Source organism: Hordeum vulgare, chromosome 7H (genome assembly GCF_904849725.1).
Source record: "Hordeum vulgare subsp. vulgare chromosome 7H, MorexV3_pseudomolecules_assembly, whole genome shotgun sequence".
NCBI classification, from domain to species: Eukaryota; Viridiplantae; Streptophyta; class Magnoliopsida; order Poales; family Poaceae; genus Hordeum; species Hordeum vulgare.
This window is the reverse complement of record NC_058524.1, coordinates 167,411,776-167,483,864: the sequence shown is the minus strand read 5'-3', so window position 1 is coordinate 167,483,864 and position 72,089 is coordinate 167,411,776. Positions and strand designations below refer to the sequence as shown.

The 72,089-nt window shown below is 46.7% G+C and overlaps 1 protein-coding gene across 1 annotated transcript; it reads left to right on the top strand.

Moving 5' to 3' along the window:
• Nucleotides 1–34,841: 34,841 nt before the first annotated feature.
• On the top strand, nucleotides 34,842–39,636 carry LOC123413345 (wall-associated receptor kinase 3-like). The gene is made up of 3 exons (XM_045106289.1): nucleotides 34,842–36,307; nucleotides 36,939–38,031; nucleotides 38,198–39,636. Exons 2-3 carry the CDS (start codon nucleotides 37,050–37,052, stop codon nucleotides 39,403–39,405), a joined length of 2,190 nt encoding a protein of 729 aa, XP_044962224.1. The 5' UTR covers nucleotides 34,842–36,307; nucleotides 36,939–37,049; the 3' UTR covers nucleotides 39,406–39,636.
• Nucleotides 39,637–72,089: the final 32,453 nt, after the last annotated feature.

Below are 72,089 nucleotides of genomic sequence, written 5' to 3'. Positions count from 1 at the left end.
GACTTTGATTCACTTGACACGTGCGAACCATGCCTCATGGGCAAGATGACTAAAACTCCGTTCTCCGGAACAATGGAGCGTGCAAGTGACTTGTTGGAAATCATACATACCGATGTGTGTGGTCCGATGAGTGTGGAGTCAGGCGGCGGATATCATTATTTTCTCACCTTCACTGACGATTTGAGTAGATATGGTTATGTATACTTGATGAAGCACAAGTCTGAAACATTTGAAAAGTTCAAGCAATTTCAGAGTCAAGTTGAAAATCATCGTAACAAGAAGATCAAGTTCCTACGGTTTGATCGTGGGGGTGAATATCTGAGTTTCGAGTTTGGTGCTCACTTAAGACAATGTAGAATTGTTTCACAGTTGACACCGCATGGAACACCACAGCGTAATGGTGTGTCCGAACGTCGTAATCCTACTTTATTAGAGATGGTATGGTCTATGATGTCTCTTACCGATTTGCCGTTATCGTTTTGGGGTTATGCATTAGAAACAGCTGCATTCACTTTAAATAGGGCACCATCAAAATCCGTTGAGACGACACCACACGAACTGTGGTATGACAAAAGACCAAAGTTGTCGTTTCTTAAAGTTTGGGGATGTGATGCTTATGTCAAAAAGCTTCATCCTGAAAAGCTGGAACCCAAAGCGGAAAGGTGCGTCTTCATAGGTTACCCAAAAGAGACAGTTGGGTATACCTTCTATCTCAAATCCGAGGGAAAGTGTTTGTTGCTAAGAACGGAGGTTTTCTCGAGAAGGAGTTTCTCTCAAGAGAATTGAGTGGGAGGAAGATAGAACTTGATGAGGTTGCCGAACCTCTCATCCCTCTGGATGGTGGCGCAGGGCAAGGGGAAACCCCTGTCGTTGCGACGCCGGTTGAGGAGGAAGTTAATGATGATGATCATGAAACTCCGGATCAAATTCCTATCGGACCTCGCAGGTCGACGAGATCGCGTACTGCTCCAGAGTGGTACGGTAATCCCATCTTATCAATTATGTTGTTAGACAACAATGAGCCTGTGAATTATGAAGAAGCAATTCTGAGCCCGGATTCCAACAAATGGCTAGAGGCCATGAAATCCGAGATAGGATCTATGTATGAAAACAAAGTGTGGACTTTGGAAGTACTACCTGAAGGCCGCAAGGCTATTCAGAACAAATGGATCTTTAAGAAGAAGACGGACGCTGACGGTAATGTGACCGTTTATAAAGCTCGACTTGTGGCAAAGGGTTTTTCACAAGTTCAAGGAGTTGACTACGATGAGACGTTCTCACCCGTAGCGATGCTTAAGTCCATCAGAATCATGTTAGCAATAGCTGCATTTTTCGATTATGAAATCTGGCACATGGATGTCAAAACGGCGTTCCTTAACGTTTTCCTTAAGGAAGAGTTGTATATGATGCAACCCGAAGGTTTTGTCGATCCTAAAAATGCTAACAAAGTGTGCAAGCTCCAGCGATCCATTTATGGACTGGTGCAAGCATCTCGGAGTTGGAATAAACGCTTTGATGAGGTGATCAAAGCATTTGGGTTTATACAAGTGGTTGGAGAATCTTGTATTTACAAGAAAGTGAGTGGGAGCTCTGTGGCGTTTCTAATATTATATGTGGATGACATATTGCTGATTGGAAACAACGTGGAGCTTTTGGAGAGCATAAAAGGTTACTTGAATAAAAGTTTCTCTATGAAGGACCTAGGAGAAGCTCCTTACATTCTAGGCATTAAGATCTATAGGGATAGATCGAAACGCGTGATAGGACTTTCACAAAGCACATACCTTGATAAAGTTTTGAAGAAGTTCAAAATGGATCAGTCCAAGAAAGGGTTCTTGCCAGTATTACAATGTATAAAATTGAGTAAGACTGAGTGCCCAGCAACTGAGGAAGATCGAAAGACAATGAGTTCCGTCCCCTATGCTTCAACCATAGGTTCTATCATGTATGCAATGTTGTGCACTAGACCGAACGTTAGCCTAGCCATAAGTATGGCAGGCAGGTTCCAGAGTAATCCAGGAGTGGATCACTGGACGGCGGTCAAGAATATCCTGAAGTACCTGAGAAGGACTAAGGAGATGTTTCTCGTATATGGAGGTGACAAAGAGCTCGCCGTAAAGGGTTACGTCGATGCAAGCTTTGACACAGATCCGGATGACTCTAAGTTGCAGACCGGGTACATATTTATTCTTAATGGGGGTGCGGTAAGTTGGTGCAGTTCCAAGCAAAGTGTCATAGCTGATTCTACATGTGAAACGGAGTACATGGCTGCCTCGGAGGCAGCTAAGGAGGGTGTCTGGATGAAGCAGTTCATGATGGATCTTGGAGTGGTGCCGAGCGCACTGAATCCAATAACCCTATTTTGTGACAACACGGGTGCCATTGCCTTAGCAAAGGAACCACAGTTTCACAAGAAGACGAGACACATCAAACGACGCTTCAACCTCATCCGCGACTACGTCGAGGAGGAGGACGTGAATATATGCAAAGTGCACACGGATCTAAATGTGGCAGACCCGCTAACTAAACCTCTTCCACGGGCAAAGCATGATCAACACCAGAACTGTATGGGTGTTAGATTTATTACAATGTAATTCGCATGGTGATGTGAGGGTTAGATTATTGACTCTAGTGCAAGTGGGAGACTATTAGAATTATGCCCTAGAGGCAATGATAAATAAGTTATTGTTATAATTCCTATATCAAGATAATGTTTATTATCCATGCTATAATTGTATTGAATGAAGACTTAGATACATGTGTGGATACATAGACAAAACACTTTCCCTAGCAAGCCTCTAGTTGGCTAGCCAGTTGATCAAGGATAGTCAGGGTCTTCTGACTATGTACAAGGTGTTGTTGCTTGATAACTGGATCACATCATTGGGTGAATAAGGGGATGGACTAGACCCAAACTAATGGACGTAGCATGTTGATCGTGTCATTTTGTTGCTACTGTTTTCTGCATGTCAAGTATTTATTCCTATGACCATGAGATCACATAACTCACTGGCACCGGAGGAATGCTTTGTGTGTATCAAACGTCACAACCTAACTGGGTGACTATAAAGATGCTCTACAGGTATCTCCGAAGGTGTCCGTTGAGTTAGTATGGATCAAGACTTGGATTTGTCACTCCGTGTGACGGAGAGGTATCTTGGGGCCCACTCGGTAATACAACATCAGACACAAGCCTTGCAAGTAATGTGACTTAGTGTAAGTCACGGGATCTTGTATTACGGAATGAATAAAGAGACTTGCCGATAAACGAGATTAAAATAGGTATGCGGATACTGACGATCGAATCTCGGGCAAGTAACATACCGAAGGACAAAGGGAATGACATACGGGATTATATGAATCCCTGGCACTGAGGTTCAAACGATAAGATCTTCGTAGAATATGTAGGATCCAATATGGGCATCCAGGTCCCGCTATTGGATATTGACCGAGGAGTCCCTCGGGTCATGTCTACATAGTTCTCGAACCCGCACGGTCTGCAAACTTAAGATTCGGCGTTGTTTTATGCGTATTTGAGTTATATGGTTGTTTACCGAATGTTGTTAGGAGTCCCGAATGAGATCACGGTCATCACGAGGGTTTCCAGAATGGTCTGGAGACGAAGATTGATATATAGGATGACCTCATTTGATTACCAGAAAGTTTTCGGCATTACCAGGAATGTACCGGGAGTGACGAATGGGTTCCGGATGTTCACCGGGGGGGCAGCCCACCCCGGGGAAGCCCATAGGCCTTAGGGGTGCCGCACCAGCCCTTAGTGGGCTGGTGGGCAAGCCCAAGAAGGCCCCTGCACAGGAGAGAAAGAAAATCAAAGAGAAAATAAAAAAGGGGAAGTGGGAAAATAGAGAAGGACTCCACCTTCCAATCCTAGTTGGACTAGGATTGGAGGAGGAATCCTCCTCCCCCCACTTCAGCCGACCCCTTGGGGCTCCTTGATCCTCAAGGCAAGGTCCCTCCCCTCCCTCCTATATATACTGAGGTATTAGGGCCGATTTGAGAAAACTTTGCCACGGTAGCCCAAACACATACCTCCACGGTTTTTCCTCTAGATCGCGTTTGTGCGGAGCTCGGGCGAAGCCCTGCTGAGATAAGATCACCACCAACCTCCAGAGCGCCATCACGTTGCCGGAGAACTCATCTACCTCTCCGTCTCTCTTCCTGGATCAAGAAGGCCGAGATCATTGTCGAGCTGTACGTGTGCTGAACGCGGAGGTGCCGTCCGTTCGGCACTAGATCGGAGCGGATCGTGAGACGGATCGCGGGACGGTTCGTGGGACGGTTCCCGGGGCGGATCGTGGGACGTGAGGACGTTCCACTACATCAACCGCGTTTCTTAATGCTTCCTCCTGTGCGATTGATACGTCTCAAACTTATCTATAATTTTTGATGGTTTCATGCTGTTATCTTGTCAACTTTGGATGTTTTATATACCTTTTATATCTTTTTTGGGACTAACTTATTACTACAGTGCCAAGTGCCAGTTCCTGTTTTTCTGTGTTTTTGACTCTTTTCAGATCTGATTTTGGAACGGAGTCCAGACGGAATAAAATCCCCGAAATAAATTTTTCCAGAACAAAAGAAGATCGCGCGACTTGAGGGCCAAGGCAAGAGGCCCACAGGGAGCCCACAAGCCCTGACGCCACAGCCAGGGGGCCCGCGGCGACCAGGATTGTGGCCTCCTTGGCACTCCCGTGCCCTAGCTCTTTGGCCTATATATTCCCTAAAATCCCAGAAAAAATCAGGGCGTCCACGAAACCACTTTTCCGTCGCCGCAAGCTTCCGTTTCCGCGAGATCTCATCTGAAGACCCTTCCCGGTGCCCTGCCGGAGGGGACTTTGCAGCTGGAGGGCTTCTACATCAACATCATCACCCCTCCAATGACTCGTGAGTAGTCCACTTCAGACCTACGGGTCCGTAGTTAGTAGCTAGATGGCTTCTTCTCTCTCTCGGATCTTCAATACAAAGTTCTCCATGATCTTCATGGATATCTATCCGATGTAATCCTCGTTGGCGGTGTGTTTGTCGAGATCCGATGAATTGTGGATTTGTGATCAGATTATCTATGAATTATATTTGAGTCTTTGCTGATTTCTTATATGCATGATTTGATATCCTTGTAAGTCTCTCCGAGTCTTGGGTTTTGTTTGGCCAACTAGATCTATGATTCTTGCAATGGGAGAAGTGTTTGGTTTTGGGTTCATACCGTGCGGTGACCTTTCCCAGTGACAGAAAGGGCAGCAAGGCACGCATCGTGTTGTTGCCATCAAGGGTAACAAGATGGACTTTCATCATAGATTTGAGATTGTCCATCTACATCATGTCATCTTGCTTAAGGCGTTACTCTGTTCTTATGAACTTAATACACTAGATGCATGCTGGATAGTGGTCGACGTGTGGAGTAATAGTAGTAGATGCAGAAAGTATCGGTCTACTTGTTTTGGACGTGATGCATATAGATATGATCATTGCCATAGATAACGTCATGACTTTGCGCAGTTCTATCAATTGCTCGTCAGTAATTCGTTCACCCACCGTCTACTTGCTTTCATGAGAGAAGCCACTAGTGAACACTACGGCCCCCGGGTCTATTCACAACAATCGTCTCCACTTTTACTTTTACTTTGCTTTGTTTACTTTTTGCTTTCATTTCTCACTTTGCAAACAATCTATAAGGGATTGACAACCCCTTCATAGCGTTGGGTGCAAGCTCTTTGTGTTTGTGCAGGTACTTGTGACTTGACGCGATCCTCCTACTGGATCGATACCTTGGTTCTCAAACTGAGAGAAATACTTACTGCCGCAGTGCTACATCACCCTTTCCTCTTCAAGGGAACACCAAGGCAAGGCTCCAAGGCCGCGGGGGAATCCTTTGCATATTTGCCAAGGAAGTCCTTGTAGGCGTAGCAAGCAGCAGAAGGATTCCTGGCGTCATTGCCGGGGAAGGTCTTTTCTTGCCGTAGCAGAAGGATTTCTGGCGTCGTTGCCGGGGAGGAGAGATCAAGTCAAGATCTATCCAAGTAAGTGTCACAAACTCATCTCTTGCATTTACCTTTTTTGCCAGTTGCCTCTCGTTTTCCTCTCCCCCACTTCACATTTGCCGTTTCATTTGCCTTTCTGCTTTGCCGTTTTCTTTTGCCTTTTGCCGTTTTCCTTTGCCAGTTTTCTTGCTTGCTTGTGTTCTTGTTTGTTTTTTTAAGTCATCATGGCTGAAAACACCAAACTTTGCGACTTCTCGAGTACTAATAATAATGATTTTATTAGTACTACGATTGCTCCCGCCACTAGTGTGGAATCATATGAAATCAATGTTGCCTTGCTGAATCTTGTTATGAAAGAGCAATTTTCTGGCCTTCCTAGTGAAGATGCTGCATCCCATCTCAATACCTTCTTTGAGCTTTGCGATATGCAAAATAAAAGATATGTGGATAATGATGTTGTTAAGTTGAAGCTTTTTCCTTTCTCGTTGCGAGATCGCGCAAAAACTTGGTTTTCTTCTTTGCCCAAAAATAGTATCGATTCTTGGAATAAGTGCAAAGATACTTACATATCCAAGTATTTTCCGCCGGCTAAGATTATCTCTCTCTGTAACGATATCATGAATTTCAAGCAACATGATCATGAACACGTTGCACAATCTTGGGAGAGGATGAAGTTAATGATTAGAAATTGTCCCGCTCATGGCTTGAGTTTGTGGATGATTATACAAATGTTTTATGTTGGTTTGAATTTTGCTTCTCGCAATATCTTAGACTCTGCCTCAGGTGGAACGTTCATGGAAATCATGTTAGGAGAAGCTAGAAAACTCTTAGACAATATCATGACCAACTACTCTCAGTGGCACACTGAAAGGTCACCTGCTAGCAAAAAGGTACACGCTATAGAAGAAATTAACTCGCTTAGTGCTAAGATGGACGAGTTGATGAATTTAGTTGCTAGTAGAAATGCTACTTTAGATCCTAATGACATGCCACTATCTTCCTTGATTGAGAGTAGCAACGCTAGTTTGGACGTTAATTTTGTTGGTAGGAACAATTTTGGCAACAACAATGCTTTTAGAGGAAACTATGTTCCTAGGCCTTTTTCTAGTAACTCCTCTAACAATTATGGCAATTCCTACAACGACACTTATGGAAATCATAACAAATTACCCTCTGATTTAGAGAGTAATATCAAAGAGTTCACCAACTCTCAAAAGATTTTCAATGCATCCATAGAGGAAAAACTATTCAAAATAGACGATTTGGCTAAGAGCGTTGATAGGATGTCTTGTGATATTGATGCTTTGAAAGTTAGATGTGCTCCTCCCAAGGTCAACTTGGATGAAACTTTAAAAGCTATGCGTGTCTCCATGAATTTAGAGCAAAGAAAGAACCACCCAAATTCGCGCTAGGCATGAATGGTTTAAAAGGGTGCGTTCTAGTGATGCAAATCATGAAGATCTTAAAGTGCTTGGTGTGACTCCTCTTGAATCTTTGTTTTCGCGTGTCAAACCTATTGATGAAGGGGCTGGATATGAATCCACTTTGGTTGAAAAACTCCCCAATGATTCGGAGTCCACCTATCTTGATGATAAAGGTGTGGAGAGTGGAGTAGAAGAAATCAAAATATTGGGTAGTAATGAAACTCCCACTTTGGATTTCAAGGAATTCAATTATGATAGTTTCTCCTTGTTTGAATGCATTTCCTTGATGCAATCCATTGCAAACTCTCCACATGCTTAGAGCCAAAGCAAAGCCTTTACCGCCCATATCGTAGATGCTATGATGAAATCTCTTGAAGAGAAACTCAAATTAGAAGTCTCTATACCTAGAAAACTTCATGATGAGTGGGAACCTACTATCAAAATCAAAATCAAAAACTATGAATGCAATGCTTTGTGTGATTTGGGTGCTAGTGTTTTCGCGATTCCAAAGTCTTTATGTGATATTCTTGGTTTTCATGAGATTGAAGAGTGTTCTCTTAATTTGCATCTTGCGAATTCTACTGTCAAGAAACTCATGGGAAGGATCAATGATGTTCTTATTGTTGCAAATAAGAACTATGTACCCGTGGATTTCATTGTACTTGACATAGATTGCAATCCTTCATGTCCCATTATTCTTGGTAGACCTTTCCTAAGGACTATTGGTGCTATCATCGATATGAAGGAAGGGAATATTAGATTTCAATTTCCTCTAAAGAAGGGCATGGAGCATTTTCCTAGAAATAAAATAAGATTGCCTTATGAATCTATGATGAGGGCTACTTATGGTTTGAGCACCAAAGATGACTATACCTGATTCCATCACCTTATGCCTAGCTAAGGGCGTTAAACAATAACGCTTGTTGGGAGGCAACCCAACGAATCTATCCTTTTTCTTTCTGTTTTGTGTTTTTCACACTTTCATAATTGTGTTATGATTGTGTTTTTTGTGTTACTTTTGCATTTGTGCCAAGTAAAACCGTTATGATTAGTCTTGGGGATGATCGTTTGGTCATGCTGGAAAAGAAAGAAACTTTCTGCTCATGAAAAGAATTTTCATTTTTTTCTGTGAGAGCTTTTGAGTTGATTCTTTTTGCTGCTGATTGCTACGCAAATTCTTCAGACTGTCGTAATTGTTCAGAATTTTTGAAGTACCATAAGTATACGAAGTATACAGATTGCTACAGATTGGTCTGTTGTTAACAGATTCTGTTTTTGTTGAGTTGGTTGCTTATTTTGATGAAACTATGGATAGTATCGGTGGGTATTATCCATGGAAGATTGAAAATACAGTAACCCAACATCAACATAAGTAGAATTTAAGTTTGCTACAGTACCTAAGGAAGTGGTGGTTTGCTTTCTTATACTAATGTTATCACGAGTTTCTGTTTAAGTTTCGTGTTGTGAAGTTTTCAAGTTTTGGGTGAAGTTCTTATGGACAAGGAGATAAAGAGTGGCAAGAGCTCAAGCTTGGGGATGTCCAAGGCACCCCAAGTTGATTCAAGGATGCCGAAAAAGCCTAAGCTTGGGGATGCCCCGGGAAGGCATCCCCTCTTTCGTCTTCAATCCATCGGTAATGTTACTTGGGGATATATTTTTATTCACCACATGTTATGTGTTTTGCTTGGAGCGTCTTGTATCGTAGGAGTCTTTTATTTTTGTTGTGTCACAATCTTCCTTGCTGCACACCTAGAGAGAGAGAGACATGCACTCACTATGATTTTGTCGAGCTTCACTTATATCCTTTGGTTAGACAATTCAGCTCACATGTGCTTCACTTATATCTTTTGAGCTAGTTGATTTTGCTCTATGTGTTTCACTTATATCTTTTAGAGCACAGCGGCGCGTGGTGTGGTAGTTGATCTATGCTATGAAAGTAGTCTCAAAAGGGGTAGTTATCCAAAGGGATATGAAAACTTCCACCTTCATGTGCATTGAGTGGTTAGAGAAGTTTGATTCATCTCAATTAGTTTTGAGTTGTGGTTGTGGTAATATTGAAGTTATACTAGTAAGGTGTTGTGGATCTAGAAATACTTGTGTTGAAGTTAGTGATTCCCGTAGCATGCACGTATGGTGAACCGCTATGTGATGAAGTCTGAGCATGATTACTCTATTGATTGTCATCCTTTGTGTGGCGCTCGGGATCGCGCGATGGTTTATACCTACCAACCCTTCCCCTAGGAGTATGCGTTGAATGCTTTGTTTTGATTACTACTAAATTTTTTGCAACAAGTATATGAGCTCTTCATGACTAATGTTGAGTCCATGCTTTAGATGCACTTTCACCTTCCACCATCACTATCTTCTTTAGTGACGTGCAACTTTCGCCGGTGCATAAAACCCACCATTAGCCTCCCTCAAAACAGCCACCATACCTACCTACTATGGCTTCTTCAAAGCCATTCCGAGATATATTTGTTGGAATTATGCCCTAGAGGCAATAATAAATATAGTTATTATTATAATTCCTGTATCAAGATAATCGTTTATTATCCATGCTATAATTGTATTGAATGAAGACTCATTTACATGTGTGGATACATAGACAAAACACCGTCCCTAGCAAGCCTCTAGTTGGATAGCCACTTGATCAAAGATAGTCAGTGTCTTCTGATTATGAACAAAGTGTTGTTGCTTGATAACTGGATCACGTCATTAGGAGAATCACGTGATGGACTAGACCCAAACTAATAGACGTAGCATGTTGATCGTGTCATTTTGTTGCTACTGTTTTTTCTGCGTGTCAAGTATTTATTCCTATGACCGTGAGATCATATAACTCACTGACACCGGAGGAATGCTTTGTGTGTATCAAACGTTGCAACGTAACTGGGTGACTATAAAGATGCTCTACAGGTATCTCCGAAGGTGTTAGTTGAGTTAGTATGGATCAAGACTGGGATTTGTCACTCCGTGTGACGGAAAGGTATCTCGGGGCCCACTCGGTAATACAACATCACACACAAGCCTTGCAAGCAATGTGACTTAGTGAAAGTTGCGGGATCTTGTATTACGGAACGAGTAAAGAGACTTGCCGGTGAACGAGATTGAAATAGGTATGTGGATACTGACGATCGAATCTCGGGCAAGTAACATACCGAAGGACAAAGGGAATGACATACGGGGTTATATGAATCCTTGGCACTGAGGTTCAAACGATAAGATCTTCGTAGAATATGTAGGATCCAATATGGGCATCCAGGTCCCGCTATTGGATATTGACCGAGGAGTCTCTCGGGTCATGTCTACATAGTTCTCGAACCCGCAGGGTCTACACACTTAAGGTTAGACGTTGTTTTATGCGTATTTGAGTTATATGGTTGGTTACCGAATGTTGTTAGGAGTCCCGGATGAGATCACGGATGTCACGAGGGTTTTCGAATGGTCCGGAAACGAAGATTTATATATAGGATGACCTCATTTGATTACCGGAAGGTTTTCGGAGTTACCGGGAATGTACCGGGAATGACGAATGGGTTCCGGGAGTTCACCGGGGGGGCAACCCACCCCGGGGAAGCCCATAGGCCTTGAGGGTGGCACACCAGCCCTTAGTGGGCTGGTGGGACAGCCCAAAAGGGCCCTATGCGCCTAGGAAAGAAAATCAAAGAGAAAAAAAAGAGGAGGTGGGAAGGGAAGGAAGGACTCCCACCCACCAAACCAAGTCCAACTCGGTTTGGGGGGGGGGAGCCTTCCCCCTTGGACTCGGCCGACCCCCTTGGGGCTCCTTGAGCCCCAAGGCAAGGTCCCCTCCCCCCCACCTATATACACGGAGGTTTTAGGGCTGATTTGAGACGACTTTTCCACGGCAGCCCGACCACATACCTCCACGGTTTTTCCTCTAGATCGCGTTTCTGCGGAGCTTGGGCGGAGCCCTGCTGAGACAAGGTCATCACCAACCTCCGGAGCGCCGTCACGCTGCCGGAGAACTCTTCTACCTCTCCGTCTCTCTTGCTAGATCAAGAAGGCCAAGATCATCGTCGAGCTGTACGTGTGCTGAACGCGGAGGTGCCATCCGTTCGGTACTAGATCGTGGGACTGATCGCGGGATTGTTCGCGGGGCGGATCGAGGGACGTGAGGACGTTCCACTACATCAACCGCGTTCACTAACGCTTATGCTGTACGATCTACAAGGGTACGTAGATCACTCATCCCCTCTCGTAGATGGACATCACCATGATAGGTCTTCGTGCGCGTAGGAAAATTTTTGTTTCCCATGCGACGTTCTCCAACAGTGGCATCATGAGCTAGGTTCATGCGTAGATGTCTTCTCGAGTAGAACACAAAAGTTTTTGTGGGTGGTGATGTGCGTTTTGCTGCCCTCCTTAGTCTTTTCTTGATTCCGCGGTATTGTTGGATAGAAGCGGCTTGGACCGACATTACTCGTACGCTTACGAGAGACTGGTTTCATCGCTACGAGTAACCCCGTTGCTCAAAGATGACTGGCAAGTGTCGGTTTCTCCAACTTTAGTTGAATCGGATTTGACCGAGGAGGTCCTTGGATGAGGTTAAATAGCAACTCATATATCTCCGTTGTGGTGTTTGCGTAATTAAGATGCGATCCTACTAGATACCCATGGTCACCACGTAAAACATGCAACAATAAAATTAGAGGACGTCTAACTTGTTTTTGCAGGGTATGCTTGTGATGTGATATGGCCAACGATGTGATGTGATATATTGGATGTATGAGATGATCATGTTGTAATAGAAAATATCGACTTGCACGTCGATGGTACGGCAACCGGCAGGAGCCATAGGGTTGTCTTTATACTAACGTTTGTGCTTGCAGATGTGTTTACTATTTTGCTAGGATGTAGCTTTAGTAGTAATAGCATGAGTAGCACGACAACCCCGATGGCAACACGTTGATGGAGATCATGGCGTGGCGCCGGTGACAAGAAGATCGTGCCGGTGCTTTGGTGATGGAGATCAAGAAGCACGTGATGATGGCCATATCATGTCACTTATGAATTGCATGTGATGTTAATCCTTTTATGCAACTTATTTTGCTTAGAACGACGGTAGCATTATGAGGTGATCTCTCACTAAAATTTCAAGACGAAATTGTGTTCTCCCCGACTGTGCACCGTTGCTACAGTTCGTCGTTTCGAGACACCACGTGATGATCGGGTGTGATAGACTCAACGTTCACATACAACGGGTGCAAAACAGTTGCGCACGCGGAACACTCGGGTTAAGCTTGACGAGCCTAGCATGTGCATACATGGCCTCGGAACACATGAGACCGAAAGGTCGATCATGAATCATATAGATGATATGATTAGCATAGGGATGCTTACCACTGAAACTATTAACAACTCACGTGATGATCGGACTTGAGCTAGTGTAAGTGGATCATGAACCACTCAAATGACTAGAGAGATGTACTTTTTGAGTGGGAGTTTAGCATATAATTTGATTAAATTAAACTCTAATTATCTTGAACATAGTCTAAAGTCCACTTTGAATATATTTGTGTTGTAGATCATGGCTCACGCTACAGTCATCCTGAATTTTAATACGTTCCTAGAGAAAGCTAAGTTGAAAGATGATGGAAGCAACTTTGTAGACTGGGCTCGTAATCTTAAGTTAATCTTACAAGCTGGGAAGAAGGATTATGTCCTTAATGCTGCGCTAGGAGATGAACCACCCGCTACGGCTGATCAGGATGTTAAGAACGCTTGGTTAGCACGTAAGGAGGACTACTCAATAGTTCAATGTGCAGTCTTGTATGGCTTAGAACCGGGACTTCAACGTCGCTTTGAGCGTCATGGAGCATTTGAGATATTCCAGGAGTTGAAGTTTATCTTTCAGAAGAACGCCCGGATCGAGAGGTATGAGACCTCCGATAAATTCTATGCTTGCAAGATGGAGGAAAACTCGTCTGTCAGTGAACATGTGCTCAAAATGTCTGGGTACTCAAACCGTCTAGCTGAGCTGGGGATTGAACTCCCGCAAGAGGCTATCACTGACAGAATCCTTCAATCACTGCCGCCAAGCTATAAAGGCTTTGTGTTGAACTACAACATGACAAGATGAACAAGTCTCCCGGCGAGTTGTTTGCGATGCTGAAAGTCGCAGAGTCTGAACTCCGTAAAGAGCATCAAGTGTTGATGGTGAATAAGACCACTAGTTTCAAGAGAAACGGTAAAGGCAAGAAGGGTAATTCGAAGAAGAGCGGCAAGCCTGTTGCCAATCCGACGAAGAAACCCAAAGCTGGACCTAAGCCTGAAACGGAGTGTTACTATTGCAAGGGTATGGGTCACTCGAAGCGCAATTGCCCCAAGTATCTGGCAGATAAGAAGGCGGCCAAAGAAAAATCAGGTATATTTGATATACATGTTATTGATGTGTACTTAACCGGCTCTCGTAGTAGTGCCTGGGTATTCGATACCGGTTATGTTGCTCATATTTGCAACTCGAAACAGGAACTGCGGAATAGACGAAGGCTGGCGAAAGATGAAGTGACGATGCGCGTAGGAAATGGTTCCAAGGTTGATGCAATCGCCGTCGGCACAGTTTCACTTCAGTTACCATCAGGATTAGTGATGAACTTAAAACATTGTTATTTAGTGCCTGCGTTGAGCATGAACATTATATCTGGATCTTGTTTATTGCGAGACGGTTACTCTTTTAAGTCAGAGAATAATGGTTGTTCTATTTCTATGAGTAACATCTTTTATGGTCATGCACCTAATGTGAGAGGATTGTTCATATTGAATCTTGATTGCGATACACATATACATAACATTGAGACCAAAAGAGTTAGAGTTAACAATGATAGCGCCATATTTTTGTGGCACTGCCGCTTAGGTCATATTGGTGTAAAGCGCATGAAGAAACTCCATGCTGATGGACTTTTGGAGTCACTTGACTTTGATTCACTTGACACGTGCGAACCATGCCTCATGGTCAAGATGACTAAGACTCCATTCTCCGGAACTATGGAGCGTGCAAGTGACTTGTTGGAAATCATACATACCGATGTGTGTGGTCCGATGAGCGTAGAGGCGCGCGGCGGATATCGTTATTTTCTCACCCATAGGCCTTGAGGGTGGACAGCCCAAAAGTGCCCTATGCGCCTAGGAAAGAAAATCAAAGAGAAAAAAAAAGAGGAGGTGGGAAGGGAAGGAAGGACTCCCACCCACCAAACCAAGTCCAACTCGGTTTGGGGGGGAGCCTTCCCCCTTGGACTCGGCCGACCCCCTTGGGGCTTGAGCCCCAAGGCAAGGTCCCCTCCCTCCCACCTATATATACGGAGGTTTTAGGGCTGATTTGAGATGACTTTTCCACGGCAGCCCGACCACATACCTCCACGGTTTTTCCTCTAGATCGCGTTTCTGCGGAGCTCGAGCGGAGCCCTGCTGAGACAAGGTCATCACCAACCTCCGGAGCGCCGTCACGCTGCCGTATAACTCTTCTACCTCTCTGTCTCTCTTGCTAGATCAAGAAGGCCAAGATCATCGTCGAGCTGTACGTGTGCTGAACGCGGAGGTGCCGTCCGTTCGGTACTAGATCGTGGGACTGATCGCGGGATTGTTCGCGGGGCGGATCGAAGGACGTGAGAACGTTCCACTACATCAACCGCGTTCACTAACGCTTCTGCTGTACGATCTACAAGGGTACGTAGATCACTCATCCCCTCTCGTAGATGGACATCACCATGATAGGTCTTCGTGCGCATAGGAAAATTTTTGTTTCCCATGCGACGTTCCCCAACAATATTGCCATGCAACTACCACCATGACATGTGCCACCACCTCTACATTTCCATTGCATGATCATAAGATAGCTAGCATGATGTTTCCATTGATGTCTATGGCATGCTAGATCATTGTCACGGTACACTACCGAAGGCATTCCTTATAGAGTCATCATTGCTCTAAGTTTTGAGTTGTAAGTGTGATGATCATCATTGATGGAGCATTGTCCCATGTGAGGAAATAAAAGAGGCCAGCGAAGCCCATTTACAAAAAGAGGCCAAAGAGCCCACCAAAAAAAGAGAGAAAAAGAGAGAAGGGACAATGCTACTATCTTTCCACACTTGTGCTTATTAAGCACCATGATCTTCATGATTGAGAGTCTCTCGTTTTGTCACCACCATATAGCTAGTGGGAAATTTTAATTATATAACTTGGCTTGTATATTCCAATGATAGGCTTCCTAAAAATTGCCTTAGGTCTTCGTGAGCAAGCAAGTTGGATGCACACCCACTAGTTTTTTTTAAATCTTTCACATACTCTTAGCTCTAGTGCATCATTTGTATGGCAATCCCTATTCATTCACGTTGATATCTATTGATGAGCATCTCCACAAATCATTGATATGCCTAGTCAATGTGACCATCTTCTTCTTGTTTGCCTTGCAACCTCCACCACACTCCATTCCACTTATAGTGCTAAAACCATGGCTCACGCTCATGCATTACGTGAGGGTTGAAAAAGTTTGAGAAAGTAAAGGTGTGAAAACAATTACTTGGCCAATACCGAGGTTGTGCATGATTTGAATTTGTTGTGCAAGGATGATAGAGCATAGCCAGACTATATGATTTTGTAGGGATAACTTTCTTTTGGCCTTGTTATTTTGAAAGTTCATGATTACCTTGCTAGTTTGCTTGAAGTATTATTGTCTCCACGTCAATAGCAAACTATTGTTTTGAATCTAATGGATATGAACATTCACGTCACATAAGAGGAGTTACAAAGGACATCTATGCTAGGTAGCATGAAAGCATCAAAAATTCATTCTTTATCACTTCCCTACTTGAGGACGAGCAGGAGTTAAGCTTGGGGATGCTTGATACGTCTCAAACGTATCTATAATTTTTGATGGTTTCATGCTGTTATCTTGTCAACTTTGGATGTTTTATATACCTTTTATATCTTTTTTGGGACTAACTTATTAACTCAGTGCCAAGTGCCAGTTCCTGTTTTTTCTGTGTTTTAGACTCTTTTCAGATCTGATTTTGGAACGGAGTCCAAACGGAATAAAATCCCCGAAATAAATTTTTCCAGAACAGAAGAAGATCGGGGGACTTGAGGGCCAAGGCAGGAGGCCCAGAGGGAGCCCACAAGCCCTGATGCCGCGGCAAGGGGGGCCCGCAGCGACCAGGCTTGTGGCCTCCGTGACGCTCCCATGCCCTAGCTCTTTGACCTATATATTCCCTAAAATCCCAGAAAAAATCAGGGCGTCCACGAAACCACTTTTCCGCCGCCGCAAGCTTCCGTTTCTGCGAGATCTCATCTGGAGACCCTTCCTGGTGTCGTGACAGAGGGGACTTTGGAGCTAGAGGGCTTCTACATCAACATCATCGCCCCTCCAATGACTCATGAGTAGTCCACTTCAGACCTACGGGTTTCGTAGTTAGTAGCTACATGTCTTCTTCTCTCTCTTGGATCTTCAATACAAAGTTCTCCATGATCTTCATGGAGATCTATACGATGTAATCCTCTTTGGCGGTGTGTTTGTCGAGATCCGATGAATTGTGGATTTGTGATCAGATTATCTATGAATTATATTTGAGTCTTTGCTGATTTCTTATATGCATGATTTGATATCCTTGTAAGTCTCTCCGAGTCTTGGGTTTTGTTTGGCTAACTAGATCTATGATTCTTGCAATGGGAGAAGTGCTTGGTTTTGGGTTCATACCGTGCGGTGACCTTTCCCAGTGACATAAAGGGCAGCAAGGCACGCATCGTGTTGTTGCCATCAAGGGTAACAAGATGGGTTTTCTTCATAGATTTGAGATTGTCCATCTACATCATGTCATCTTGCTTAAGGCGTTACTCTGTTCTTATGAACTCAATACACTAGAGGCATGCTGGACAACGGTCGACGTGTGGAGTAATAGTAGTAGATGCAGAAAGTATCGGTCTACTTGTTTTGGACGTGATGCCTATACATATGATCATTGCCATAGATAACGTCATGACTTTGCGTGGTTCTATCAATTGCTCGTCAGTAATTCGTTCAGCCACCGTCTACTTGCTTTCATGAGAGAAGCCACTAGTGAACACTACGGCCCCCGGGTCTATTCACAACTATCGTCTCCACTTTTACTTTTACTTTGCTTTGTTTACTTTTTGCTTCCAGTTCTCACTTTGCAGACAATCTATAAGGGATTAACAACCCCTTCATAGCGTTGGGTGCAAGCTCTTTGTGTTTGTGCAGGTACTTGTGACTTGACGCGATCCTCCTACTGAATCGATACCTTGGTTCTCAAACTGAGGAAAATACTTACTGCCGCAGTGCTACATCACCCTTTCCTCTTCAAGGGAACACCAACGCAAGGCTCCAAGGCCGCGGGGGAATCCTTTGCATATTTGCCAAGGAAGTCCCTGTAGGCGTAGCCAGCAGCAGAAGGATTCCTGGCGCCGTTGCCGGGGAAGGTCCCGTAGAAGCGATCTACAAGGGTACGTAGATCGGAAATCCCCTCTCGTAGATGGACATCACCATGACAGGTCTTCATGTGCATAGGAATTTTTTGTTTCCCATCCGACGTTCCCCAACATTGCCCCGGTATCGTATCACCATCACATCTTTTGCCTTTACCTTTGTTTTAGTTTTCGTTTTCAGTTTTCTCTTTTTCTAGTAGTTTAAAAGTTTTAGTGTTTTAGTATTGAGTTTTGCTTTGTGTCACCCCCGATGTATTCAAGCTCGTGAGACATATAATAAAGAGTGTCTTAGTTGAAGGGCTTTGCCTCTTGCCATGATCAAAAGAGTGATAATAGAACAAAAGCATGAAAGATCATGTAATGATCTTATGGGAAGTGATGGCTTCACATATAAAAAGAATGAGGATTGAAACTTGTTGAGGGTAGGCAAACGTAGACCTTGGTCATTGTTGCAATTAATAGGAAGTGATAAAGAAGGAGAGGTTCACATATAAATATATCATCTCTGACACCATCTATGATTGTGAACACTCACTAAACTATTGCATGCCTAGAAGTAGATGTTGGACAAGGAAGACAACATAATGAATCGTGTTTGCTTGGTTCCAAACAATGTTATATGATTAGAGATCCCTTAGCATGTGACGATTGCTTCCACCTCACATTAGCCAAACCTCCCGCACTAAGTAGAGATACTACTTGTGCATCCATAAACCTTCAACCCAGTTTTGCCATGTGAGTCCACCATACCTACCTATGAATTGAATAAGATCCCTCAAGTAAGTTGTCATCGGTGCAAGCAATAAAAAATGCTCTCTAATATGTATGATCTATTAGTGTGTGGAAAATAAGCTTTGTACGAACCTATGATGAGGAACATATAAAAGCGACAGACTGCATAATAAAGTTCTTTATCACAGGGGGCAATATAAAGTGACGTTCCTCCGCACTAAGAGGACACGCATCCAAACCTCAAAAGCGCATGACAACCTCTGCTTCCCTCTGCGAAGGGCCTATCTTGTACCTTTACTTTTTGCCCTTGAAAGAGTCATGGTGATCTTCACCAATTCCTTATTTTGCCTTTGTCTTGGCTACCGTCACACACTTGGGAAAGATCTATATTCATATGTCAACTTGGAGGTAAGTATTCATGAATTATTATTGTTGACATTACCCTTGAGGTAAGCAGTTAGGAGGCAAAACTATAAGCCCCTATATTTCTCTGTGTCCAGCTGCAACTTTGATGTCATGAGTACCACGTGAGTTGTAGCAATTGTAGAGAACGAAAGAATGATTGAGTATGTGGATTCGCTTTACAAGCTCTTATTTGACTCTCTGTGATGTTGTGATAAATTGCAATTGCTTCAATGACTAAAGGCTATCAGTTGTTACTTCTCGGTAAGGTTCTTGATCCATGCTTTACTTTGTGAAGGAATTATCACTTTAGCATGAGAGATTATATGTTGGTATTGCTGTTCTCATCATGATCATGATGCATGCATGTTCGTATCTTGTTTTGTCGACACCTCTCTCCCTAAACATGTGGACATATTTATTGATCTAGGCTTTCGCTTGAGGACAAGCGAGGTCGAAGCTTGGGGGAGTTGATACGTCCATTTTGCATCATGTTTTCATGTTGATATTGATCGCTTCTTGGGCTGTTATTTCACTTCACGGTACAATTATTATGCCTTTTCTCTCTTATTTTGTAAGGTTTACATGAAGAGGGAAAATACCGGCAACTGGAATTCTGGCCTGAAAGTGGAGCAAGTTTGAGATACCTATTCTGCGAAACTCCAAACGCCGTAAAAATCAACAAGGATTTTTTCCGATTTATCAAAAATACTGGGCCGAAGAAGTGCCACAGGGGCGCTAGGGGGTGGCCACAAGCCTGCACGGCGCGGCCACCCCCCCAGGTCGCGCCATGGGGGCTTGTGGGCACCCTGCTGGCCCACTTGCCCCCCTCTTTTGCTATATGGAGGGTTTCGTCCAGGAAAAAATCAAGGAGGAGCTTTTTCGTGGTTTCGCCGCCGCCACGAGGCGGAACTTGAGCAGAACCAATCTAGAGCTCCGGCAGGACGATCCTGCGGGGAAACTTCCCTCCCGGAGGGGGAAATCGTCGCCATCGTCATGAACAACACTCCTCTCTCATCGGAGGGGACTCATCACCATCAACATCTTCATCAGCACCATCTCATCTCCAAACCCTAGTTCATCACTTGTAACCAATCTCCGTCTCGCGACCCCGATGGTACTTGTAAGGTTGCTAGTAGCGTTGATTACTCTTTGTAGTTGATGCTAGTTGGATTGCTTGGTGGAAGAGTTTACGTTCAGATCCTTGATGCTACTCATTACCTCTCTGGTCATGAATATGATTATGCTTTGTGAGTAGTTACTTTTGTTCCCGAGGACATGGGATAAGTCATGCTAATAGTAGTCATGTGAATTTGGTATTCGTTCGGTAATTTGATATGTTGTATGTTGTTTTTCCTCTAGTGGTGTTATGTGAACGTCGACTACATAACACTTCACCATTATTTGGGCCTATATGAAGGCATTGGGAAGTAGTAAGTAGATGATGGGTTGCTAGAGTGACATAAGCTTAAACCCTACTTTATGCGTTGCTTCACAAGGGGCTGATTTGGATCCACTAGTTTAATGCTATGGTTAGACTTTGTCTTAATTCTTATTTCGTAGTTGCGGATGCTTGCGAGAGGGGTTAATTATAAGTGGGATGCTTGTCCAAGTAAGGGCAGTACCCAAGCACCGGTCCACCCACATATCAAACTATCAAAGTAACGAACGCGAATCATATGGACATGATGAAACTAGCATGACAGAAATTCCCGTCTGTCCTCGGGAGCGTTTTTCCTCCTATAAGACTTTGTCCAGGCTTGTCCCTTGCTACAAAAGGGATTGGGCCACTTTGCTGCACCGTTGCTACTTTTGTTACTTGTTGCTTGCTACGATTCACCTCACCACATAATCACTTGTTACCGACAATTTCAGTGCCTGCAGATTTTACCTTGCTGAAAACCACTTGTCAGATCCTTCTGCTCTTCGTTGGGTTCGACACTCTTAGTTATCTAAAGGACTACGATTGATCCCCTATGCTTGTGGGTCATCAACCGCCCAATTGCATATAAGGGGACAACACATTAGCCAAAGATGTTTTTCCTGCAGGCATATTGGATTGAGCTGGAACGTGTGTGCATCACCAAAGTTTGGCCCGGCACCATATGGCTGCCGTTCCACCTACAACACAACATAAAAGGCACAATTCATTTTACTCACAACAAAAGCTGGGAGTCAACTCTGAAACAATCTTACCTGCTCGGCGGTAAGCGAATCCATCTCGTTGGTGTATTGCTTGTACAATAGATTCACTTCGCTTGCCACCTCCGATACCACGTCCCACTTGTAAGCCCAGGTAGGAAGCCGTACAGGGTTGCCGTGGTCATCCTAGGTGTTCCACTTTGCGGTTTTAGGGCGTCCAACAGGAAGGCGTTCCCAGCTCCATATCGAAAGTAGGAGCATACAACCACCAACTCCACCGTCCTTTGTGGACCTGCGACAAGCATCTTCCAACTACAAGTAACAACAAACATGCATCAGTTTAGTAGAAAAGTATAACAGAGAGTACTTACTATTAATAATTTATTACCTGCCGATACAAGTAAGCCAGTGCAGCCGATCCCCAACTGAACTTGTTGTCGAAAACAGTCAATGCCTTCAGCCACATCCATGGAGCATTCTAGCTAGTGCTGTCAGCGAAGATAGTCCTAGAGATGGCATACCACATGTACACGCGAGCATACGTCTGGATCACCTCGTCATTTGCGTCCTGAGGACAATGAGCAAAGTTGGCGGCAATCCAAGTGAAAGGAGCGCGGAATGGGACTCAATCTTTCTTCCCTCCATCTTCTACCTCCGGCTCTTGAGGCGACATACCAATAAGGGCCTCCATTTGTTGCCGCCATCCCTCGGAATCAGTGCTCATACAAAGAGGCTTCCCCTCGATCGGAAGTACGGTGATCATGGAAACATCTTGAAGAGTCACTGTCATCTCTCCGGTCCGAAGGTGAAAACTATGGGTCTCCGGCCTCCACCGATCAATAAGTGCAGTGACTGCCGCAGCGTTCAGATTGGGCGTTGACCGACTCACAAGCTGAATGAATGGAAGGAGTCATGTCATCTCGATGTATGGTGCGTACCGTTCATCGTACTGCATTAGAGTCGATGCCCCGTGAGACCGGATCTTCAAGGGCATAAGCTCCTGCAAACAGATAGGAGTGAGTGATATCATTACATTTTCATCTTATTAAATACATGATTTTTTAACATATGATCTACTTACCATTTTCTTCTCCGACATCAAATAGGCCCGGTGTTCAACGTCATAAACATCATTCAAAAGCCACACCATCCTACATATCACAAAAAAAACTTATGAATGTACTCATATTCAAAAAAATACTCATATGAATCTACTCATCTACTAATCCACTCATCTACATATTACTCATATTCTAACTACTCATATGAATCTACTCATATCCTAACTACTCATCCTAACTACTCATATGAATCTACTCATATCCTAACTACTCATATGAATGTACTCATATGAATCTACTCATATCCTAACTACTCATATCCTAACTACTCATATGAATCTACTCATCTACTCATATGAATCTACTCATCTACTCATCTTCAAACGAAAACCAATTCCATTTGGATAGAGAGATGGGAAACGGAAGAGATTACCTCGTAGACAAGCTTGGGGGATCAATCCACGGAAGAAATCACCAGGTCTGGAGGGGGTGGGGGAGGGTATTCGGACTTGGAGATGAGCCAGCCGGCGCCGGTTTGAATGGGGAATGAGGAGGGGGTGGGGGAGGGGGGCTGGCCCGTGGCTGTATAAGTCAATGTGTGGCGCCTAAGCGTTCGGCGCCACACATTACAATGTGCGACGCCTGAGGCTTAGGCGTCACACTGCCTGTGGGGGCACTCTCTGCCAGGTGGTCGGGGCGTGTGGCGCCGACGACTTAGGCGTCACACAGTGTAGTGTGGCGCCTAGATGTCGGGCGTCACACAAAAGGGTCAGACGAGTGAAATGTTTCACATTAGGGTTCACTTCGTGAGTTCTTTCGCCCGAGGGGTCATTTTTGCCAATTTTGCCGCACTAGCCCTTAGTGGTGGTCTAGGGCTGATTTGAGACAACTTTTGCCACGTGCAACTCAGATCTAGACACCATAGTTTTACCTCTAGATCGTATTTCTGCGGAGCTCGGGCGGAGCCCTGCAGGAATAGATCCTCACCACCACCGGAGCGCCGTCACGCTGCCGGAGAACCCATCTACTTCTCTGTCTTGCTTGCTGGATCAAGAAAGCCGAGATCATCATCAAGCTGTACGGGTGCTGAACGCGGAGGTGCGTCCGTTCGACGCTAGATCGGAACGGATCGTGGGACGATCACGGGACGGTTCGTGGGACAGTTCGTGGAGCTGATCGAGGGACGTGAAGACGTTCCACTACATCAACCTCGTTTCTTAATGCTTCCTGTTGTGCGATCTACAAGGGTACGTAGATCCAAATCTCCTCTCGTAGATGGACATCACCATGATAGGTCTTCGTGTGCGTAGGATTTTTTTTGTTTCCCATGCAACGTTCCCCAACAGTATTCTGCTAGCGCCAGGGTGGAAGACACCTACTTGTTGAGCCTAGGAGTCCCGCTGGTTTGATAAACCTTACAGTCTCTGTGTGAGGGAAATTTGCTGCTGACTACATCTCCACCTTCCACTTGGGGTATCCAACGAGGGGCGAGAAGTATATACATCATCTCGTCATCACAGCCCTACCCTTCCTCCTCCTCATCCTCCGCATAGCTTGGCGAAGCCCTGCCGGAGTTACCACGCAGCTCTATTGTCACCGCACCGTCGTGCTGCCGGAGCTCTCCCTCAACCTCTCCTCCCTCCTTGTTGGATCAAGGCATTGGAGATGTCACCGGGCTGCACGTGTGTTGAACGCGGAGGCACCGTTGTTCGGTGCATAGATCGGAATCCACCGCGATCTGAATCGCTGCGAGTACGACTACATCAACCGCGTTGTAGCAACGCTTCGGCTTAGCGAGCTTCAAAGGTATGAAGATGCTCTACCCCTTTGCTCGTTGCTGGTTTCTCCATAGATAGATCCTTGCATGGCGAAGGAATTTTTTTGAAATTACTACGATCCCCAACATGTAGTTCACTACCGTCACGCGTAGAACACTCACTTTACATTATGTTCTCGTAAGTTAGCCACCATATATGCTTAGTGTTGCTGCAACCTAAACACTTATCCATCCATACCCGGTAGCTTGATTAGTTCTGGTATCATGGTCGCAAGATTGCTGGGTCCCTATGGCTCACAGATTACTACAACACCACAGGTGCATGTACCATAGATCCACAGGTGTTTGCCACGCCACGCAGCTTCAGTGGGAGTTCGATGAAGGCAATGTCCACATGTACGTGACGTAGCCCCATGATTAGAGGACCTTGGTCGTCTCCTGGGCTAGCGAGACAAATCATTGCAATTTTCCGTTTATCTTGTCCGTAGCCGGACCCTGTGTTATGGATGACTTGAAATAAATTGTTGAATGACTTGTAACTTAACTTGTGGCGAGTGTAAGCCATTCCATATACACATCTCTTCATTTATGTATTGCGATGATTTCTGTACTTGCGAAACGGTAAGATGCGCTTCTTTCCATATTAAGGCCTCGTTCCCAAATATGGAAAGTGTCGCACCTTGGATGTTACACAACCATACCCCCATCCCAATCAAAAGTTTGTGAACGAAATGATGAAGTGGGCCAAAAAAGGACACGTGGGAAGACGTGAATCGACGAAACTTCCGCCGGCGCCCCCAAGAGCCCCTAGCGCGCCGGGTTTCGCGTGGGTATGTTGACGCTATTTTGACATCCTCGGAGCGTTGGGGGCGTGGCTGGGCCGTTTTTCGGTCAAAAAGCGCCCCCGAGCCTAATACTGAACCTAAAAAGGTGTCCTGGAGGGCATCCTGGGGCACGACTAGAGTCAATCTTAGATGGTAAACACAAACTAACCATAGAAAATGACACCGCCCTACCGGGTAGCATGTGAGGACCGACTAAAGACAGAAAATGCAATGCCAACCGCTCACACGACCCATAAATCAAAAGCCAAACATTCTTTGCCAGATGAGGTCTCACCGCCGCTTCTTCTGCCTTATTCTTTCGCCGCTTTAACACGCTTGTGCTTTGCGTAACTGTGGAAGAAATGTTGAACATCTCTGTCTACTCCTTCCGGGTCGGCTCCATCGAGGCGGCGGACGGTGGAATTGTGGGGGAGGGGGAATGACGATCGTGGGGAGGAAATGGGAAGAGGGAGGTTTTCACGTGGAACTGTGGCAAAAATGATTAAATGTGTGGCCTCCACCCCCGTTTTGGGTTCGTACATGGCGAACGACCGGCCGCCTACAACCCACCTTCAGCTTGGCTTCACTTTGTAGGATTCCGGACGTTCGAACCAATCCAAAGTATTTTCCCCTCAAACAAAAGAAAGAATTTTGATGTGTGTGGTCTGTGTATCGCCTACTATGTGGCTCGCCTCTTGTGAGGGGGCTATAAGGCATGCCGTCTACTTTAACAACCTGACACGTTGTTTTTTCCTCGTGTGCTTTCTTTTATTAGGGTTTTTATTTTCAGCATGGTTTTTGGGTTTCTCCTTTTTTGTTTTTTATTTTCTACTTTCTTTTTTTTCATTTCTCTTTTCTTACCTTTTTCTTGGGTTTCTTTTTTGCTTTCTTTTCTTTAACACATGTCTACATTATTTCGTATGATTAGCATTTTTTCAAATATGTGTTTTCATCTCTACTTTTTACTCATACACATTGTACATTCTTCCAATACATCTAAACATTTTGTTATACATGTTTAACATTTTAAAGTAATGTTTAACTTTTTTTCAAAGTTTTAATATTTTTTCAAATACATGGTAAACATTTTTCGAATACACGGTAACATATTTTTTTAATGATACGGAATCACTATGCAAACTTTATTTTTGCATTGCATGGAAATATTTTTACAATGTCAAGAACATATTTTCAAACATCTGATTTTTTTAGAAAATGTAAATGTACGTTTTTAATGTCAAAGAACATTTCTTCTAAACTAAACAAACATTTTTCACAATTTTCAAAATGGCAGATACACTTATTTTTTCAAAATGCGTGAATATTAACATTGTTGTTGTTGCCCTAAAACATGCATTGTTTTGCATAGTACAATCAATTTTTTAAAATTAAAAAAATAGTTTTTTATGCTACGAACATTTTTAATGTGTAATAATCACTTTGTAACATTAACTAATTTGTTTTTGGAACATATTTATCTAGTCATTTTCAAAATATGATGCATGATGATATCAACCTCTCTAATGGGTATTGGGTTGGTCCATTAACCGGCTCCCTTTGAGACATAGCTACTGAAGACGTTCTATGCAGCGCTGTAGGCAACCGTTAACGACCCGACGCCTGCAGTATCGCTGGCATAGGCCGGCCCACTAGCATGCTGCCCAGTTATTTTTTGATTTGTTTTTTATTCTGTTGATTCGGTAGGAAAAAACGCACAATTTTTTTATTTATGACTAAAATAAAAATATGAAATCGAAAAAGCTTTACAGATTTAAAGGAAAAGGTCCATCTATTTGAAAAAAGTTTATATCTTTAATAAAGGCTCATCAATTTTGAAAAAGTTCTTAATTTGAAAAAGAGTTCATTCAAATTGTAAAAAATTGATTAAATTCTTAGAAACTTCATAGAAATTATAAAAACGATCATGTATTTAAAAAAAAGTTAATTGAGCTGAAAAAAGTTCATCATTTTTAATAAAATTCATCAATTTTCAAAAAGATGTTCACAAAATTTTAGATTAGTTAATCGATATTCAAAAATAATAGGATTTTAATATTTTAGAAAAGGTTCATCAATTTTCAGAGAAAAATTCATCAATCTTAAAAATATTTGTTAAAAATTTGAAAAAGTTCATCAATATTTTAAAATTTTCGAAGAATATTTTTAGAAAAATCATTAACCGTCGCTTAAATTGGCTGGCCCATTATGAACACCACAGGCGCCAGTTAACAAAAATGTACGTTAAGTGACGTCTGTAGCGTTAAATAGGAAATGCCTACGTCCTAATATGTGCTTACAGCACCGCTTCGCGTTAGATCGATCACGTGAGTGTTCTATGGGCCGGCCTAGCACATTATGTAGTATTACTGCGCCGACCCATTGTGCAGCGCCGGCGCACACAAAAGTTGTTTGTGTTTCTTTTAAAATTAAAAATAAAATGAGAAGAAACCTTTTCATCAAAATTAAAACAAAAAAAAGAATGAATATGAAAAAGAGAGAGACAGAGACAAAACGAAAAAGAAAAAATGAAATAAAAAATCCTTGAAAAAAAATGATAGATAACTAAAAAAATGAGGAAGCATCTAGAAGCTTCTAAAATCGGAATGGACTATGGGCGAGTTCTTTTGACTCAATTCTGAAGAATTACTTTTCAAAAAATTACAGTCGCAAAAGAACTCGTTTCTTCCCCAGGAATTATCTGAGAATTACCAGAATTACTAGTGCATTTCAGAATTGTGAGAACCTAACAGTTCTGGCAATTCTAGCCAGCCCCTCAAAAGAAAACCTTTCGTTTTGAACTCTACCCCTATTGGATGACGTTATTACATTCAAATTGCCACTCAGGCCAGACCGCAACACGGGCAAAACAGAGCCTCCCATTTAGTTCCCCCACAGATGGGGTCATAGTCCTAGGGTAGGGTCATAAGCCTGCCATACAGGTCCTACCCAAGGACTACCCCACACAAAGGACAGGGCCCTAAGTCTGTCCCGACTGAATTAAGGAGTCCCCGAATCAACATCAGGTACTCAATCATCCAGTCGGAGACTAGCTTTCGGAGGATACCAAGCTAACCGACTGGATACACTCGGTACATCGTAACCTCTCTGGAGGGAAACTGCAGTACGTTTCCGGGTGCATTTATTAGCATTTAGGGCATACGTTACCTGTAACGTACGCATTCAACCCCCGTTACTCCACCCCCGTACCAGAACCGTTGTGGAGGGCAGCGCACTCTATATAAGCCGCCCCCCCCACTGGTAGAGGGGTTAGCAAATCATTGTATTCCATATTACACTCGACAACAAGCTCCGAGAGCACTGAGACGTAGGGCTGTTACCTCCACCGCAGAGGAGCCTGAACTCATACAACCTCGCCGTAGCTAGGATTTTGCCCATCTCATTCGTATCCTACACATCTACTGTCAGGCTTATACCCACGACAGTTGGCGCCCACCGTGGGGCAGGCGTCTAAGCGACATCCGACGAGTTTGCGACTACTTCCTTTCGTCATGTCGTCCGGTGGAGATTCGAGCATGGGTCACCAGATCCTCTTCGGCGCTCTCTCCTTCTTCGTCGACGATTCAGCGTGGCTTCGGGATGCGCCCCTTGACGTCGAGGCGCTTCCCCGTCGCGGGGCTACGCACTTCCGTGCCGGCGCTCGCGGCGTCCTTCTTCTTCAACAGTCGACTCCGGTGTCGACCTGCACCGCTGCCACGCGCCGCAGCAAGCAGTCCCGCCGTCCACGGCTCCAGCGTTGGGTGCAACACGCCGAGGCGCGCCAGAACGCATCTTCGCAAGTGACAGTTCTTGAGTCCGTTGTGGTTGCCCCGTCGGCACATCACTCGGACTCGGTTCCGACTGAGTTTCCTTCCGAGTATGCGGGTCACGGGCCCGCAGCAGAAGTACACATGGCCAACTCCCATGAAGATCCCCGTCAGGCTGGCCGGAACGAGCACGAGATCGGCGAAGCGTCCGGCGCACGTCGTCCACCTCGCCGTTCTGCTAGTCGGCACACTCGGCGGAGCAACGTGGAGCTGTTCCGCACACCCCTCCTCAACTTGGCTGCAGCTGCCAAGATAGCCGATTCCCTCCAGCCGACTGATTCAGAGGCTGGTAGAGGGATCGAGCAGATCCGAGCCCTATTGCACACGGCGCAGCAGCAGAATTCAGCAGTCTCCCAGTCGCACAACCGGATCTATAACAGTTCCGTCCACGCGAATACGCATCGGTTGGTTCACAGCCCTGGTTCCCATCAGCGCCACAGAGGAGGCAGCCGTTCCGTGATTCACGAAGACCGTCGCCGCTCACGCACCCCTCCGCGGGGTGGGCCCTATGGGTCCCAACATCATGATGATCGGCGTTCAGTCGGCGACACTTACGACCCAAGACCCGACGCAAGAGGACGTATCGCCCAGCGAAGAGTCGACAGAGGTCGAGCCCACCACGATGGTCGCGATATCGACCGTCCGAGTGGAAGCAGGGCCACCGTGTCTGGCCCCGAGTGTTTCAGTCGAGCCATCCGTTCGGCTGACATCCCTCCCAACTTCCGATTGGCGACGGGAATCACCAGTTGGCCCCCTCAAGCATCTACAGTTGGGCAGATCTGGCCCAAGTGTTCATCAGGACCTTCGAAGGGACGTGCAAGCGCCCTGCTGGCCTTGTGGAACTCCAGCACTGCGTCCAGAAGCAGAATGAGCCCCTGCGTGACTTCATCCAGCGCTGGACAACTCTCTATCACACGGTGGAGAACGTCACCGAGCATCAAGCAGTCTGTGCTTTCAAGGCAGACGTGCGGTACAGGGATCTGTACCTGAAGTTCGGTCGAACAGGCGACATCTCCATGAGCAAGATGATGGAGATAGCTACACGCTACGCAAATGGCGAAGAAGAGGACCACATCCGAAGCGGCAAACACAAAACAGTCGCTGATGGCGATGGGGGCAACACTCGGAAGCAGAAGCAGAAAGCTTCGACCGCTCCGCAAGCAGAAGCTGCAGCCGTAACCAATGCCAAGTCCAAGGGCAAAGGGAAGGCGCAGTTTACCCCCAAGAAGAAGCAGTTCAATAACCCCATCCTGGACCAGCCCTGTCCGGTTCACACGAAGATGGACGAAGAAGGCAACCCCATATATGCAAAGCATACCACTCGACAGTGTCGCCTCCTGATCCAGGGGTTCAGCGAAGGGCAACCGAGTGAGAAGGACCATGAACAGGATGAGGAGGATAAGGAAGATCCGTTCCCCCAAGTCCATGCAACCCTGATGATCTTTGCCGACATCGAGAGCAAGAGCCGACTGAAGCTGGTGAACAGAGAGGTGAATATGGCCACCCCTTCCAACCCAAGTTCCTCAAATGGTCCCAAACTGCGATCACTTTCGATCAGTCGGATCATCCGGCACATGTACCCACCCCGGGAAGACAGGCCCTGGTCGTCGACCCGGTGGTAGAAGGAGTCCGACTGCGCAAAGTCCTCATGGACAGCGGCAGCGGCTTGAACATCATGTACGCCGACACACTCAAGGGGATGGGCATCCCGATGTCCAAACTCAGCGAGAGCAGCACGCAATTCCACGGAGTCGTCCCAGGACGGAAGGCCAAGTCACTCGGCCAGATCGCGTTGGACGTCGTTTTTGGCTCTGACAAGAACTTCCGCAAGGAAAAGCTGACGTTCGAAGTGGTTGACTTCCAGAGCGCTTATCACGCAATTCTGGGTCGCCCAGCGTATGCGCACTTCATGGCCCGTCCATGTTACGTGTACCTGAAGCTGAAGATGCCAGGCCCGAAAGGTGTGATCACCATCACAGGCAATCGGCAGCGGGCTGAAGAGTGTCTGCAGCAGGGATCAAGAATCGCCGACCAGCAGATGGCCGTCCTCGAGCTGGACGAGTACAAGAAAACAGTCGACCCCGCCGACCTGATGCGCTCGAAAAAGCTGTCTTCAGAGTCTGCATTTCAGTCGGCGGGAGAGACGAAGAAGGTCAGCATCCACCCGACGGACGCCACTGCTGCCCCGACGAACATCTCCACCACCCTCGATCCTAAATAGGAAGCCGAGCTCACCCAATTCCTCCGTGAGAACTGGGACATCTTCGCATGGAAACCCTCTGACATGCCAGGTGTACCCAGGGAGTTGGCTGAGCACCGACTGCACGTGGATTCCACGGCTCGGCCTGTCCGAGAGCGCCTGCGCCAGTCCGCCGCGCACAAGAGGAAGGCAATCGGGGAAGAGGTGGCCAAGCTGCTGGCAGCCAACTTCATTCGCGAGGTCCACCACTCCGAGTGGCTCGCCAATGTTGTCATGGTGCCCAAGAAGGACAAGTCGCTCCGAATGTGCATCGACTTCAAGCATCTCAATAAGGTCTGCCCGAAAGACCATTTTCCGCTCCCCCGCATAGATCAAATTGTCGATTCGACTGCGGGTTGCGAGCGTTTGTCATTTCTCGATGCCTACTCGGGCTATCATCAGATCCGTCTGTATGGTCCCGATGAGTTAAAGACAGCCTTCATCGCCCCATTCGGGTGCTTCTGCTACATCACTATGCCTTTCGGTCTGAAGAATGCAGGAGCTACCTTTATGCGCATGATCCAAAAATGTCTCCTCGACCAGATCGGTCGCAATGTGGAGGCATATATGGATGATATCGTAGTCAAGTCACGCAAAGGTTCCGACCTGCTGACTGACTTGGCAGAAACATTCGCCAACCTTCGTAGGTACGATATCAAGCTCAACCCAGCCAAATGTTCATTCGGTGTTCCCAGCGGAAAGTTACTCGGTTTCTTTGTTTCCGAACGAGGGATCGACGTCAACCCCGAAAAGATCGGGACCATCGTCCGAATGGAGAGGCCGGTCAGAATACACGATGTTCAACGGCTCACAGGTTGCCTAGCGGCTTTGAGCAGGTTCATCAGTTGACTCGGCGAAAAAGCACTTCCTGTGTACCGACTCATGAAGAAATCAGATACCTTCGAGTGGACAGACGAAGCCCAAGTCGCATTCGACGACCTCAAAGTCCTACTTTCCACCCAGCCGGTTCTTACTGCTCCGCTCAGTAAAGGGCCCCTTCTTCTATATATCGCGGCTACAAATCAAGTTGTCAGTATTGTTCTTACAGTCGAGCAAGAAGAAGAAGGCAAAGCATACAAATTTCAGCGGCCAGTGTACTACGTCTCCGAAGTCCTGACTCCTTCCAAGCAGAGGTATCCCCATTATCAAAAACTTATCTATGGGATCTATATGACTGCGAAGAAGGTGGCTCATTATTTCCAAGACCACTCGGTATCTGTCGTTTCTGATGCTCCGTTATCGGAAATTCTCCACAATCGAGACGCATCAGGCCGAGTGGCAAAGTGGGCAATGGAGATGTTGTACTGTGACATCAAGTTCGAGGCCAAGAAAGCTATTAAGTCTCAAGCCCTGGCTGACTTTATAGCAGAATGGGTAGAACAACAGCAACCGACCCACATCTACTCGGCTCATTGGACAATGTTCTTCGATGGGTCTAAGATGTTGAATGGCTCCGGCGCTGGTGTTGTGATCATATCACCAAAGGGCGACAAGCTCAAGTACGTGCTGCAGATACACTTCGATTCCTCCAACAACGAGGCAGAATATGAAGCTCTCCTCTACGGATTGCGCATGGCCATCTCACTCGGCGTCCATCGCTTGATGGTCTACGGCGATTCGAATTTGGTGGTCAATCAAGTGATGAAAGAGTGGGACGTCAGGAACCCCACCATGTTCACATACTGCAATGCAGTGAGGAAGCTGGAGAAGAAGTTTGAAGGTCTAGAGCTCCACCATGTTCCAAGACTGAAAAACCAAGCAGCTGACGAGTTAGCAAAACTCGGATCTACTCGGAGACCAGTCCCGAGTGACGTCTGCCTTGAGCACCTCCACCTCCCCTCAGTCAAAGAAGATCCTTTCACAGAGGAACCGGTACAACCCAAGAGCACAACAGATCCGACTGAAGTCGATGTACCTGCTGTGGTTGATCTGGTCATGGAGATTCTGGCTGTCATTCCCGATTGGACTGTGCCGATCATGGCATATATCTTGAGGCAAGAACTTCCAGAAGACGAAGTCCAAGCCAGGCAGATAGTCCGCAGGTCGAAGTCATTCACTGTCATTGAAGGCCAATTGTACAAGGAAAGTTCTCGGGCGTTCTTCAACGATGCATCTCCCCAGAGAAGGGGCAGCTGATTCTGGAGGATATTCACTCGGGAACCTGCGGTCATCACGCTTCTTCGAGAGCAATCGTAGCCAAGGCATTCAGGGCTGGCTTCTTTTGGCTGCAGGCTAACGAGATGGCTAAGGATATGGTTGATCGATGTGAGGGCTGCTAGTTCTACTCCAACAAGTACCACAAGCCAACGTCTGCGTTGAAGACGATCCCTCTGGTGTGGCCGTTTCCAGTGTGGGGATTAGATACAATCGGCCCATTCAAGACAGGCCAAGGTGGATACACACATCTGTTGGTGGCAGTCCACAAGTTCACGAAATGGATCGAAGCGAAGCCCATCAAGAAGCTCGACGCTTCGACAGCCGTCAAGTTTGTCAGGGACATCATCTTCAGATTCGGTGTACCTCACAGCATAATTACGGACAACGGGACAAACTTTGACTCGGACAGATTCAAAGGTTTCTGTACAAGCCAAGGCATCCGAGTGGATTTTGCTTCCGTAGCACATCCTCGGTCCAATGGACAAGCAGAGCGGGAAAACGGACTTATTTTGCAAGGATTGAAGCCCCGACTCCTGCGAGAGATAGGACATGCCGCTGGCGCTTGGGTTACCGAGCTACCTTCAGTACTTTGGGGACTTCGCACAACCCCGAACAGATCTACAGGGCGATCACCGTTCTTCCTCGTTTATGGAGCAGAAGCGGTCCTTCCGAGTGACTTGCTTCACAATGCGCCACGAGTCGAACTCTTCTCCGAAGCCGAAGCAGAACAAGCAAGGCAAGACGGAGTGGATCTTCTGGAAGAGGAGCGCGAGATGGCATTAACTCGCTCGACCATTTATCAACAAAATCTACGGCGTTTTCATGCACGCCACGTCAGAAGTCGGACGTTCCAAGCAGGCGACCTGGTGCTCCGAGTGGATCAACAAAGACCTCACAAGTTGGCTCCGGCGTGGGAAGGATCCTTCATCATCTCCAAGGTGCTGAACAACGGAGCATACAGACTCTACAACATCGAGAGAGAGACAGACGAGCCGCGCGCATGGAACGGAGATCTCCTGAAGCGATTCTACACGTGACCGTCGACTGAAGCGATGTAAAGAACAAGTATTGGCGAAATAATATAAAGCAGATTGAATTCTTTGCAGGTTCAAAGTTCTTCCGCGGTCGTAGACTCCGGTCTAAAAAAAAAACTTAGCTGCGATCCAGAATCGCCTAAGTATTAACTTTCTCCGAGTGTGCACTTAACATCACACTCGGGGGCTTAGCTGCGATCCAACATCGCCTAAGTATTAAATTTCTCCGAGTGTGCACTTAACATCACACTCGGGGGCTTAGCTGCGATCCAGCATCGCCTAAGTATTAACTTTCTCCGAGTGTGCACTTAACGTCACACTCGGGGGCTTAGCTGCGATCCAGCATCGCCTAAGTATTAAATTTCTCCGAGTGTGCACTTAACGTCACACTCGGGGGCTTAGCTACGATCCAGCATCGCCTAAGTATTAACTTTCTCCGAGTGTGCACTTCACGTCACACTCGGGGGCTTAGCTGCGATCCAGCATCGCCTAAGTATTAACTTTCTCCGAGTGTGCACTTAACGTCACACTCGGGGGCTTAGCTGCGATCCAGCATCGCCTAAGTATTAACTTTCTCCGAGTGTGCACTTAACGTCATACTCGGGGGCTTAGCCGCGATCCAGCATCGCCTAAGTATTAACTTTCTCCGAGTGTGCACTTCACGTCACACTTGGGGGCTTAGCTGCGATCCAGCATCGCCTAAGTATTAACCTCCTATAGAATCATGACATTCATGTTGCACGTAAGGGTTGCCTTCGTAGCCATGCCAGCACTGGCATGTGTAACCTCCTATAGAATCATCACGATTAAGGTACTCAAGGCACTAACTGTTGCCACTGAGGCATCCAAAGTCACTTGAATTGCTAGCCTCAGCACATGACAAGTTGCTGAACACCCAATTGATGGCCGTTCTGATTGGTACCCCTGGTATGGTGTGTAGTATGTCTTTCGAGGCACCCAGGTTGGTGTCAGATGGTACCGCCTTCTGCAGCATCATGACATTCTTCTTCTTGCTCCACCATTTTCTCTCCACCAAAGCAAGACTTGAGTTGACTGGCAAGTTCTCTTTCTCCATGCTGTACTTGATGGGAATCATATTTGAGTCAGATCGCCCGGTGTCTGTACTGCAACAACCACTGCCAGGACATGTGCCATCAGTTGCTATCACAGGATGACCTGGCATACATCTTAGAAGACAACTGGTGTCTGCAGGCTCTTTGCCAGGAGAAGGCCATTGAACATACAAATCGATTCCACACCCCAGAACAATGATTTCGTTCCTGCCTGCCGCTACCCTATACAGGCTGTCGTTGAGGGGGACTGACCAATTACAGCAGAACAATGAAATCGTCGTTGAGCAGGGGCTAGTTACTTGATGCCGACTTCATGACGCAGTCAAGGAATCACTAGAATTACTATTAGCCTCAGGCCGGCCGATAAAAGATGGAGAAGAACCGTCTAGTTCTTAATATTTTGGTTGATGTAACAAGACTCCAAAGCTGACTGAGTATGCATTTTTTTTTGTGGGGACTGAGTATGCATTGAAATCACAATGGCATTCGACCTGCTTTGTTGCAGTATAAAAATAGTGTTAGGACTAGACGGAAGTTGAGCTTCTTGTTTTTCTGCAATAATGCGACTAATGTCAGGTTTTATTGATACAGTTTTGAAGTTGCTTGCAAAGACTAATGCCTCAAAGTAAGATTAAAAGACCAATCCAAGAAGAGGAAGCATTTAATGGACTTGCTGAATGATCTCTTGAGCAGCAAGTTGTTTCGTAGTCTTTCCAGCAAGGAAAGACACTATCAGTGGCAAGTGACTCGTTAAACCATGGACAGTTTCATTTAAGGGCTTTCAACACTATACTGGTTTTTGTCAGACGAGCATAATCAAAGAAGCTGCCCTGTTCCTGCGAAGGATGTTCATTTAAATAATGGAATCTAATGCATTGATAATTATGCTTATCAAAGAAAAAGGAAGGTCAAGATATGCACTTGATGCTAGGTGGGATGAACAAAATGGTATTGCGACACAAAATTCACTGCATACACAATGATGGTACCAGTACCAGGGTTTTCCAATCATCGTAGGGCTGGCAGCTCTCATGGCATATCTCTTTAATATGTGATCTGAAGGCATGTCTCCAAATTAGATGGCATGGAATATGCTGTTCTGACTTCCTTGGTGCTCTTGATAAAGTTTGCTTCCTTTGAAAGAACCCTGAACCAGTCTGAAAGGTAAATCTATATTTACCCTCATTTGAAGCAGACAACTAGCATGTCATGTCGTGTTGATGCAAAGGCCGGAGGTAACACTCCTTTTCTAAAAAAAAAACTAGCATGTCATGATCCATAAACATTTATTTTGAATTGTTCAGATATGTCCAAAGCTTTCAGGATATTTTTTTAAGCATTTCACCAGGAGGTACCTTTCCAGCTTTCCTTGTCAAACTCTTGCTAACTCTGTTTTGTCAATATGTACAAGTTTTATATAGTAGTACTTGTAAAATACTAGTAGTACAATAGAAAATAACACTAGTCACACTCAGTTCTGATGGTCTATAATGGACTGGTTCTGTATTCGGATGTGGTCAAGCCATCAAGGTATGACCAAAATGCCTTTTCGTCCAAGTAAAAGTAACCAAATCACACGTCCATTGGGAACATCCTTAGAGCAGTAATTATATTCTCTAGAAAACTGCGAGCAATACTTATCTAGGCGTGTGTGAACAAGTCTCCTTGTAAAAAAATGTTTTGTCATGCCTGGGAGGTCAAGTAATCTGCAAACGTAGACTATTTCTAGGCATGTGATGGAGTTCAACATGTAAAAATACTAATGAATCTGTTGTCGTGGTCATCACTTTTCCAGTTTCCCACAAATGCTGTCCAGAACAGATAAATTCATGCTGCAGGGTAACTCTGATGAATTCTAGCTACTTTCTCCAATAGAGATACATTCATCAACTCGTGCTTCATTCGCATGATTGACGAAATGAGAATGCCTGCTCTAGTTGGCGCTGTGGTGGTGCTCCTGCTCAGGGACAGCATAACAGTGGCAGCAGCAGAAAGTTCCATGAACATCGCGCTGCCCGGCTGCAAGAGCAAATGCGGCGATGTGGACATCCCGTACCCCTTCGGCACCACCCCCGGCTGCTACCGGCCGGGCTTCATGGTCACTTGCAATGAGACACACCGTCCGCCAAAGCTGTTCCTGGACAATGGTGCCAGTCCCGGTCCTGGCCCTGAGGTTGTCGAGATATCTCTGGCGAACAGCACGGTGCGCGTCGGGAGCTGGGTTTCACAGTTCGTCGCCGGCAACACGAGCCACGTGCAGCTAGCGATCAGTCGCGGCTCCCCCTTCGTGCTGTCAGCCAAGGCGAACAGCCTCGTCATCGTGGGGTGTGGCTTCCGTGTCCTCCTGCACATTGTTGATGGGTGGACATATGGCTCCTGCGCTTCTTTCTGCCCGATCAATAACAGCACCGGCGAGACATTCTTGCCCGACATCGTGTGCAACGGCATCGGCTGCTGCCAGCCGTCCATTCCGATTGGCCTTCGGTCCTGCCGTATCGAGCTCTCCTCGCTCGACGGTGCTGGCAGGTGCCCGGTTGCCCCGTCCCCAACCCCAGCTCCGGCGTTCAACGCGAGCGTGCACATGGTGGAGCAGGAGTGGTGGAGTGACGGGTCACACGTCTATGGTCTTCAGCAATACTTCATGGACCTCCTGTCTTACCCTGACATGAGCCCGTTCTTTGTTCCTGCAATTGCAGCCTGGGGGCTGGGCGAGTTATTCTGCGAAGAGGCCGCCCAGAGGCCAGATTTTGGGTGCCGCAGCAAGAACAGTATGTGCCTCAACTCCACAAATGGCGCCGAAGGCTATGTCTGCCGGTGCAGTGACGGCTACCAGGGCAATCCTTACATGACAAATGGATGCCAAGGAGGGCGAGGTCGTCTAGCAGCTGGTAAGTCTACACAGCGAATTGTGTAAGCATTAGTTCATCTCTCTGTCCCCATAAAACATTACTATGTCCTCAAATTTTGTAACACCGGTACTTTTTTTACAGAATTAAACTAGGATATATAATTACAAGCAGGCTTTTTGATGGTGTTGTCTGTAAATTTCGGCAGGAATAATTTTCTCCATAGGACTTGGCAGCGGCATAATTATTTTGCTGCTAGTTCTTGCTGTTGTCTTTGCAATAAAAAAGGTCAAGGATCAGAAAGCAAAAAGGATGAAGGAATATTTCTTCAAGCAAAATCGTGGGTTATTGCTCCAGCAGTTAGTAGACACAGATATAGCTGAAAGGATGATTTTCAGCTTAGAAGAGCTTGAGACAGCGACAAATAAATTTGATGGAGCTCGCATTCTCGGTGGTGGAGGGCACGGCATGGTGTACAAAGGCATTTTATCAGACCAACACGTCGTTGCTATAAAGAAGTCCAAAACCGTAATCAAAAGGGAGATCGACGAGTTCATAAATGAAGTCGCCATCCTTTCTCAAATCAATCACAGGAATGTGGTAAAGCTTTTTGGTTGCTGTCTCGAGACAGAAGTTCCATTGCTAATCTATGAGTTCATTTCGAATGGAACCCTCTATGCCCATCTTCATACTGATGCTCCTCAATCACTATCATGGAAAGACAGATTACGAATTGCATCTGAAGTTGCAAGTTCTTTGGCCTATCTTCACTCAGCGGCTTTGATGTCGATAATCCACAGAGACATCAAGACATCTAACATACTGCTAGATGATCGCTTGACGGCAAAAGTGTCGGACTTTGGCGCTTCTAGAGGTATTGCAATTGACCAATCAGGGGTAACAACTGCCATCCAAGGAACTTATGGATATCTGGATCCTGAGTACTACTACACAGGCCGACTGACCGAGAAGAGTGATGTTTACAGCTTCGGTGTCATGCTTGTGGAACTACTTACAAGAAAAAACCCAACTGGCTATGTTCCATCAGAAGGCGTCAGTTTAGTAGCACACTTCATGTTGCTCTTGAACCAAGATAGGCTGAGTGAAATACTAGATTCACAGGTTTCCCAGGAGGCTGGGGACGAAGCCAAGGAAGTAGCGGCAATGGCAGCAATGTGCTTGGGGATGAAGGGGGAAGACAGGCCGACCATGCGGTATGTGGAAACGAAACTCCAGGGGCTGCAGAGTGTGGAGAACACCGTGAAGGGCGACCCAGAAATGGAAGAAGTTCCAGTTAGACGACGCCGCAGAACATTTGAAAGAAGCAGAGACAATGCTAATGAGGAGGGTCAGAGTAACAGCAGGCGATATAGCATGGAGGAGGCGATGTTGTTTTCGGCGAGCTTGCAGCGATGATCTTGAGGACATTCGTCATCAGATTATGTGGTCTCTCTGTGCTTCTGAAATTCATCATAAGATTCTGCCGTGAGAGCTGCGGTTGTTCACCTTTATGTAATTGCCAGAATATCTCCGGTATACGCTACGACACGTATGTTTATATCTGCAAATACACTTGTACTTTATATTAGTTCTTACGGCTGAATTTACAATTGTATTTGTTGTGCAATTGATGCAATCGTATAAAACATAAAGGTGTAGGATAGATGTACAGCTTGTTTAGTGAGGTGTACAGGGCAGCTCCTTAGTACCAACAAGTGTTCCCTCCTCTTTAGTGAGGTGTGCCCAGCCGAAACTAGAGAGGAAATAAAAGCCATATTAGGTGTGACGGCGGAATCCTTGGAGAGCAAATATCTAGGGCTCCCAACCTTGAGGGGAGAATGAAAGATGATGAGTTCCAACCTTTCATGGATAGGTTTGATAAGAGGTGCAACGACTGGTCGGAAAAATTCATGTCATATGCAGCGAAAGAGGTTCACTTAAAATTGGCGGTCGCTCTCCCAACTTTCACCATAAGTGTTTTCATGCTTTCTAAAGGCTTCTTAAAATCGGCGGTCCACGCTCTTCCAACTTTCACCATGAGTGTTTTCATGCTTTCTAAAGGCTTCTGTGAGAAATATGAACGAATGATAAGAGATTTTTGGTGGGGAGATGAGGATGGATATAGAAAGGTCCACTGGATCTCGCTCGCGGGAGATGATGATAAAAACGAAAAAAGCGGATGTCATAGGTTTCAGAGATATGCACCTTTTCAATCAAGCCCTTCTTGCCAAACAGAGTTGGAGATTCATCCAAAGCCCGGCAAATTTTCTATCCTTTTGATGCTGGTGAGATTTGCAAATTAAATATTCCAACCGCGAAGGTGAAAGATCACATTGCATGGCACCACAAGAAGAATGACGTCTTCTCTGTGAGAAGCGCTTATAAACTTGCCACCTCCAGCCTCCCTCACTTTATCCAGCAGCCGCCGAGCTCAATTATGGACCCAAACGACCGAAGCATATGGGATTTAATCTAGAAGGCAAAAGTGCCCGGGAAAGTGCGCATTTTTGGATGAAGGGTAGGATTTTTTTGATAAAAGGCTTTTATTATTTAAGAAGTTTTAACCATTACACCCGATCTCTGCATAGCTAAGATGTATACAGTCACAGTCGAAAAGTATGAAAAATAAAACAGTAACAGACGTAATACAATCATGTTGACGTAACTCGTCGTCGTCTATGAAAGACCTATCCGGAGATCACGCTGCCATCCATGTGGGATAAAAAATATCCCTCGTCACTTTTTCCAGTCGCACAAAAACCTCTGTAAAAAAGCCTCTAAACTCCGTCCGTTGTATGGTGGACCACGAACGGGGAATACCTATGCATCGGAAGAGAACCTGCAATTGAGAGGAATTTTTATCATTAAAAATCTTATCATTTCTACTCAGCCAGAGTGACCATATAACGACAAGCGCTCCTATCCTTAAAATGGTTCTAAACTTATTATCAATCTCAAATAACCAGTTACCAAAAACATTGGCAACTGAAGTTGGTGGATACAAGTTGGAAGCCATCTGGATAGCCGATCAAATAGACCGTGCAAACTGCCAGTCGAAGAATAAGTGTTATATTGTCTCTTCTTGAGCACAGAATACACATTTCGTGTTGCCATGCCAGTTCCGTTTGACGAGATTATCTTTAGTTAAAATGACACCTTTGCGAAGGTACCACACGAATATCTTTAATTTGAGTGGAATCTTCATGGGCCATATTTTTTTGTTATTATCGACTGGCACATCAGCCTGTACCAACACCCTATACATGGAATTCACCGAGAATTTTCCATTCCCACATAGATTCCAAAGAAACTCATTGGAACCTTGTGACAGCTGAACCAATGCCAGACGTCCCAAAGGCGTTCCAAGACTGTAGTCTCGTACCAATTAAGTCCCGTCTGAACGTCACATCCCGCGGCGAATCTTGCATAACACTGGCGTAGCGCCTTTGTGTCATACAATATTATATATAGTCGGATATTGTTCTCGAAGGGTGGTATTCCCTAACCACTTGTCCTCCTACAATCTAATTTCCGATCCGTCCTTAATCTTAAATACCCCAAAGCGAAAGAAATGTTTCTTAGTCGCCACTAGACCAGCCCAAAAATGTGAGTCACCAGGTTTCCATAGGACCTGTGATAACGGTTTTGTGCCAATGTATTTTCGTTTAAGGAGTGTTTGCCACACACCGTCCTCCGTAAGTAACTTAAAAAACCACTTACCCAGGAGGGCTGAGTTCTTAACCTGTAGGTCATGGATCCCTAGTCCTCCCTGGTCTTTTGGTCGGCAGACGACATTCCATTTAGCCAGTCAATATTTCTTTTTCTCACTATCCCCTTGCCAAAAAAATCTCGATCGGAAATAATCCAATCTTTGTAAGACTCCTTTGGGTAGTTGGAAGAAATATATCATCTACAATACCATATTAGTTAATACTGAATTTCTGAGAACCAGTCTTCTTCTCAGGGATAACAATTTTCCTTTCCAACTCGCGGGTCTTTTTGCAGACGTTCTTCCACGTGCTTCCATTCGACATTCGTTAATCTCCTATAGTAGATTGGTATGCCCAAATACTTAATAGGAAATTGTCTTGCTCACATCCGAATAACTCGGCATATTAAGCAACTGCATCCCGAGCCTCGCCAAAACAGAACAATTCACTTTTATGGAAATTAATTTTCAATCCCGATAGCTACTCGAATGGTGATAATATTAATTTCAGATTCACTGCTTTATCTAGATCATGATCCATAAATAGAATCGCATCGTCCGTGTATTGAAGGATTGATAATCTCCCATCAACCAGATGTGGGACCACCCCCTCAATCTGACCATCTTGTTTAGCCCGGTCAATCATGATCGCCAGCATATCCGCCACTAAATTGAATAGTAGTGGGGATATAGAGTCCCCTTCTCTTAATCCCTTCTTTGTTTCGAAATAGCGTCCTTTGTCATCATTGACTTTCACGGCAACCCCCAAAAACAAAGTTGTGGATCAATGCACACCATTCTCGTGAGATGCCTTTCATTCTCAGAGTTTGTTGAAGGAGCGTTCAATTAACCTTATCATAGGCTTTTTCGAAGTCTATCTTGAAAATTACACCATTAAGTTTTTTAGTGTGCATCTCATGTACGGTTTCGTGTAAAACAACGACCCCGTCCGGGATATTCCTACCTTGGATAAAAGCAGTTTGTGTAGGTTTAACCACATGATCAACCACATAATTTAGCCTTATGGTTGCAGTTTTCGTAAAGATTTGGAAACTAACATTAAGAAGGCATATAGGTCTATACTTTTGTATCCTTTTTGCCCCTGAAATTTTAGGTAACAAAATGATCTCCCCAAAGTTCAGGCGAAACAAATCTAGTTGCTCGGCATGCAAGCATCCGAATAATTCTAGAAGATCCAGTTTAATGACTTCCCAGAAGTGTTGGTAAAACTCCGCAGGCCAGCCATCTGGGCCAGGTGCCTTATTGTGTTCCATTTGGAAGACCACCTTTCTAATCTCCTCTCCAGTGAAGGGAACATTTAGGAAGGAGTTCTCCTCAGCAAAAACCTGGGGGGTATCATCTGTTCGTGACTCATCCATGGAAATATTCCCATTCTCCGGAGCCCCGAACATACCTTTATAGTACTTTGTGATGTATGACTTGAGTTGTTCTTGGCCTTCGATCCAGCCTTCCTCCTGATTAAGGGAGTGAATATAGTTTTTCCTATATCTGCCATTGGCAACATTATGGAAATATCTCGTATTTGAGTACCCTTTCAGTAAGTGTAGTGTCTTAGATCTCTGGTACCATTTGATTTCTTCCTCAAGTAGCATACGTGCTACTTGCGCATTAGATTGGATTTTAAGCTTGATCTCTTGTGGTGAGAGAACACATAATTCTGCTTGACGGTGAAGCTCGTCAATGATGTTACAGAGGCGTTTTTTTTCTTTTTTGAGAATACCAGCTGTGTGTCTAGCCCAACCTCGAAGATGAATGCAGAGATTACGCAATTTATTGTTCCATCTTTGAATAGGCGAATCACCACCCACTGGATTTGACCACACTTTTTTAACTAGCTCATCAAACCCATCACATTCCAACCACCCCAACTCAAATTTGAAGGGTTGTTTTGTATTTGGATTCAATGTGCCAGTAGATAATAGTATGGGGGCATGGTGAGATAATGCCTCAATACGTTCTAGAGCGCGTACTGTTACCATTGGGAATTTAAGTTCCCAATCGGTGCTCATTAGTACACGATGTAACTTTTCGAATGTCGGCTCGGGAAGACTATGGGGGTGTTTCTTTACAGGGACTTTTTGCTATAGGGACTAAAAAAAGTCCCTTTTAGTCCCATGTGAAAGAAACATGAGGGACTTTTAGGGACTAAAAGGGGGCATTTGGGACTAAATTAAGAAGTCCCTCTGGGAGGGACTTTTTGGGACTTTTCCCATCGCGCCTCAGCACCGCACCTTATCCACGCGCTCGCTCGCTCCCTCCCATCCGCTCGCTCCTCCCTCCCTCCCAGGTGCTCGCTTCTCCCCTCCCCCGCCGCCAGTGCCCTGAGCAGCCGCCGCCCCCATGGCCACCGATGAAGACGACGAGGCGCAGTGGCTCTCTCAGTTCCCCTCGCATCAACCGGCATCTCAGGGCTCATCCACCGGCGGAAATTTGGGGAGGGGAATTGGTTTTTTGGATCTCAACAACAACATTGACGACTTCCCCGAGTTGGGCTCGTACCAGCAGCTCCTCCTTGACGAGACAGCCGTTCATGGTTCTTCTTCGACTAGGCGTGGTCGTGGGCGGTCTGTTTCCCAGGGAGGAGGAGGCCTGACCCGATCTTTGAGCCTCGATGGCGCTCACAGGCGTCCATTCGTCGCCCCGGGCACAGCTCCCGTTGACGGAGGCGTCAGAGGGCGTGGAAAGGCCGTGTCCCAGGGCACTGGGCGCGGTGTAGGCCGAGCCCGTGGTGCCTCATCGACCGACATTCGAGGCGTCGCAGGACGGGGCTTTTCCAGCTCTCAGGTTGCAAGCCAGCAATGTGCATCGTCATCTGCTATGCCTAGAAATGATGCCACCATTATTTTTTCTTATCCGTGGCAACGCACGAACATTTAACTAGTCTTTGCTTATGAACAAGTGTTATGAACAAGTGTTATTTAATAATATGGTTAGGGGTAATATGGTCTTTTTGCATGTCATTTAATGACATCTAGTCCCTGTTTAGTCTCTGGAAAGAAATGGGTAGGGACTAGGGACTTTTTAGTTGGGACTAAAAAAGTCCTAGGACTTTTTAAAGAAACAGGGCCTATTGGCCCAAGTGAATTGCCTTCCCGTCATGTGAACCTCTCTTAAATCCAAGCTATCAATGACAACATTGAATAAGAAAGGCCAATGATTATTGAATCTTCCTTTACTTTTCTCACGTGGGAACCTTAGCATATTGAAATCTCCACCTATTAGAATAGGATGTGGATTATTATTAGCCAGTTTAACCAATTCATGGAGAAAAGGATCCTTGTGAGCTTCTTGGGCAACACCATAGACAACAACCAAACTCCAAACGAAGTTATCAACTTTATTACGGATGTGAAATTTGATATGAAATTCACCATCCGAAAAAGTTAAAAGCTCCATTGAATCTGATTTAGCGCCAAGTAAGATGCCACCCAACCTACTGCGCGGGGGGATAGAGTGCCAAGTAAAGTCCTTCCCGTCAGATAAGCGGTTTAGAACACTAGCTGGGAAATCACGTCTCCCCGTTTCAGAAATAGCCACAAACTCCAACCTATGATCCGCTGTATGTTGTGCAATATTCAGATGCTTAGCCAAGTCACTAAGACCTCTGCCATTCATGAACATGCCATTCATTGGGAAACATTCGGGGATATTGACTTATTCGCATTTTTTTTCGTTTTTTACTCTTTTTTTTGCCTTTGGCAGATTTGGATTTCCGACCGGAAGCGTACATATCGTATATAGATCCTAGCTCGTCCTCATCCATTCCCACCCGTGTAACCGCACCCACAAGATGAGATAGAAGTTTTCCATCTATAGAGGCATTCGTTTCATCATCATCTTCTAGTGTGATCACCGGTTTAGTGGACTCACGTGGAGAGATCTTTAAACGAACATACTCCATGTGGCTCAACACATTAGCCGAGAGAGTAATTTCATTTTCATTTCTTCCTAAACAAACTCCAACATTACTTAACATGGATGATATCTTAGAACTAGTGTAGGAAACAAACGATTTGTTAGCGATAGACGTACCAATAGGAGTAGGTGAATACATCGCCGCCTTACGCCCCATGGCCTTGGACAGCGCATCCTCGTCCGTGGCTGAAGCTCCATCTGGCGTGGTAAGGTGACGTTCACTGTGCCTAGGTGCCATCACCAGCTGCAAACGAGGCCCCACCACTGGTTGTACATCAGGAGGGGGCAAAGATGATGTAGCAGCCCCCTTGACCACCATAACTTTCGTTAGAGTCACCTCTTGGAACGTGTGGGACCCCAGCAACGACTGTACAGCGGGAGGAGGCAGAGATGATGTCACATCCCCCTCAAACACCGTAGCTATCGTTGGGATCACCACCTCCAGCTGCTGCAAAGTCGCGATGGGTGCTAGAAGGGCACATCCGTCTTGCATCGCGGGTGATGGTGTCTCCTCAGCATGCGCCGCTACCTCTGCAGACTCCGGCAGCTGAAGTTGAGGCAAGCCAGCATGTACGCAACCAGCTGGGGTAAGTGGATGCATCGTGGCTGTAGGGACACAAAGTTGGCCGCCTACGACGGCCGCAGTGGCCCCAGCAGGAGCCATACTCTTGCCACTAGCCGTAGCCTCGAACACCTCGGTTGGCTAAACACCAGCAATGGCTGCCGGCAAGCGCATATGGCAGCTATTTGCAGCTTGATTTCATCCATCCTGCTTCTCCACCAGCACTTGCCGCTCATGAACAATCTCAAACCTCGGGGAGTTTGTGGTCTCGGATTGAATGGGGTAAGAGAAATTCCACTGAGGAGGTGTGCCATGGAAGAACGCTGAGACATCCCCTCCCGAGTGGATGGACTGGTGACGACAGACATGCCCGTAACCCCGTCATCAACTTACGCTGAAGCACCACCAAATCCGGGTTGAACCCCCTTATCAACCTGCATATTCGTATCTGCTGCTCCATCCTTGGCTTTGGTGCCCCAAGCAAGAGGTATAAAATCCGACTCCTGCACAAAGCCTTTTGGCTCCGGACGGAAAGTGAACTCATATCCTTTCAGCTTTAAGATATTGTCCCTCCGAATGTACGGTCCAGCCTCATCAACCTTTTTGAAGAAATCATCAGCTGCCATCCCCACGAGGATACGCACCACACCCCTACGTTGGAGGGCCAAAAGATCGACATCAATCATAGTGCCAATCAGAGATCCACGTGCCCAAATTCCCAGAAAATGTCTCAGAGAGAGAGGCACCCCTGTGACATGTACCCAAGTCTGGTATAACTCTATCTTAGGGATGATCTCCTCTGGCTTCCACTGTCTGAAAGCAAGTCTAGTATCCTGAGCTGGAATGCCAAGATCAAACCATCAAATCTCGAGAGCACCTCCATTGTCGGAAAAGCGAATGTGAATGAACCGTCCCTATTAGGGATAGCCTTCCAGGCCCAAGACAGAAACGGGCACATACATGCTACCTGGTCCTGTACCTGTTTTGCTGTTGCATCCATACCAACCACCTTTACCAGTGCAATGAGACGTGAGCTAGGAACGAGCTGAGCATTAAGGACGCTATCCGGGAATTGAGCTAACATAGTCTCCTTGTTACCCATACCAGCCACGAACATGCAAGGTCTTGGTAGCTTCAAACTTGGACATTTCTTCATCGGGTGTGAAGAACTATCACAAATATAACAATAGTGTTCTACCGTGCAGTTCTTGGTAGCGTGCGTGTCCACCGCATACTTCGAGCAGCGGGTTTTTGACTTCTTAGCAGCCTGAACTTGAGGCATCGCCTGCATCGGCGCCTCCTAAGGTGGTTGTGGTTGCAAAGGCGGGAAGACGGGCTACACACCCTGTGCCGCAGCCGGTGCAACCTGCAAAATAGCCCACTGTTTGCAGCTGATTCTGCCAACCAGCGATCGATGCCTTTTTCTTCTTGCTCTTCTTCTTCCGTTTCTGCCCTGACGCAACCGCAACGGCGGCAGCCGTGCCAAATGCGAACTTGTCGATGGGTTGATTCCAGGCGCCGCCATAGAAGTTTGCGCCTGAGCAGTCGCACGCGGGATTTGCGGGAAGGTCACATGCCGCCCCGCGGCACCAAACCCGGTGGCCGCCGCACCTAGGGCAGCGACTGTAGGTTGAGCTCCGAGGGCATGGTTCATCTGCCCAGGCAGTTGCAGCATGGACCACCTCCGTAAACGTTTTGCGTGCCCTTGCTTCCCCTGATGGCCTCGCGATCGATGAAGGGTTCTCGCACGTGTGACCGGATCGAGGCGATGACTTGAGTCTTGAGGGTAGCCATGCAGCCGAGGGACGAGGGTTGAGCTCCTGGCGCCACAATCCACTTAGCCAAAGGCCCAGATGAGCCCATGATGATGAGCGGCCTTCACACTTCCCGGTCCCACCCGTCATTTGAATTCCGTGGACACCGCTGACGTGCCGGGAAACCGGATCACTGATCACCGAAATCACCAGCCCGTCATCAATGCCGCTGGCCTCCATGGCCACCTCGACCAGCGCCGCCTTGTTCTTGTCGGCTGTGGCACCCCGGGTCAGAGGAAACCGGAACGCCCCGTATTCCAGCCCACGGACAAGTCTTCTGGAATATGGCACTGTTGGAATAGAACAAATCATCACTTTATTACTATGGAAAAGATTACAAGGGTTCTTAGTTTACATCGCCTTGGCGATACTACACTTGCCTACGGTAAATCCTACACTAGCAGCGGAACAACGACGGATGTGATGAACTCCACTCCACAGGGACTCTCACTCGAATGCGCATCCTAGCTCGCAACTCGGAATCCTCGACAATCAAGCAATCATGGCTTGACCTGCAAACTGGCATGACATGCCAGGTGAGTACTTTGAATGTACTCGCAAGCTCACAACAAGCATTAGCATTAAGGCAAGACAACATCATAGCAATCAAGATTAGGTAAAGATTTGTTATTACTAAAGGAGTAGTTGAAAAATAACTATACCAGGCTACTCTCACCGTACTCTGGTCACACCAACTCTTGTGATCTTATTCAGAACCTTCAGTGAGTATCCTCAAGATGGATACCAAGACTTGTCACCAGCACGATGCCCAACTATTACCATACTCAGACGAGTTCTTCCATCATCACTATAATAGTTATGGTTGACGACCTACTCAGGTCTGGTCAGGCTGTCCAATACCGTGGACGCGGCTATTCAAATAGGTTTGAAACTCAGCAGAGGTTGCACACTTTACCCACATCATGGAGCACTGACCTCGTGATCCCATTCGGGTGGAGCAGTGTTGCTCCAACAAAACCTGCCTGACCCGTGACTCTTCTATCATACCACCGGCAATCATCCTCCCCCCCGGAGTCCTGCACTGGGTGGCCCTGTGTCCTCATGACACCTGCCGCCGTCGTGTCCAAACAAAACTATCCCAAACGGGGATGGGTACCCCAAACAACTCAACTGGCTCACAAGGTTATCGCCGCCTACCGGGCCAAGGTAGCACACACGCATAACCTTCCCTCTTTGGTGGTACCGGTGAAAGAGCATGCAATCAACCCAAGTCAAGGCCGTCCCATATCGGCAAATGTGGTTGCACTGATGAGCCCGGACAGGTGACTCTAGATCAACCACTAAGTTATCTTATCTCCGAATAATATCTCTGTCATAGCTAACACTCCGATGTCATAGTAATCCGATAACCAATAAGCTCAAGCCACTACTGTTGATCCATATCCATAAACTATCGGATGAAACCCAAAGTAATCATAGACAATAATCTCAACATCATGGCATCGACTAGTGTGTGAGACACTAGTCACTAACAATCCTGTACTCAACATAGTAGTCATCTATTTAAACAGTGCGTACTCATATCCCAGACTATAAATAGATATACTTGTGATTAAAATAGTTAACTAAACTATGATATTGCAATGCAATTAAGCAAATGAGAATTGTGGTTTGCCTGGGATGAGGGATCCACCGGGAAGAAGTGCGAGAAGCTCGCGGAAGGAATAGCCGAAAACAGTTCTCTCTCGAAGGAGGGGCTGTTTACGGCAAGGGCAACATGGTCATTTACACTATGGAAACACATAGTGAAAATGATACCATCTTGTCGGGCTCGACGAGGCGAAGACGTGGGCTTTGGAATCACCTCAATCGGAGTTATAGATAAAAAGATAAGATGAATTTTCTGCCAAGGACTAATCTGCAAAATAAATAATTGCCACCGAGTCCCTGACAGCCTGTTTGGTCACGCACTCCGGGAAATACGCTTTCCCGTGAGGAAAACGTAAATACGCCCGAGGCGTTTCCACTTATCCAGCTGGCGGCGCCTCCTCTCACCGACAGGTGGGGTCGGGGCCCACCTGTCACGTCCCTTTCTCTCTCCTCTCGCCTCCTTCTTCTTCCTCCTCCCTCCTCCCGACGAACAGAGGAGGCAGAGGAGTGCCGCGGCACCGGCGACGTTCCTGGCGGCTCCGACCACCTCCGGCAGGGGCGAAGCCACCGACGGGCGCGGTAGGAAGCACTTCTCCCGCCTGGAGCAGCAGTTGCCGGGGAGGGGCAGAGCGCAGAGGCTCGTGGCGACAGAGAATAGGGAAGGCGGCGACCGATCGAGGGGGCACGACCACAGGGCACGGGAGGAAGAATGGATTGAGGGAAAATCGTCTAGGAGGTCGAGAAGGCCTATGGAGGAGGAATGAGGTGGAGAAGGGCTCGGGCTTGCCCGAATTTTGGCCGGGCACGACGACGGCCATGGCGGCAATTACAGGGCAGGAGAGCTCCTCGAACCGGGGCAGGAGATTGGGAAGGGGTAGAGGAGAGAGGGGAGGCTCGGGGTGAGCTCAAAGGGCTCTGGGGAGGTGTAACGACCAAGATGCGGTCCTTTCCGATCTGGGGTCGAGGCCCCCGAATAGGAAAGAAGCGCATCTAAGCGTTTCGCAAGCAAGTAACATAGCACAAGTAATAATACAAGTAGACAATTCGGGATTCAATTGTCTTCTTATTAATAACTCAGAGTACATCACCGATACAATCAAGGTAGTTCCGCTACGGACTACAAAACATGGAGAATGCTATGCTACCCTGCTGCAGGCCCTCGATCACGACCACGCCTCAGTCTTGTGGATAGTTCACGTAGAGGCGATATGTCTCCTCGTCGTACTGCCACGCCAGCTGGGTGCCGTCGGGATCATCTGTATTTGGGGTACTTGTACCTGTTGGGAGTTTCGGAGGAATCCGTGAGCCACGGGGACTCAGCAATCTAAGACCTTGGTGCCAGAACTAGTCATGTTATTAGGTAGGGTAAGGGTGAAGTGTATGAGGCTACATCATCCTAAGCTTGATTAAGTGGCTAACTTACGGAAAGTAGAAGTGAAGGTGGTCTACACTAGCGGTCGGATTTACTTGATCACTAAGTGATCCTGAACACCTACCTACGACATTCATAACCCCACCGTGTTCCCGATCGAAGAGAGATCTTCGAAGGGACAGTCACGGTTACGCACACAGTTGGCAATTTTATTAGCTTATGTTTAAGTTCTCTAATACCGGATGTTAACAAAATATTCCAAGTTGCCACATAACCACGGGCACGGCTTTCCGAAAGATTAAACCCTGCAGGGGTGCTCCAACTAGTCCATCACAAACGAACACAGGCCGCAAAGGCATCCTCTATCACGAATCTCGTGATCTCGTCGGATTCCTTAGAGGAAAACCTCAACTCTAGGGGAAACCAAAGCTTCATTGGGATTCCTATACGCAAGATATACCACTAAGGTAAGACAAGACTAGTAGGACCTCCCGACGTGTCGACGACCCTGATAAGAGCCGCGTATCTCAGTCTCAGGACACGCCGGATGAGCGAAGCGTACGGTAGCCAGAGAAATCTCCCAAGTTGCCCCCGGGATGGCCCCGCACGGTGCTCTAGTTTGGACCAATACTCATGAGGAGCACTGGCCCGGGTTGTTGATTAAAATCCTCGGGGTAGCTATTCCCTATGCAGTTTATTATTAAGTGATTAGAAAATTAACACCAAAGTTGGGTCCTGCCGGACAAGCCTTAGCACTACACGATTTATCGAGGGGGTCCCCATAACAACCCCGAACGTGTTAGGAGCGATCATTATGGAATCAAACACCGGTAACCGGTAACTAAGACGGCAATAACGGAACAAAGCACCCGGCAAAAGGCTAGGCCTTCCGTCATTTACCAAGCATATAGGTGCATTAGTTAAATAACAGAATTTAAGATAATGATATCAAGCTCATGTTATCACATGAGTCAAAGCACCTGCGTCTAGCAACGCTAATATTAGTAGCTGGGCAAAGCCTACTTAGCCATACAAGTCTTACTAGGAATGAGAACGGTGTTTGGGCTCATGGCATATGAAGAGGCAATTTAATTTCAGTGGTAGGCATTGAGCAATATGACATGGAAACGAAAACTAGCATAACAAGTCTAGAGATGGAATCAAGGTCATATCATCTTGCCTGTGATATCCTCAGCTTGGAATGGTTCTGGTTCGTCCTGCACGTACTCTCCTGACTCCGCGTATTCGTTCTCCGATCCCGGTGCTACCCAACATGAGAATAACAACCAATGAACAGAAGCACCACAAGATGCAACAATCACATGATGCATGAGCTGAAAAATGGGCATGCTTCACTAATTCTATCACTAGCACAAGCAAATTAAACTACTGCAAGTATCTGGACATAACTGTACACTAAGCTATTTTGACATGCATGAGGATGGCATGAACATATGCGGCTCGTGAAAACGATGCAAAACCATATAAAGTACATTGCAAACAGAGCTACGGATCAACGGGAATCAACGAAACAAGATATGAAGCTCTATGTGGAAGAATCAACACCACACCCACAATTGGCACAAATCTGGTATTCCCAGGTTTCCAAGACATATAACAACCCAACATGAATGGATTGGAGCAAGGAAGATCACCACAACATCAACTAAGCACACACATTGATCAAAAAGGCTATACTACATAATCTGCCATAATCTGCATCTTAGCTCTTTGGGAGCTACATGCAACATAGCTACAGACCTCCAAACTTGACAAATAATATATGTGGTTGTTGCCAACCAAGAACACTACAATCACCAGCAAGAATCACAGAAAAAGGAATTAAACTCTAGAATATACAAGGCCACAAACTTTCCCAAAACCATCAGATCTCAGGGACTTAGTGAAAATTCCTGCACCTGAGTTTCTGTCTTTGTTCTGAAGCTTTTTGACAGCAATCAAAACACAACCTACTGGACTCCAAATGATATGAAATTTACAGGGAGCTTCACAAACATATCAGATTAAAAATCCTAGCACTGAACTAAGGCTAGTTCTCAACAGAATGACCAGCACATCCTCATTTATAAGAGAAGAAAATGTTTCCAGAATCCCAGACTTAGTGAAATTTCAGATTTCACTAAGCTGGACTTTTTCAGCCACATGCCCACTTTGTCTAGGCATAGTTTGCACATACATAACACCAAGTGATAAATGACACCACTATGGTGTAGAGCAAAACCCCTACTAGTACCACACTAAAACTCATGCCCTTGGGCCCCACCTATTCCATGGAATCAAGGATCAAACTTGCAACAAATCTGAATATGTCAACTCCATAAAGTATCCTAATGGCAAAACAAACTTCACCACTGGATTCCTTGGGAGATTCTACCCCAAAATCATCTATAATATGGGCACTTACGTGGAGCAAGTGAACACAAACTAGAAAAGAAAATCTACATAGAATCACCTATAGAGATTAGTGCATCATCACATGTGCAGAATCACTAGAACAATTCCCACATACTCCATTGCACACTATCACAAGGCCAATGGTGGCATGAGTCCAACACCAAGCTCATGGACACACCCAATCACACCACAATTGAGCAAGAACAAACACACACACTCACTCACCTACACATACACACTCACATGGGTGTGTATGCATAAGTGTGCGGGGAGACACACACACATGCACAAAACTACTAACACACAAAGCTTGAACTCAAGGGCCTGTGCAATTGCACAAGCATGTGTGTAGATTCACACACACACTTGCACACACACTCACCCTCAAGCAGTCACTCACACACACATAAATCTACACATGCATACATCACTCACCTATATGCACTCCCTCTAGAGCACACACACACAACTCTAAATTCTAGGTAGAGAAAAGTTGAAGTCAAACCTAGCAAAAGAAAAATATCAACTTGCTGCCCAAGCAAAGCTGGGGAAGGAAAAATTATCCAACAGCAAAAGGAAAAAAAGGGGGGGTCACTGGGATCAAACCAAGGACCCCCTGATGCACCACACCGCTTGTGCCACTCTGCTACTGCCCTGCTGCACGAAACAGAGGAATATCTAACGTTGTAAACTTCTCTTCTGCGCAACCACTGCTCCAACAGGGAAAAGAACAAGAAGAAAAAAGGGTGCACCAGCTGGGACTCGAACCCTGCACCTGACGATAACAATCACAAGGATCAACCACTGCGGTACGATTGGGAGCCTGACAGAGAAGGGGTCGCGTGCAAGGAATGCTACTGCTGCTTTCCTCCTGTCTACAGGGGAGCACCGGCGACAGGGAGAACGACGGGGCTGTCTTCGCCGGGGTTGCTGCTGGTGCTACGCTACCGGAAGAACCGAAGCGACCCAAGGAGAAGGAACCCCTGCCACTACCTACGCACAGCCGCGGGGCTACCTCGTCTACGTCGACATGAACGGCCGAAGACTACCCTGTGGTGCGGCCACGATCAGAGAAACAACTACACAGCTTGCCGGTGCAACTCCGGCAAGCCTTGAGCAGGAGACTCGGCGCCACTACCGAAGAGGAAAAAAATGAGGAGGGGGCACGATCTCGCTCACCTAGCGCTAGGAGGCGAGGCGCACGACATGGAAGAAGAAGATTCGCGTGGTACTGCTGCAGGAAGAAGCCGCCGGCCAAGGAAGAAGGTGCACGTCGGGGACGTCGAGGAAGAAGTCCCGGCTCCGGCTCCGTGCAAAAATGGAACCCCTGCTGGGTCCTCTTGCTTGCGCAGCTATGGGGAGGCGGCGAAGTCGTCGCTACGCCGGCGACGAGGTCGACCCGGAGCTGATCATGGCTTTGGGAACGACCACGAGATCTCTCGCGGCGCGGGAGGAAGAAGAGGATGGAGAGGAGGAACCCTAGCTGCCTAGGGGAGAGGGAGGAGCGCTTATATGGCCCTCGGGGGACGAGCTTGAACCGCTGGATCAAGCTTACGCTGATCAGGGGGCTGTCACTTGATCATACAAGCATGACGTCGGGAGGAAGAAGATAGCGTCGCTAGCTGGGCTCCTGCGCTGCGAAGAGGAGGAGAAGATGGGCCACCAGAGCGGGAGGAAGCCCACTTAGGCGCCGGATAGAGAGAAGACAATTCACTGGTATTTTCTTTTAACAGGAATTACCAGAGAAGGAAGAAATGCACAAGGAAAACTATAAGAGAAAAAAAATAAGCTAGCACATCCCTGGTCATGACAAATCATGAACTATTTGAATAAAATGCAACATGAATATATGGGGCAAATTAATAATTTCAAAACAGCCATTGTTGGACCTGTTTTAAATACTTTTAAAATCACCAAACTTGCACAACTAAACACCCACAATATCCCCTAAATAAAAGACATTTTTAAAATAGCTTAGGAGCAAGTAAATATTTGAACTAGGGAATAAAGAGAGAGATGGGTTTTGCAAACAAAGGGTTTTGCAAACCAACTATCACCACAAACACTACTACTACTCACCCCAACACATATGCACCAACATCACATGAAATCACAAGACACCACTCATCACCACCACACTTGCACTCACAAAGTCTCAATGAAACATGGAAGATAAGATATGGCATGCATGCATGGGAAGGAAACAAAAAGGAACATCACATGAGGTCATGGCACAAATGAGATCATCATATCCCTGACAAGGTGGACCCACTTGCAACAGGTTCCAAATAGGGAAGGATACATCTGGGGCACTACAAACTCTCCCACACTACAAAGAAAATCTCGCCCTCGAGATCTAAGACTGAAAGAAATCGGGAAATTCGGAACGGAGGTGATCCTTGCGTTCCCACGTAGCCTCTTTATCGGAATGGTGTGACCACTGCACTTTGAGAAATTTGACAGTCTTGTTACGGGTCTTGCGCTCAGTCGCCTCGAGAACCGCAACTGGATGCTCACGATAAGAAAGGTCAGGCTGAAGGTCGATATCTTGAAGATGCACAGTGCGCTCGGGGGTCTTGAAACACCTCCGAGGCTGAGAAACATGGAACACATCATGGACATTTGCAAAGGTTGACGGAAGCTCAAGCTGGTACGCAAGGTCGCCCCTCTTTCCAACCACTCTGAACGGACCAATGAAACGAGGCGCAAGCTTGCCTTTGATGCCAAAACGCTGCATACCCTTCATAGGTGACACCTTGAGATAGACAAAATCATCAAGCTCATACGACATGTCACAGTGCTTGCTATCGTAATAGCTCTTCTGACGGGACTGAGCTGCTCTGAGGTTGTCGCGAATGATCCGACGCATCTCCTCAGCTTCTTCTATCATATCATTCCCAAGGATCTGACGCTCGCCTGTCTGGGACCAGTTGAGCGGAGTACGGCACTTCCGGCCATAGAGAATTTCAAACGGAGCCTTGCCTGAACTAGCTTGATAACCGTTGTTATACGAGAACTCCGTGAAAGGCATACAATCTTCCCACCTCATGCCAAAAGAGATAACACAGGCTCTCAGCATGTCCTCAAGGACTTGATTCACCCTCTCCACTTGACCACTAGTCTGAGGATGGAACGCTGTGCTGAAGCGGATCTTCGTGCCCATAGCTGACTGAAAGGAGTCCGAGAACTTGGAAGTGAAGATACTTCCGCGATCTGACGAGATCATCATAGGTACGCCGTGCAAAGAGACAATCCTGGAGGTGTACAACTCTGCCAGCTGAGCTGCTGAAATGGACTCCTTGACTGGAAGGAAATGAGCCACTTTACTCAATTTGTCGATGACGACGAAGATAGCATCATTGCCCTTCTTGGACTTCGGAAACCCGATGACGAAGTCCATCTCAATGTGATCAAACTTCCACTCGGGAATCGGCAAAGGCTGCAAGAGGCCCGCTGGTCTTTGATGTTCTGCTTTCACCCTTCGACATACACCACACTCGTTTACGAATTGTGCAATTTCACGTTTCATACGAGTCCACCAGAAAGTCTGCTTCATGTCATGGTACATTTTGGAACTTCCAGGATGAATAGAGAGCAGAGAGTTATGAGCTTCTTCCATGATCACCTTCCTGAGATCACCTTTCGGGACGACAAGGCAATCCTCGAAAAACAACGTGTCCCTGGCATCAACAGTGAAACACTTATACTTGGGGAGACTCTTTCCCATGCCAATCTTGACCTTCTTCACCATAGCGTCAAGTAGCTGAGCTGCTCTGACCTGATCTTCCAAGGTAGGAGAGATCTGAAGGTTCGTGAGAAAACCCTGAGGAACTAGCTGAAGATTGAGCTTCCTGAAAGACTCAGAAAGACCCGGCTGGAGAGGTTGCAGAATCAACTGTTGCAATATGCCTTCCTGCTCAATGCATCTGCCACAACATTTGCCTTGCCTGGCGTATACTCAACACTTGGATTAAAATCCTAGAGCATTTCCACCCAACGTGTTTGCCGAAGATTCAAGTTAGGCTGAGTGAAGATATACTTGAGACTCTTGTGATCGGTGAAAACTTCAACCTTACGTTCCAACAAGAGATGTCTCCAAGTCATCAAGGCGTGCACAACAGCTGCTAGCTCGAGATCGTGCACAAGATAGTTCCTCTCCGCAGGCTGCAGCTGCGTGGAGGTATAAGCAACCACCTTCCTATCTTGCATCAAGACTGCACCGAGACCCTGGAGAGAAGCATCGCAAAAGACCTGGTACGGCTTGGAATTATCCGGAGGGGCCAATACCGGAGTGGAGATAAGCTTCTCTTTGAGTGTATCGAAAGCAAGTTGACACTCTGGAGACCAAACATACTTGACACCCTTCTGAAGAAGACCAGAGAGCGGCTTGGCGATTTTGGAGAAGTTCTCAACGAATCTTCTGCAATATCCGACAAGACCGAGAAAGCTTCGAAGTTGCTTCACATTCCGCGGAGGTTCCCATTCGACAATGGCTTGAACCTTGGACGGGTCAACCTTAATGCCCTCGGCAGAGATAATATGCCCAAGATAAACCACTTCTTTCAGCCAGAACTCGCACTTGGAAAACTTGGCATACAGCTTGTATTCTCTCAGTTTATCAAGCACCAACCTGAGATGTCTCTCATGTTCTTCCTCATCCTCAGAAAAGAGCAGAATGTCGTCGAGATAGAGCAAGACAAATTCATTCTTGTATGGTGAGAAAATATAGTTCATCAATTGACAAAAAGTCGGAGGAGCATTAGCCAGACCAAAAGACATGACCGTATACTCATACGAGCCAAAACTAGTCCTGAATGCCGTCTTCGGAATGTCTTCCTCACGAATGTGAATCTAATGATAGCCCATTCTGAGATCAAGCTTGGAGAATACTTTAGCGCCTTTCAACTGTTCGAACAACTCAGTTATGTTCGGAAGTGGATATTTGTTCTTGATTGTCTTCTTGTTCAATGGGCGGTAATCGACACACAACCGGTCCGAACCATACTTATTCTTGACAAATAGAACACCACATCCCCACGGAGACGAGCTTGGTCTGATCAAACCCAAACGCTCCTGCTCATCGAGTTACCTCTTGAGTTCCTTCAATTCTTCTGGACCCAGCTTATACGGCCGTTTGCACACTGGCTCTGTGCCTGGCTCAAGCTCAATGTCGAACTCAACTTCACGGTGCGGAGGCATGCCTGGTAGCTCTTCAGGAAACACATCTTGATATTCGCAGACTACTGTAACTTGCTCAATAGGATTGATCTCACCCTTTTCATTCAAGGAGAACAAACGGATTGTATCATCGCGCGCCGCGAATATAATCACATCCTCCGAAGAGTGGGTAAGCTTCACTTCTTTAGCTTCACAATCAATTGACGCCTTGTTCATGGCCAACCAATCCATACCAAGGATCAAATCAATGTCGGAATTACCCAAGACATACGGGGACGCCAGAAAGGAATAATTGCCCATCTTGATAGAAACATCGGGAACTCTACAATTTGACCTCATCTGAGCAGCCAGAGAAACAACACCCAAAGGTCTATGCAAACTTGTCGAGGGAAAATCATGCTTGATGAAAAATGACTTTGACATAAAGCAATGCGAAGCACCAGAATCGAACAAGACTTTAGCAGGAAAATCATTGACTAAGAGATTACCCATGATCACATCAGAGGAGTTGTCTGCTTCAGCTGCATTCACCATGTTGACTCGAGCTGATCTGGGGTTGAATTTGACAACAGCGTTGCTTGGAGGTTTGCCTGGAGGAGGAGGCGGCAGACGGAGCTGAGAAGTACATTTGTTGGCATAGTGACCCTTCTGCTCACATTTGTGACAAATGACATATGCTAGCTGCCGGAACTGAGTCTGGGGAGGCCCTTGCTTCTGATGCTGGTATCTCTGCTGGAAGCCAGGGTTGGGTGGGTGGGAAGAACCACGTCCACCTGAGTGCTTCGGCTGCTGCGAGTGCCGAGGAGGAGGAGGAGAGACCCAAAACCTCTGTTGCTTCTGAACCACCTGAGTCGAGGAAGAGCTGGAATCTCTGAAGCGCTTCTTGGAGTTCTCCACCCTGAGCAAGGCTGCCTCTGCTCTGAGAGCTAAGTTGTAGAACTTGTCAAACTCCTCAGGATCGTGCAAAGCAAGCGCTAACTGCAAGTCCTCCTTTAAGCCACCCCTGAACTGGTAGATCTTGCTCTTCTGATCCGGGACATCCTGCAGCGCGTAACGGGCCAGCTCGTGGAACTCGACATTGTACTTGTACACAGAATTACTGCCCTGCTTCAAACACCTGAACTTCTCACGCATCTCCTCAACAAAACTGGAAGGGATGTAGTGGGACCTGAAGTCACGACAAAACTCGTCCCAAGACATCACCCTGTCACCTCTGGAGTCCTTAAGCTGCCGCCACCAAATAGAAGCCTGCCCCTTCAACTGAAACGTAGAAACTTGACATAGTCCTCCAGAAGCACATTGCTACACTCGAAATGCTTGTTCATATCACGGATCCAATCTTCCGCATCAAACGGCTGGTCGCAAGAAGTGAACGTCTTAGGCTGGTTTGACAGGAACTGACTCAGACTAGCGAAGTGATTGCCACCCTACTGGAAATTGCCCTGCTGATGATTGGCTCTCTCCTGGATCAACTGCAACAGCATCTGAGTGTTTGCATTAGTAGCTGCCATCATCGCCTGCCAGGCCTCTGCAGGAGGAGGCGGAGGCTGAGGAGGAGGAGGTGGAGGCGGCATATCCTCACGCGCTGGGGTCTGACGAGTCGGTGGAGCCATCCTGAAGACAGACAACATATTAGTCCACAGAATAATTGAAGATATTGCTGAATCAAAAGACAGGAATATCTGAACAGAATTTAGCATTGCACTCGAACAACATAGCAAGAGTGCATCCTCAAAGTAACAGACGACAAAATTCCGATAAGGACCACTGCAAACAAGTGTGGGCTAGAACTGCTCGGAACAAACATATGATCGAGATTTCCCAAACCTCAATCAAGCGTCTGTAGGAAGATAGTCCTATAAGATACTACTAGATATCCCACCTATGAATTCCCGAAATAACTGGTCATGCAATCAGGTACACGGATACAAGGAGTATTTCACACAACTCTTAAACTAACCCGTCACCTGTATCACATCGTTCAACACACAACCAGCATCTCGGACCTTCATCTACAACAGATCCTCGTGATCATAACGATACAAAGTGTGGTAATACTGTTGGAATTATGCCCTAGAGGCAATAATAAATATAGTTATTATTATAATTCCTCTATCAAGATAATCGTTTATTATCCATGCTATAATTGTATTGAATGAAGACTTATATACATGTGTGGATACATAGACAAAACACTGTCCCTAGCAAGCCTCTAGTTGGCTAGCCAGTTGATCAAAGATAGTCAGTGTCTTCTGATTATGAACAAGGTGTTGTTGCTTGATAACTGGATCACGTCATTAGGAGAATCACGTGATGGACTAGACCCAAACTAATAGACATAGCATGTTGATCGTGTCATTTTGTTGCTACTGTTTTCTGCGTGTCAAGTATTTGTTCCTATGACCATGAGATCATATAACTCACTGACACCGGAGGAATACTTTCTGTGTATCAAACGTCGCAACGTAACTGGGTGACTATAAAGATGCTCTACAGGTATCTTCGGAGGTGTTCATTGAGTTAGTATGGATCGAGACTGGGATTTGTCACTCCGTGTGACGGAGAGGTATCTCGGGTCCCACTCGGTAATACAACATCACACACAAGCCTTGCAAGTAATGTGACTTAGTGTAAGTTGCGGGATCTTGTATTATGGAACGAGTAAAGAGACTTGCCGGTAAACGAGATTGAAATAGGTATGCGGATACTGACGATCGAATCTCGGGCAAGTAACATACCGAAGGACAAAGGGAATGACATACGGGATTATATGAATCCTTGGCACTGAGGTTCAAACGATAAGATCTTCGTAGAATATGTAGGATCCAATATGGGCATCCAGGTCCTGCTATTGGATATTGACCGAGGAGTCTCTCGGGTCATGTCTACATAGTTCTCGAACCCGCAGGGTCTACACACTTATGGTTCGACGTTGTTTTATGTGTATTTGAGTTATATGGTTGGTTATTGAATGTTGTTTGGAGTCCCAGATGAGATCATCGATGTCACGAGGGTTTCCGGAATGGTCCGGAAACGAAGATTGATATATAGGATGTCCTCATTTGATTACCGGAAGGTTTTCGGAGTTACCGGGAATGTACGGGGAATGACGAATGGGTTCCGGGAGTTCACCGGGGAGGGGGGGGGGGCAACCCACCCCGGGGAAGCCCATAGGCCTTGGGGGTGGCGCACCAGCCCTTAGTGGGCTGGTGGGACAGCCCAAGAAGGCCCTATGCGCCATAGGAAGAAAATCAAAGAGAAAAGAAAAAAAAGGGAAGAGGTGGAAAAAGGGGGAAGGACTCCTCCTTCCAAACCTAGTTGGACTCGGTTTGGAAGGGGAGGGTTCCCCCCTTAGGCTCGGCCGACCCCCTTGGGAGTCCTTGGACCCCAAGGCAAGGCTCCCCTCCTCCCCCTATATATACAGAGATTTTAGGGCTGATTTGGGACAACTTTGCCACGGCAGCCCGACCACATATCTCCACGGTTTTACCTCTAGATTGCGTTTCTGCGGAGCTCGGGCGGAGCCCTGCCGAGACAAGATCATCACCAACCTCCGGAGCGCCGTCACGCTGCCGGAGAACTCTTCTACCTCTCCGTCTCTCTTGCTGGATCAAGAAGGCCGAGATCATCGTTGAGCTGTACGTGTGCTGAACGCGGAGGTGCCGTCCGTTCGTCACTAGATCGTGGGACTGATCGCGGGACGGTTCGCGGGGCGGATCGAGGGACGTGAGGACGTTCCACTACATCAACCGTGTTCACTAACGCTTCTGCTGTACGGTCTACAAGGGTACGTAGATCACACATCCCCTCTCGTAGATGGACATCACCATGATAGGTGTTCATGCGCGTAGGAAATTTTTTGTTTCCCATGCGACGTTCCCCAACAAATACCCCCGAACAATCTACACCAGTACTGGGGACATCGGGGTTATCTCACCACTACCAGTATTGAAGCAATAACGAACACCCTCCATTCTTAGATACTCAGAAATCTGAATGATGGCGATGTGCGCGATAATCCCTGGAGCTCAACTCCCCTGATACTTAGAGCAGATAGGAGGCACCAGGACAGGATTCCGTCACATCGAAATCATATAGATTTCACAAATACCCGCGTGATCCTAAAAATTTTTTGAGCGAGAAAAGGAGTAGAGTTAAAGATTTCCTAAGACGGGAACCTCACCAGAGCATAGAAGAGGAGAAAAAAGAATCCTACTCTCCGATATAACTAAGACTCAAAACATTTTCTAGACTCGACTCGGCCAAATACAATCACACAAAGGCTCCTATGGTCGTAAGGCTGTGATTACCAACTTGTAACGACCAAGATGCGGTCCTTTCCGATCTGGGGGTCGAGGCCCCCGAATAGGAAAGAAGCGCATCTAAGCGTTTCGCAAGCAAGTAACATAGCACAAGTAATAATACAAGTAGACAATTCGGGATTCAATTGTCTTCTTATTAATAACTCAGAGTACATCACCAATACAATCAAGGTAGTTCCGCTACGGACTACAAAACATGGAAAATGATATGCTACCCTGCTGCAGGCCCTCGATCACGACCACGCCTTAGTCCTGTGGATAGTTCACGTAGAGGCGGTCTGTCTCCTCGTCGTACTGCCACGCCAGCTGGGTGCCGTCTGGATCATCTGTCTCTGGGGTACCTGTACCTGTTGGGAGTTTCGGAGGAATCCGTGAGCCACGGGGACTCAGCAATCTAAGACCTTGGTGCCGGAACTAGTCATGTTATTAGGTAGGGTAAGGGTGAAGTGTATCAGGCTGCAGCATCCTAAGCTTGATTAAGTGGCTAACTTACACAAAGTAGAAGTGAAGGTGGTCTACACTAGCGGTCGGATTTACTTGATCACTAAGTGATCGTGAACACCTACCTACGGCATTCATAACCCCACCATGTTCCCGATCGAAGAAAGATCTTCGAAGGGACAGTCACGGTTACGCACATAGTTGGCAATTTTATTAGCTTATGTTTAAGTTCTCTAATACCGGATGTTAACAAAATATTCCAAGTTGCCACATAACCGCGGGCACGACTTTCCGAAAGATTAAACCCTGCAGGGGTGCTCCAACTAGTCCGTCACAAACGAACACAGGCCGCAAAGGCATCCTCTATCACGAATCTCGTGATCTCGTCGGATTCCTTAGAGGAAAACCTCAACTCTGGGGGAAACCAAAGCTTCACTGGGATTCTTATACGCAAGATATACCACTAAGGTAAGACAAGACTAGCAGGACCTCCCGACGTGTGGTATATATCATCTTGCCTCTGATATCCTCAGCTTGGAATGGTTTTGGTTCGTCCTGCACGTACTCTCCTGACTCCACGTATTCGTTCTCCGATCCCGGTGCTAACCAACATGAGAATAACAACCAATGAACAGCAGCACCACAAGATGCAACAATCACATGATGCATGAGATGAAAAATGGGCATGCTTCACTAATTCTATCACTAGCACAAGCAAATTAAACTACTGCAAGTATCTGGACATAACTGTACACTAAGCTATTTTGACATGCATGAGGATGGCATGAACATATGCGGCTCGTGAAAACGATGCAAAACCATATAAAGTACATTGCAAACGGAGCTACGGATCAACGGGAATCAACGAAACAAGATATGAAGCTCTACGTGGAAGAATCAACACCACACCCACAATTGGCACAAATCTGGTATTCCCAGGTTGCCAAGACATATAACAACCCAACATGAATGGATTGGAGCAAGGAAGATCACCACAACATCAACTAAGCACACACATTGATCAAAAAGGCTATACTACATAATCTGCCATAATCTGCAACTTAGCTCTTTGGGAGCTACATGCAACATAGCTACAGACCTCCAAACTTGACAAATAATATATGTGGCTGTTCCCAACCAAGAACACTACAAGCACCAGGAAGAATCACACAAAAAAGGAATTAAACTCTAGAATATACAAGGCCACAAACTTTCCCAAAACCATCAGATCTCAGGGACTTAGTGAAAATTCCTGCACCTGAGTTTCTGTCTTTGTTCTGAAGCTTTTTGACAGCAATCAAAACACAACCTACTGGACTCCAAATGATATGAAATTTGACAAGAAGCTTCAAAAACATATCAGGTCTCGCTCACCTAGTGCCAGGAGGCGAGGCGCACGACGTGGAAGAAGAAGATTCGCATGGTACAGCTGCAGGAAGAAGCCGCCGGCCGAGGAAGAAAGTGCACGTCGGGGACATCGAGGAAGAAGTCCCAGCTCCGGCTCCGCGCAAAAACGGAACCCCTGCTGGGTCCTCTTGCTTGCGCAACTACGGGGAGGCGGCGAAGTCGTCGCTACGCCGGCGACGAGGTCGACCCGGAGCTGATCATGGCTTTGGGAACGACCACGAGGTCTCTCGCGGCGCGGGAGGAAGAAGAGGAGGGAGAGGAGGAACCCTAGCTGCCTAGGGGAGAGGGAGGAGCGCTTATATGGCCCTCGGGGGACGAGCTTGAACCGCTGGATCAAGCTTACGCTGATCAGGGGGCTGTCACTTGATCATACAAGCATGACGTCGGGAGGAAGAAGATAGCGTCGCTAGCTGGGCTCCTGCGTTGCGAAGAGGAGGAGAAGATGGGCCACCAGAGCGGGAGGAAGCCCACTTAGGCGCCGGATAGAGAGAAGACAATTCACTGGTATTTTCTTTTAACAGGAATTACCAGAGAAGGAAGAAATGCACAAGGAAAACTATAAGAGAAAAAAAATAAGCTAGCACATCCCTGGTCATGACAAATCATGAACTATTTGAATAAAATGCAACATGAATATATGGGGCAAATTAATAATTTCAAAACAGCCATTGTTGGACCTGTTTTAAATACTTTTAAAATCACCAAACTTGCACAACTAAACACCCACAATATCCCCTAAATAAAAGACATTTTTAAAATAGCTTAGGAGCAAGTAAATATTTGAACTAGGGAATAAAGAGAGAGATGGGTTTTGCAAACAAAGAGTTTTGCAAACCAACTATCACCACAAACACTACTACTACTCACCCCAACACATATGCACCAACATCACATGAAATCACAAGACACCACATCATCACCACCACACTTGCAATCACAAAGTCTCAATTAAACATGGAAGATAAGATATGGCATGCATGCATGGGAAGGAAACAAAAAGGAACATCACATGAGGTCATGGCACAAATGAGATCATCATATCCCTGACAAGGTGGACCCACTTGCAACAGGTTCCAAATAGGGAAGGTTACATCTGGGGCACTAAAGGAGGGCTATAAATAGGTGCCCGACGGCGAGAAGATGGGATCGGCCGCCGTGGTGACCTTATCACCTTACTGGAGCTCTGGGGATGGCGTGGTTGACCGTTTGCGGAGTCTAGAAGACTCACGGAGGAGTAGGGGAGGCCAGCTGGGCTTTGGGAGAGCTCGAGGAGGAAGAAGACAACGACGGTCACTGGTGGAACAGGGCGGAGCTCGTCGTGGCGTGGCGAGGCAGAAATCAGAGGGGGAAAAGGGTCCACGAGGAAGGGGACGACTAGGGGGGGACTGCTGGACATGACTAGAGCTCGAGGGAGAGAAGAAATCGACGAATCCGAGGGCCCGAATGCACAGAGCGCGTGTTTGGCATCCAAATGCATGGTCACCGCGTGCACTGGCACTGAGAGGACAAGAGAGGCTGGCACACCATGTCTACCAGATAGTCCATCCAAGAAGGGGTCCAACTGAACTAATAGATCACCAAAAGATACCAAGAGTTGATGGGAAACTTCAATGGAAGTTTCGTGTAGCAGACTTGGTCCTATTGCTAGGATTAACAGAGAAGAAATAAGGGCAAAGCATAATGTCTGGGAGGTTTAGGGTAGGAAGGACGATAATCCTATGAAATTTGAGGAGCACATGACCAATATTTAATGGGGTTGCTTTGCAATTGACTAATCTGGTCCAGAATAGAGATTCTGATGTGGCACTCACATACTGGCTTGGATGGAGCTGAAACTTGGAGGAGATGAATTATTTAGGATTATAAAGATGCTTTATAAATTTTATACCATCTGGATAAACCAAAGTGGTACTTCCTTCACACAGTATCCCATTGGACAGAATCTTAGGAAAATTACTGGGAAGAATTGGCTAGATAAAATGAGCTAAAATTTGGTGGAGAGGAGTTTTATAGTTAGAGGAATGTCCTGGTAAAATTTCAGAATTTATGGAGCAATATAAAGCATAGTTTCTTCACAATCCAAAATAATGACCAGCGACAAATATTTTATGTTATGGTCACATGGTTGAAGGAGTGATGCTAAAATTTGGTGGAGAGGCATTATTTGAGCATATTTAGATGCCAGCAAAGTTTCAACTCATTTGAACACTCCTAGCTAGCACTTGCTTCACACAGCTTCCTCTGGATTAGAAACTTTGGAAATTTTCCAAGAAATGTTTACTAGCTAAATTGAGTTGAATTTTAGCATGAGGCAATGATATGGATAGCAAAGAGTTACCACAAATTTTTAGAGCAAGCAAGCAAATAAAAAGGGTACTTGCTTCACAACTTGACAGATAGGGCAGAATCAGAAAAGGAATATTTGAGGGATATTTTTGAACATGGCAAGGAAATATTTTGTCATATCTAAGGAATATATGACCCAAGAGATTTATGAGAATTATTTGGGAATTTATGGAGAGATAGAAATGGGGGTTACTTCACAATCCAAGGCAAACAGGATTATTCCTTTAAAAGAAAAAGGAATATTCCGAGGAAAAAGAATATTGGGATTGGCTCAAGATGGAAATTGGCAAGGTCTTGGGATGGTTTGGAGGTTGGCAAGCCACTAGGGAAGAGGAATCAAGGGTCATATCTTTAGGTTTCAAAACTATCAAGCCACGGAAAAGCAAAACCAGACTAAATCAAGGGAAAAAGAAATAGGCAAAATCCAGGGTGTAACATCGGCTGTGACCGCCTTGGGGCTCACCATGTCGGGGAAGAAATCCCCAAGGCACAACGGAGGAGTGATCCGTGGTCGGGGTAGGGGACCGCTCCAGCCCTGCCGCACCGCTGGAACCTTGAACCCCCCAAGTCGCGGCGAGCGCATGCGCGTCGCAGGTTGTGAGGCAACCTCGTGTGCCATCACCGGCGATGAAGGAGACGGCCGGGACGAACCATCGAACCTGCAAAAAGAAGCATACGACATACCTTCCACGATATCACCTTTGGCCGTCGTAGAACGCCGTTCCCATAACTGAGACACACGTGTTGGGTACCTGATTTCGTTCCAGAATTCCTGGGCTAACTGGTCATCAGACTTTGGTGGTTGCTGGACGACTTCTTGAGAGACAAGCCGCTCCTCTAGAAACACCTCGGTGGCGACACTCACCGCCATATCCTCCACCTCCCGATCATCCTCATTGTCGGATCTCCCCTCCGTCAGCAGCAAGAAATGTGATCCCATCTGATCCTGGGCATTGGTCCCACCTGCCGCCGGCGACAAGGCGCCAGGTGCAAGTGCTAGACGATGCAAGGTCATCGAGGCGGCACCAGCGCCTGCGGGAGACAGCGCTCACAGCCGGAATTGCCTGGGATTTTTCCTACTTCCCTGAGTGAAGCACTAGTTTCCCTTCCTCCTCCTCCTGATCTCCGATTGCCACGGATGCTCGGACTCTGGCATCTTTGCTAGAGGGGGCAATGTTATTCATGGGTGCCACGACATCTCTTCGCAATCCAAGAACTGCCCTATTATTCTTGTTGTGATGGTGTTGCAAGGGATTCAATGGAGGGTAGGATAGCTACCAATACTTTATCCAGAAAGAAGACCAAATGGGGAGGTAGTGCTCGAGATGGATAACCAGTTCATTACAAAAGAACTAGCCAGTCAAAATCCCATGCGTTCAGACTATTAGAGCATCTACAGTCAGACCTGGTAAATCCGTCCCCTCATACGTTCGTGGACGTGTTCGGTCAGTGACCGGGCGTGTCCCCTATTTGTCCGTCCATACAATCACATTCTTCATTTTCTTCCTCATATGTCCGGGCACACGTGATTGGTGAAGAGAAAAAAATGAATAATCAAAAGAAAAAGGTGGTTCGGGGTGGGGTCACGTCCTATGTGGCGGATTGACCAGGCATGCCCGGGAGCATCCGCGAGCCCTCATATCCTCCCTATATGTGAGATGGATATGAGGGTTTGCGGACAGCCCATGCATATAAGGACGATATGAGGGTCGAGTTGGGTCACTTTTTTTCCTTCCGCGCGTCCACGGACGTATGAGGGGGCGTTTGAGAGGGCCGATATAGATGCTCTTATGTGTTGATAATGGACATAAAAAAGAACGTGTGTGCTTTCTTTCTTCTTTTGAAACAAAAGGTTTTGTCCCTGCCCCATTTTATTAATGAAGCAGCACAAAAGAAACAACCCCATGGGTGCTTTCTCTACATGTAATGTCAGATGTATGAAAATGGGAAGCAATTCGTTGGCGCATGGCATTGTTGTGCTAACTAGGAGTAGCAAAGGGTGATTGCAAACGTCCCCCGAGTCTTAGAGCAACTCCAACATGCCAACCCAAATGGACGGTGATTTTGTCCGCCTTTTGTTCATTTGGGTCGGCCGCCAGCTCGGCGTCTGCCCAGTTTTCATTTTGGGTCGACCGTGCACCCAACGGAGGTGACCCATTTCATGTCCACGTGCAAATTTAAAAGGGAAACAACCATGCCACCCATCAAAGTTCATCACACAGCCTTGCTGGCGCGTTTTCCAGCGGCTGGAACGCATGCCAACACTCAAAAAATGTTTTTAGTTCGACCACGCCATCTCGGCCGGTGGTCATGCTAGCACGCTTGTTGGCATACAAAAAAGGATGGCGTGTGCGACCATTGATCAGTCTTCGTTGAACTTGAGCATGTTGGCTTGCATCTTCTCGAACCATGGCCTCTTCCTCGGTGATATGGTGTTGAGGTCCACCTTCATGATCTACATCCCGGTCATCATGCTAGCAAGGGACACTTCTTTCGCCTTGGTCTTGGCATTGGAAGCCTCGATCTCGAGCATCCTTGCTTGCTTCTCCGCCTCCATCTCTAACATCTTCGCTTGCTTATCCACCTCCATATCGAGCCTCCTCCTTTGAATCTCCATGAAGGCGTTCACACGATATTCCTTGTCTTTTTGGCGCTTCTCCTCCCTTGAGTGTTTCTTGGTCATCATGCCCTCCACGGTAGCGATCAAGGCGTTGGATGTCGCGTATCGCTTGTCCTCCTTCTTGGAGTTGGTCTTCCCTCATGGCCGTATCTTCTCGCCATCCACAACCTCTTCCTCGTTTTTCTTCCCACCATTTGCCATGAGAGCGGCATATTGCGCCTTGAACTTCTCCTATTCGTTGATGACCCTGCAACAATGCGAGAGGTTGAATGACTTGCCTTCATGTTGGACCTTGAAAGCCTCCAAAGCTTGGAAGACCTACAAATGGATAGCATGCAAGTATATGGGAAAATGTGCAAATGGACATGCAAAAACGGAATGAAAACGAAGCGGTCCGCATGCATACCATGTCTTGTATGCCGATGCCACTCACGGGGCGTGCCTTGATGCTCGCAAGAGTGGCACCAAACTTATCGCACTCTTGTTGGACCACCCTCCATCGCTTCGAAATGGACACCCACCCACGCGTGGTTTGCATTTTGTACGGCAGAAACTTCTTGCGCTCATGGAACTCAGAGTGGACACGGAGCCAAAAGGTCGATGCCTTTTGTTCGGCGCCGACCTTGGCGTCTTGCCCAATATCCTTCCAACACTCACAAAGGAGCTTGTCCTCCGCCTCCGTGTATGCCCTCATGTGCTTGATCTTGCGCTTCGGCTTCGACCCGGCGGCTTGGTTGGTGAGATCCTCCTTGAACAAAGGCTCCCCGCTGATGTCCAACTTGTCCTCTTCCTCGAGGTCGTAATCCTTCGGGAACTCGTGATCGAGTGGGAAGCCGTGCACGTCCAGGTCGACCTGGTCATGCATGAAGGCGTCATGTTCATAGGTGGCCGACGTGAACGACCATCAGTCGTACTTGCTTTGGGTCTCCTCGGGATCATAGCCAGCCGCGTTTGGCCCACCTGCGGCTGCCACACCACCTTGGAAGATGTTGCTCTCCATGAAATGGTGGTCGCCTCATCGTCGGCGACCGCAATCATTGTGTTGAACAGGTTGCGGGCGCTGGGTAGCACATCGGCTGGCATCTCTCGCGTGTGTTTCTTGGTATCTCCGAATAACGAGGCACTGGCCACCGGCGTGGTGTTGAGGTCGATGGGTGCAGGCACGGGGGTGGAAGGAGCCATCATGCTCACCTCTGGCGAGCATTCCCCGTAGAGTCGGGAGGCCTGCGGATAGACATGGAAGCCGGGGATTGGGTGCGTCATCGACCCACGCGGTGACTCCGGTAGCACCATCCATAGGAACGTGGACGAGCTGGTGCTAGCCGCGGCCACGACGGAGGCGACGAGCCCGTGGTGGCGAGGGTTTAACCCTAGGTAGAAAAATGCCTCCCGCGTTGCCGCAGCGACGCACGCGTTGGTGGCCTCTTGCTGCACGGTGGCGGCCGCAGTTTCTTCCCTTGCGTCCTCCACATGCCTCTGGCCCTTCCTCTTGGCCGGCTGCATGGCCCACTCCTCCGACGTCAGATTCTTCTTGGGCGAAGCTGTGGCCTTGCAAGCGGCACGGGGATGCCTTTGCCAGAGGGGGCGAGGGAGGCGAGGCCAGAGGAGGCGAGGGAGGTGAGGCCGGCGGCAGCATCGAGAGCATCATCCATGGCGTGCGCGGGCGGTAGGTTTTTCGAAATGGTGTGTGCGGGTAGGCTAGGGGGACTTGTTGCCGCGCGCCGCGCGCGTTCGCCTCGTGTACGCGCCGACACAAATGAGGCCCAAATTTGGGCCGCAATGGGTCAACATGCAGACGAAAAGCAGACGTGCGTCCTTTTGGGTTGGCGCGTTGGGCCGACTTTTCTGTCCACGCCGACCCAAACTGACGCGCGCAGACAAAATGGGTCGGTGCGTTGGAGTTGCTCTTAGACCTCTAGTGCCGTCCGAATGTATTGGGACACATCTATTGACCGGCGGGTTACTCGCGGTTGGACTAAAATAAAAATATTTTGTCCCCTTTAATCCATATTAAGAAAAGTGAACATGTGTGAACAGCTCACGTTGAACAGGTGTGAACACACTTAATTTTCGTTTTCAATTTTTTAAAAATCCATAACATTCAAAGTGTTCATCGAAATTAAGATCCGTTTTCACCGTTGGAACACTTGAGCTGTGCTCTTCGAAACTAGATCCTGCATGGGTATGTTTTGACAAAAATATTTCTGTGCAATTTAATCTTTGTTTTGTGCAACTGGCTAGTAGTCGATGTGTAACTATGTGACAGTGGATGTGCAATTTTTATCTAACCCGTGGACATGTAGTTTTCACTAATGACACCTCCACCCCAAAACTACCTCATTCCACCTAGATGTGCAACTTCATTTT

What these genes read in the sequence shown, in the direction of transcription:
- LOC123413345 (XM_045106289.1), top strand. Translation starts at nt 37,050, where the DNA reads ATGATTGACGAAATGAGAATGCCTGCTCTAGTTGGCGCTGTGGTGGTG. An exon ending in GCGAGGTCGTCTAGCAGCTG is followed by an intron (nt 38,032 to 38,197) that starts GTAAGTCTACAC and finishes AAATTTCGGCAG; the next exon opens with GAATAATTTTCTCCATAGGA.